This window comes from Pleurodeles waltl, chromosome 2_2, assembly GCF_031143425.1.
Source record: "Pleurodeles waltl isolate 20211129_DDA chromosome 2_2, aPleWal1.hap1.20221129, whole genome shotgun sequence".
Taxonomy (NCBI): domain Eukaryota; kingdom Metazoa; phylum Chordata; class Amphibia; order Caudata; family Salamandridae; genus Pleurodeles; species Pleurodeles waltl.
Window position 1 is genome coordinate 323,861,956 of NC_090439.1, and position 72,089 is coordinate 323,934,044.

Below are 72,089 nucleotides of genomic sequence, written 5' to 3' on the forward strand. Positions count from 1 at the left end.
TGTTGTGAATCCCGCCATGTTCATAATTTGGTGGTCTTCTCTGTCAGCCTGTTGGTGGAACGACCGCCACCACCAACATGGCAGTCCTGAGACCCCCAAACTCGTAATAAGGCTCTTCATCCCTAACTATACCTTTGTTGTTTCTTGGCACTGTTTTCTACTTTGGCCCTGGTGGATGTTATTTCACTTCAAACACATATGCATCTATGTCAGCAGAAAAAACTAAAGCATGCTGTTGGCAAAAATCAGCCTCCTCATGAAAAATCCTTCTGTAGTGAAAATATCTTTCCAGTCTCCATCAAACATGGTACACAAGTTTGACTTTTTAATATTTTGCTTTTGGCAGCACTTCTTCCGTACAAAATATCCAAAGTGTCATGCTATTAGGAATGAGAATGAACAGCTTCCTCTTTAGAGCAAATGGCTCCTTTACAAGTTGTTTCAAACTGTTTCAGTCTATTTCTGTCAAGACCCATCTTTACTTGCTTTATTGACTTCATAATGCTGTTTACAACTATATTGCAAAAGACCTTTTCACAGAGTTGTTTACATTTTTGCTTCTTACTAAAGTATCTTTCTACAACTAGACACATTCTTCGATTTTTCTAATCTACCTGGAACCATGCTTGATTTTGGTGCTACCTGTGTCCCATTAATACTTTTATATCTAACTTGATTTTTTCCTACTCATTTTTAAATAAATGTTTCAACATCTCTTACCTACAAAGGTCTAACATGATAAGTTATGTACTAGAAGATTAGAATGTTGACAGGTCCTTTGCAGACAATGGAACAGCACCACTCTATATATATGGATACAGGCCAGCTGCTTGCAATGGCCTAATGCACACAATCTGCTTCTTTCTTTCCCCTAACTCTCTAAGATATGTTCACTGAGCAGGGAAAAGAGGAACTAAGATGCCATAAAGCACGGCACATAAGAGGTTGGTACCTCCACCTCCCATAGCTGAGGATGTCACAGCATCCATGTGAAATAGGGGAATTCTGATGAGCTGTCCCAAATATTAAAAAACAATTCCACGGTGCTCTAGCAAGATGGTGCTCATTGTTACCCACTTTCAGAAGTGTTGCTCTGTATTCATAGAATACTCATGAGCATGCAGACAAAAAACAGTAAAGTCATTCAAGTTTGTGAACTCTCCAAGTCTCACAGAAGGGCATTGTTTCAATTAGTAGTTTTCACCTTTATCACATGTATCTTTTAATTGTCTAAATCACCGTTTTTGGAGGAGAAATGAGTAATGAAATGGGTGACTGATAAAGAGTTCCCCAAAACAAAATTTAGCCACAAGGATAGTTACAATAGTAGGATATGACTGAAAGTGATTGGAGGAAGAAATGTAAAGTACAGAAGAAGAAATGAGAGAAGAACAAAAGTCAACATTTGACATGGAATAGAGTTGGAGGGTATAAGCCATGGAATGAGGATACACCAAAGAGATGCACCTTGATAGAAGACCTTTTATCTCACAATAATGTTATCACCTTTATAATGTGCCTTTCCTTATCTGTGCAAGACATGCTAATATAATCACAAATATTCCATGTTATTGGTTACACTATTAAGAAATGGTATATAGGGCCAGATGTACTAAAATTAAATTTTGCATTTCCTAAAAAGGGACTTCATAGAAATTGCCATTTAGGTGATGCAAAATGCTTTGTACAGAGATACCGATTTCCTAATTGTGATTCCTACAAAGTAGGAATCGCTATTAAGAGATCGCAAATTAGAAATCCCATTGCATTTGTGTCAGTTGGCAGGTTTTACATTTCCCAAATAGCAATTTCCTACTAGGAAATTACTATTTGGGAAATGCACAACCAAGGATGGTAATGGCAAAAGATCCCAAGGATAGTGGTGCACATGTAGAGCACACATAAAGGGCATGTGTGTGTGCTCTATTGCATTTTGAAAAAAACATTTTGGGGTGTTTTTTTTTATTGCACATGGTTACCATCTACTTTAAGTTGATGGTAATGCATTTCCTAAATGCCCAAATCACATTTAGGAAATGCTTTGTACATCAGAATAGGAATCGCAAATAGGTTATCCCTATTTGCGATTTCCTATTCTGGGGATCGCAATTGCGATTTCTACTGGGTATAAATTGTAATTTGCGATTTCCTAAAAGTCCTTTGTACATCAGAAAAGGCTGTTTTGCATTTCTTAACGGCCCAAAATACTGATTTGGACTGTTAGGAAATGAAAAAGGGCTTTTAACATCTGGCCCATTGTCAGGCTACAGTATTTAAAGAGAACATACACTTTGTCTACAGTGCCTAGTATTGTGGCAGTCTACAATAGCTTCGGTTCAAAAGTGTGCAGCAATGCCATGCAAGCATTGAGGGGCATATTTATACTCCGTTTGCGCCAAATTTGCGTCGTTTTTTTCGACGCAAATTCGGCGCAAAATTAACGCCATATTTATACTTTGGCGCTAGACGCGTCTAGCGCCAAAGTAGGAGTAAAGAGCGTCATTTTTTTGCGTGAACGCCTTCCTTGCGTTAATGAGATGCAAGGTAGGCGTTCCCGTCCAAAAAAATGACTGCGACGCAAATGCGTCGTATTTATACTCCCGGGCAAAAATCACGCCCGGGAGTGGGCGGGTCAAAAAAACCGCATTTGCGCCGCTTTTTAACGCCTGGGTCAGGGCAGGCGTTAAGGGACCTGTGGGCTCAAAATGAGCCCACAGCTGCCCTCCCATGCCCCCAGGGACCCCCCCTGCCACCCTTGCCCACCCCAGGAGGACACCCAAGGATGGAGGGACCCACCCCAGGGACATTCAGGTAAGTTCAGGTAAGTATAAATATTTTTATTTTTATATTTTTTTTGTGGCATAGGGGGGCCTGATTTGTGCCCCCCTACATGCCACAATGCCCAATGACCATGCCCAGGGGACATAAGTCCCCTGGGCATGGCCATTGGGCAAGGGGGCATGACTCCTGTCTTTACTAAGACAGGAGTCATGTAAATGGCGTCTGGGCGTCGTTAAAAATGGCGCAAATCGGGTGGAGGCGATTTTTTAGCGTCAACCTGACTTGCACCATTTTTAAGACGCCCTAACGCCATTTTTCCCTACGCCGGCGCTGCCTGGTGTACGTGGTTTTTTACCACGCACACCAGGCAGCGCCGGTCTGCTTGCGCCAGCTAACGCCATTCAATAAATACGGCGCCCGCATGGCGCTTCAGAATGGCGTTAGCCGGCGCAAAAAGTTTTGACGCTAAACTGCGTTAGTGCAGTTTAGCGTCAAAAAGTATAAATACGGGCCTGAATTTCCACTAACCAAACCATTGCTTCCCATCTTTAACATTAACTAGCGCTTAATAGAACCTTTCTAATGCTAACTTTTAACAGCTGAACATGGAAATGAGAAGGTGAAGAGACAGCATAAACCCCCCATCCAGGATACATATAGTAGTAGCATGTAAAACAAGTGATTTAAATGTTAAAAAGAAATGGAAAGAGGACAAAATATAGGAGAGAGAAAAGCATGCATTGTGTATGGAAGAGAATGGGAGGGCGCTAGGCACTCATTTGAGAACGCAGCAAAAATGTAGACCTCTATTAGTCAGCATTTTCTTCACAATAGTTTTAGGGCCTGTATAATGTGTCGCTTTTTAATTGGGCAAGGTACACTGAGGTAGACACAAACATTCCATATTATAGCTACATAATATATAGCATATCAGAACACTGTTTAAACACTACGGGGGTCATTCTGACCCCGGCGGGCGGCGGAAGACCGTACCGCGGTCAAATGACTTTCCCGCTGGACCGGCGGGCGACCGCCAGAAGGCCGCCCGCCGGTCCAGCGGGAAAGCCCCTTCAACAATGAAGCCGGCTCCGAAAGGAGCTGGCGGAGTTGAAGGGGTGCGACAGGTGCAGTGGCACCCGTCGCGATTTTCAGTGTCTGCTAAGCAGACACTGAAAATCATTATGGGGCCCTGTTAGGGGGCCCCTGCACTGCCCATGCCTGTGGCATGGGCAGTGCAGGGGCCCCCAGAGGCCCCATGACACCCGTTCCTGCCATCCTGTTCCTGGCGGTTTTTACCGCCAGGACCAGGATGGCGGGAAGGGGGTCGGAATCCCCATGGCGGTGCTGCGAGCAGCGCCACCATGGAGGTTTCTTTGGGGCAGGGGTAAACCGGTGGGAAACCGCCGGTTGCCCTTTTCTGACCGCGGCTTTACCGCCACGGTCAGAATTGCCCATGAAGCACCGCAAGCCTGTTGCCGGTGCTTCCGCAGCACTCTGCCCTGGCGGTTTTCAACCGCCAGGGTCAGAATGACCGCCTACATGTCTTTAAAATCTGTTTGTATAGCACCTAAAGTGCTAGCACTTTAAAACAAATTGACCTTATAGCTCTAGCTCACCTTCATTAACATCTTTCAAATTCTTACTTCTTCTAAAAAGTGAACAAAGAATTGAGTTACATGACCATAGCGCTCAAAATCATAACTGAGCAACAAGGATACTTACAGTAGGATAAGTTAAGGTAAAATGGTTTGGCAAATAAATTGAAAAAAGAAAAGAAGAAAACAAGAAGAAAACAGAAGAAACAGTAAATCCTGCATTGGATATGGAAGAAGGCACAGCGTATAGAGCACAGCAAAAATGTGAACCTACATTAGACACCCTTGGTATATTTTAGGTCCTTTATATTGTGCCACTTCTTAAGTGTGCAAGACACACTATTCTTCTTTTTTTTTTTCTTTTTATTTCAGGTGAAAACATACAAAACTATTATGCCAAAATAGCATTCAACTGAATCAATCTTTCTTTGGGTGATCATATCATAATAATCTCCGAATCTACAACTTAATAGCTTGAAAACGGAATCAACAACACATTAATTCTCATCTCTACACAATATGTTAACCACATCATAGTGACAATCATTGAATATAATGTATCCTAGATTATTATATTGGCAAGCTTATTTTCCTGCCAAACTAACTTCCCTTATTTATAGCTTACTATCCTTCTAAATAGTTTCATATAGCTGTAACTCTTTTTATGCTCCCAACACGTTTAGAGTAAGCTTCCTCATATTGCTCAGTTCTTAACATTTTATTCCACCATTCCTGCATTGTATGAACCGTTGGGGTATGCCAAAGCTAAAGTATTATTGATCGGGCTACTGCAAAAAATATTGCTATAAAGTATAGTTGATATTTTATCAACTGGCCTGTTTTCTCTGAAACTCCAAACAGAACTAAGCTTGGATCTAGCTGGATCCTGAAGTTTGAAAGAAGGTTTATAAAATTATCTATTTCCAGCCAGAACTTCATTAGTTTAGGGCAGTCTAAAAAAACATGTAGCCAGTTCCCGCACCCTCCTGATGACAATGAAAACATTGATCGGGAACTGCTGTAAACATTTTATGTATCCTCTCAGGAGTATAGTAAGCCGTCCATCTGGAAAGAATAGACATTCTTTTGTAGTTAGCAGCCTTCAAAGATTTATAACCTAATTCCAAAACAATTCTCCATTCCTCATTAGATATCGAACACTGTGTTGTTCTAGAAATATGATCCCTCAAATCTAAAATTATTGTTGGATCGTAACTATCCACTAGAAGTCTACACCAATTCCCTGTGCCAAGTATATTACTCTTGGTTAAGGCCTTCCATGTTGGATGTTCCAGGGTGTTTTCCCGCGGTATATTGGCTCTAATGAACCGGGAAATCTGGAAAAAGCTAAAAAAAAAGTCTAATTGCCATATCCCCATGACTATTTGTAATCTCTGCCCAAGTAATGTACCTGTTACTTAAAATGAAGTCACCCATCTCTTCAAAATCCTTACTATTCAATTGGGCAATTATGTTTCTGGCAGATATAATATGAAAGGTTTACACTCCTGTAACTGTAAATAAATATAACATATTGGTATTTGATATGTTTTGCTTAGGATCTATAGCCTCTTTCCAAAATTGTATATATATTTATATCAAGTTTTTTTTTCGGAAGTTCCGTGGTTTTGATAAATGCTGGGAGGCTTATTGCTGATTCTGCAATCATTCTTTTAACCAAAATTCTTTCCATGGTTCCTTGAGTAGCAAAAAATTGTGCAAATATATCTGGACGGATTCAATTATTTGAACGGAGTAGCAAAAAATTGTGCAAATATATCTGGACGGATTCAATTATTTGAACGGACTGGTGCATAATAGAGCATACAACCTACATTATCTGGTTCGCACTTGGCATTTTCTGGATAGCCCTTTTAATCTTGATTGATGTAATCTTCTGCACTATGTCTTGCTGAACATTCAACAAGATTTTGGGTAGCTTAATAGATTTGTAATACTGTTCTAACCGTGCCAGTGAAACTACATAATCAGTCTCATAAATTCTAGAATAATGTGTAATAAATACCCGAGCAATATCCTCATCTTTAGAAAAAAGTGATGTCAGTTTCGGGGTCCTGGATTTGGTGTATTACCTATTTTTGGGCGATTTGTGTGAGTAACCCACGCCAAGTATTTACCTCTCTGTTGACTTTCTTCATAGATCTGATGTTGATACGCCCTCGAACTAGTGACTTCCTCAAGAAGAAAAAATCTTTTAGCTTAGCCCCAGTTTGACTAAGGTTGTGCCTAGCCATTCTCTGACCTCCTCTTTTAATACATTCATTTGTCACCTTGTCTATTGCCATCTGAGGTTTTTTCACGTGAAACTCCAGCTGTTGCGTCTCAAATGCTTTAAAAGAGATGATTTGGCCCCTGGCTGATGCTTTAAATGCTTCCCATATGTTGAATGGGGATGAAGAATTCTGATTGACCCGAAAGAGCTCCTGTATATATTTGCTCATGTCTGTGACTCACTGCTGATTACTAAGCAAAGATCTATTAAATTGCCATCTGGGTCTTTCTTTGGTAATCAACTCGAGTTCTAGTATCACTGAGACTGCTGAATGGTCAGAGAACGCATTGGCCATATCTCAGACCCCCACCTTCAACGTGCGAGACATTAAAAAGAAATCTATCCGTGAGGCGGTTCTATACTGATGCGAAAAACAAGTATATTGAGAAGCTACTGGATATTCTTCTCACCAGGGGTCAACTAACTGGAAATCACTCTTTATTATGTTCATAAGTCTTTTCGCTTTAAGTTTTAATTGCCTTTTATTATATCCTGAATGAAATTAAAATCCCCCCAATAATTAAAGGGCCAGTGGCACTCTTAGCGATATTAAAGAGTTGCATTAGTGACTCAGCCCCATCCGTAACTGGCGCATAGTAATTAACCAAATTAACTTGGATTCCGAATAATAAAACTTTAAGCCAAATCCCCCTCCCCTTGAGGTCTCTAATGACCTCTTTTATGATCCAATTGACTCTGTTACTAAGATATATTGCCACGCCTCTGACTGCTAGTCCCGATGAGGCGAATAAAGCCACTGAGTAGTGTTTTGGAATATATAGTTTGGGACTGATACTCTTCACTCTTGACTTTGGGCTAAAATGAAATCAACCATTTTAACATCGCCTTTTGATTTTGCCTATTTGAGATACCATTCGCATTGCAGGAAATAGCTTTGAGCTTAACCATACTTCTTAAATAAGTCAGAAATGGACCTCACCCTGCTATATCAAAAATATGCCACTTCATACACAAACCCCCTGAATGTTTTCATTTTTTGAGCACACCCCAAATACCATCCCTTTCGCCAACCCCAAACCCACCCCCAGCGCTCCCCTTCCTCCTGAGTGATCTGAACTCGAACCCCTCCCACCTACGGACTCTCAGAGCACACCCCGCCCATCCCTCCCCCACTAGTGCCCTGACTAATGCTTGAGTGCATAGGTGTGGCACTCAAAAACCCAAACCCCAGAGCGAGCAAGATTTCCCATGTTGAAAAAACTAGTCCTTACTGGGCCCTGTTAAAGAAAACCCCTCTTTTTTTTTCTTTCCTTTTACTGTCCCTAGTCCCTGATAGCACAGATGGAGATCGCCCCCCTTCTACTATTTATTTAATTGATCTAGAAAATCGCTAGCCTTTTGCACATTTTGAAAAATAAAGGACAGGCCCCTATGCAACACCTTCAAATTTGCAAGTTGAGCAATGCCTGTAGGAGCCCCTGCTTTTTTAAAGTGATCTATGAGACCTACAAATTCACAGCACCAGCGAGCAGCAACACTGGACATATCAGAAAAAACTTTGAAGATATACTTCTCAGCTGTTTTAAAAGTTTTGACTCTCATTGCTTGAGACAGGACCTGCTCCTTGATCCTAGTGTCCCCAAAATTTACTGTAACAGTACGTGGATATTTAAAAGATGATGGTTTAGTAAAGGGGACTTTATGAGCCCGAAAAATGGATAAGTCGGTCCTAGAGTCTGCTTTTTCCAGAAGAATATATTTATAAATGAGATCAGATACTACTTCTGTCACTGAAGATGTTGCCTCGAGATCTTCAGGAATCCCGATAAATCTCAGCTTAGAACGTCGTGTTCTAGATTCGATATCATCAAGTTTCTGCCGAAGCTCCCCCAATTCCAGCTGTGATTGAGCCATCACTGACTCTTGTCGGGTTTGTATGTCCTCGAGGTCAGAGACTCTTTGCTCTGCCTCAGAGATCCTCTGTTTAAGATGGGATATAGTAGAGTTAATCTGGTCCAACTGATCATTAATTTTCCTGTTAGCTTCATCCTGTGAGACCTTCAATACTCGAATCTCACTAAGTTTCTGGATTAACTTTAATTCATTGTAGATGAAGGGACCGTGAAGTACAACTGGGCCTCCCCCAGAATTCTGTTCCATAACAGAGTGATTCCTTTCAGCCCCAGAGCTAATATTAGAATCAGATTTGGAAGGTGACCTTTCAACCATGATTTGTATTGGGGTTTTGGTGACTGAACGATCGTCAGTGAAGTTGACAGGATAGTCTGACTGTGCTTGATCCTGAATGTCATTATTACTAGCATCCTGCTCCCCCTCCCCTTTTTCACTGCTTCGTACAAAAAGAGGATATAGTTTCTCTCTAAAGGGGTCAGTCGCTTCCACTGTAGTGGCAGATGACTGTGTAGAAAGGAGGTCAGGACTAAGATTGAGGACAGCAGAAGAAATAGTGGTATTCTTTTCTCGATTTGCTGACTGTGCTTGTAGAGCTTGGCCATTAGTTTGGAAGAGGGAAAAGATCCTGTTTGAGGGCTCTGTCAAGGTGGACCCGTCCTCCGGTGTACATTCCAAGGTAGAGGGAGTGGAGGTGGAGCTTTGATCAATCACTTGATTAGTACCAACATCTGATTGCAAAGCAAAGGATTTTGGCCCCCACCTCCCATCATTGATTGCCTCCATTCTTCTCCCTGAGATTGTCTCAGTGAATTGCCTTGTGGAGTCAACTTCCTTTTTCGGGGGGAGTTTTAGTGGATTTAACCTTAGTAGCCTTTCTGGTCTGGTGTGGCCTGAGAGAAATATCACAGATGTTTCTTCTCATAATGGACATTTTCCTTTTAGGTCTTTACTCCTTATTCTTTGTTACCCTTACTCCTCCATCTCCTTTTTTTTTATCTTTTTCTTTCCCTTCCTTCCTCTTCCACCTTTTTTTATGATTATTATTCCTTTTTTCCCCATTCTTGTTTGGACCCCCTGCTTTTGTCTCTTAGTTCTAAACTTGTGACCTATCTCCACTCACTATTAAGGAAACTCCATTTCATTACAATAATGATTTTTCACTCCATGGATTAAAAAAGATGAAAGAGAAAGTCCTAATATCCTAATTTCACAAAGCCATGGGAGTAGTGGGTGGGCTTTTGGTCCAGTAGGCTGGAAAACATAACGAGGGTAAGTTAAAAAAAACTAAATCTTTAACGGTAATAGTCAGATGACAGGCTCAATTGACGTTAAATGTCAAAAAACAAATGCCCCTCCTCTAGCTCACCCTCTACTCCTTATGCACTTTGCTAAAAAAAAAGTCCCCCCCCAAATAAAGTTTCCTTTGACTATTTGTGACTCAGGTCTTCAGGTCCTTGGGCCGTCGCGCCCCTTATTTTCTCTCTTGCGCCGACAGATGTCGTCTCGTGGGACACATATTGTTTGGTAAAATGTGGAAGCTGTTAAATCTTTTTTTTGCAGCAGACTCTACTCATCCAACCAGCCAATTTTTACATTATGTTTGAGCCAAACATTATCCGGAATTTAGCAGCATCCTGCCATCGTCTCCTTGTGCTCAGACCTAGCCTTGGGGCAGCTTCGGCCCCTCCAAATGCCTCTGCCCAACTCTGTAAATGCTGATCTCACTGGGCGTTGGGTGTCGGCAGGGATATCTTCGAGGCATCAGGAAATCGTGAGTCTTGTGAAAAGTGTGAAGTGATCTTTAACTGCATCTCCGTCCTGGTCTTCAGTTCTCCTACGGCACTCCATGGGCGCAGAGTCTCCTCTGTGAGGCCATCTTGCCTCCTGGTCAGGTTCAGTCACAGAGCATGACGGGAGTTCCACGTGACCTCCTTAGAAGAGCATCATCAGATATCAGTTTTTTCCAAGACACACTATTCGTAGTATATTTTATACTGTAAGTAAATAATATATATTGTCACAATAGACTCTTTAAAGACTGTATTCCTGTAATTTGTTTACTTATTGCCTTGGCACTTTAAAATTGTTTGAGTTGTTCATGTAAGTGAAGATATTGATAAGCAATCTACTTTCAAATAACTAATCCACATTTTTCCTTATGCTTACCTTCACAACTGCTGAGCACTATAATACTAATAATTGCCTTTCAAAATCAGAAAAAATAATACTTACACACTTCTATAACTTGCATCCCTCCAGTCTCAGCCTTTGTTGAGGAGCAGCCTCAGCTTTTGTTGAATAACACTACTAAGTAATTTCCAACATTAACCACAATCAATACCAAGCCTGGATAAAGAAATGTTAATACTTTAAATACATATATGAGAATATAAAATGTACCTATTGCTTTATCAGGAAAACTACTCAAATGAAACAAATTTTTAGTCTTCACAATGACATATAAAATGACCAGATCATTTTATACATTTTTCTACTTGTAAATACATCATCTGAAATACAGTAAATAATTGTATTCCTCAGTACATTAATTTGAAATTTCTTTAAAACACTCAGAAACTCAGAAGGAGTGAAGCACACTGTTTATATACAGTTACACAAATATTTTTATACAATAGCTTTTTACCAATCTAACACCAAAAAATCTCCTCCAATCCCTTCCCCACCCACTCTCTTTCTGACTAAGGATCAACCTCAGTTATCCACAGTCAGGATATTATGGACAGGGCATAAACTGTTAGCAGGACCTTAATCCAATCCCATAGACCAGCCACCCTCGTACATCCAGCCCCTTCTGCATGCAGCCAAGTTGTAACTCCACAGGCAGAGAATGGGGAAGAAGGAAGGGGGCAAAGGCCGGAATTTGAACTGAGGAGAGCAAGCAGCAGGGGCAATGACAGCCCACAGAAACCAGGAGGGAGGGGGCTGTGGTGCACACATGGGCAGCAGAGGTCTAGGGGGGAGGTGGGCAGAGGAAGGTTGAGCAAGCTGACCATGAGATGCAGGCTCCAATGGACAGTGGAATCAAACTGACCATGAAGGGCAGAATGGTGTGGGTAGGGACACATAACCAGCAAAAAGAGGGCATAGGGAAGGGCCAGGGACAGCAAGCTGCCCAGAGAGGGCAAGCAACAGTGCCAGTGCCGGTATAACAGGCCTCAGAATGTAGAAGGGAGGAAGCTGGGGCACACACACTGAGAACAGAGATATGTGCATGGACAGCAAGTGAACCATGGGAGACAAACCAGAATGGGCAGGGGCAGCAAGATGACAATTGATGGCAGAATGGAGGGAGAAGGACCACATTCACACAGAATGCAGGGCAGTAGGGAGGGGGTCAGGGGCAGCAAGCTGACCAGGGAGGGCACATGTCAGGAGCAGGAGTGGCAGAAGGGATCATAGATGTGAGCAGGGTGGGGCAGGGACATAGAATGGACTATGTAGGGGGCAGGGGCAGCATCTGCACCACAGAGGGCAGATGTAGCGAGCTGACCTCAAAGGTCAGCGGGGGGAGGGAGAGCACAATGGACCATGCAAGGGGCAGGGTGTTTAGAACTGACTCAACTGTAGCAAACTAAAGCAGCCATTTAATGCCTGTCATAGTGTAACAGTCCTGAATCAAAGATGAAAGACTATAACAATGGAATGGAACTTTAATGACCAGTCTAATCTACTACAGTGGGCCATGAGGCTAGTACAGCATTCTACCCCATAAGGCCATAAGGCCAGACTACCCAAATTAAGGACAATGAGAGTCATTTACAGTTCAGCCCGTAGGGTACTCTTTCACAAATCCATCAGAGTGTCCTATTTGCCAAAATCTTGGTCCACCTACATCTTTTAGAAATTGGTACAATGTTAATATTTCATGAAGATAGACCCTATCAGCTCAATTGGCAGAATATTAGTACCATGCACACTTTTCCATCTTAAACCTTCCACTAGTCTCCTCTGTTTGATTATGACTTTCAAAACAGATGTTGTAGGAAGGAAGCATGAGCTAATTTGGTGTCACTTTCAGTTTTCCATTTTTACCTTCTCCAGATTCACGCATACTTCAAGATTTAAAATTCTAGAACTGATTAAACATTAAATACTTATCTGTATTTGTTTGGCCTACTCTCAAACTTCAATTTGGACTTTTTCACAAGTTATTAACATACTATACAACCAAGGTTTCTCATAGTGAAAGTGTGCTGCCTACATCTTCACATGTCCAACATGGCTGGCGCAGGCATTTTCAGTAAATGACTGTAGTGCAAATTAAGCTTTCTGTGTGGTTTTTAAAGGCAAATGTCAACCCAGCTGGTCAGTCATGATTCAGTTTAAGTTTTCAACAGTTTTGGAATTGCATTTCCCAGGGGTTCTTTGTGTGTTCAGCTTCAATTTGTTTCTGAGGACATAAGAGAGGAAGGTAAAGATGGCAATAAATGGAATATTTAGCACCTGCCTGCTACTCAAACCCAAACCATGCTAAATCTGTAGATTGTGTACTTTACCACTTTCAACACTGTTCTGATCTACTCTATTTAATTAAAAAGTTTCAAAAACATTTCTTTGGAAGCGGGGAAAACAACTTCATTTTTAGTCTGGATTCTCTTCTCTCACCTACTGCAAACAATATGTAAACCACAAAACCTAAATGTGCTTCAGCAGTCTACAAATGAAATCATTTTTAATTTTTAAGTTTACTAGCCTAATTTCAGTGGTTTGCATGTTTTTATGAGTTCCAAATGAATATTTCACATATATTTTTTCAGACATAACTTATTCTTTCTGCTTATTCATATGTGGTAGCTGCATAACTTACTCATGTTGAGTGGGCGAATAAGGTGTAAAATAACTATTCATCCCACTTTGCAAAGTCAGATTTCACCACTTTGGTAGATCTTGCAGCAGACCACTTTCTGCATTCTTTCTGAAGGCTGTTTCAAAAGAGTATCACATGGGTTCAACTCCAATTTATTTCTTAGATCATGAAAGGGGAACATAAAGATGTCTGTAGATGGAAAATTTAGCAAATCCAAACTGATCTATATATGTACAATTCACACTTTCCCACTCCCAACTCTGTGCTGATTTGCTCTGATTTATTATGAGGTTTCAAAGTTTTTATAATTGAAATTTATAATTGAAAGTAGCGGGAAGCAACTTAATTTTTAGCCAGGATTCTCTTCTCTCACCCACTTCAACACCAACAAACCTCAAGATTTTAAATCTCTACAGCTGTCTACAAATCAAATAATTTTCAATAGTTTTCAGGCCTGTTTTCAAACGTCGGTTTTTATTTTTTAACGGGTTAGTGACATTCTATTTCCCATACTTTTCTCAGACGTCACTTTGCCTCTACTCACTCCTGAACCACAAAACCACCTTACCTTTCTTTGCCTCTACCAACCCCTATGTCTTCAAATCCCCCTGCCTCCCTTTACTTCTACCCACCACTGAACCCTAAAAAACCTTTTCATCCTTTCAACTTTACCCACTTCTTAATTAAAAAAAAAAAACCTCACCTCTCTTTAACTCTGTCTGCTCCTGAATCCTACAATCTCCTTTTGTCCCATTACCCCTGCCTCCCATGAACCCTAAAAAAAACCTTATCTTCCTTCATCCCTACATGCCCCTCAACCCTAAAAACCTTTTACCCCCTTTACCTCTGTTTGCACCTGAGTCCTAAAAAATCCCATACATTTAAATCCCTCCCTTTTTTTAAAATAACATTGAAAATATGTAAACATAAATGCTTACCGACTTGGTGAAGTACTGCATTGTAAACATTCCAAAACTGGCATGTGTGGTACTTACCTGTTTGTACTTATATTAGTTGTAACGTCGCACATAGAAAAAACTATGAGGCATATTTATAGTCCCCTAGCACCACCTTGCGCCACATTAACGCCATTTAATTTTGACGTTAATGTGGCCCATCGAGGCAAAATCCCCGCATGGTATTTACGGGCGCAATGCATCCTGTGCCAGGCATAATGTATGCATAGGAGGCGTTCCCCCGTTAGGGGAGCTGGTAAAATGATGCAAGGAAATCTATGGGATTTCCTTGTGCCATTTACCACGGCACTTTTAAAGAGGGCTTCCATTCTTTAGAATGGGCCCCTATGTACTCTGCAGGAGTAGCGCCAACAGTTTGGCGCTACTCCTACAGAGCACATCAATAGAGTCATTAAAAATGACTCTATTGCCCCCTACCCTGAGCCATGGTGCGCCGTATTTTAAATATGGTGCACACATAGTGACGTAGAGGGTGCTAAGGGGCGCAGGGAAAGTGGCACTGCACTCAGTGCAGCGCTCCTTTCCGTAAATCTGCCCCTGTTTGCGAAACATTACATATCCTGGGAGACTGAGAGAAAAAGAGAGAGAGAGAGAAACATTTGAACATTTGGCTCTCAGATTTATCTGGCTAATCAAATCCCGCTGGAATTTAAGTCTATTTTTCTTTCCTTTGGCAGCCGGGCCTGTCCAATCATGTACATCGAGGTACAGTTGCACCGTAGAACAAGAAGTACCGTAGAACAAGAATGACTTCAAAAGTATAAAGTAAATAAATAAATAAATTTGGAAACCCCGATCGGTTATTGGTAAATCCTCAAATTCCGAGTTGTGTATACAATAAGAGTGCCATTATACCTTTGTCATTCTTTTTCTTACCACTTTAACCCAAATCGTGCAACTTTAAACCTATTTTTTGTTGTGAAATGTATTACTCCCTGTACCACACTATTTTTTACCTCAAGTTAATGCAACTGCTAAGAATGTGCATTTTTAACCTAACCTCCCATCTGACTAGGTGCAGAAATTTGGTAAATTGATACCAGTTTGCTAGATCATTCATTTTTGTGAGCTTTGAGGGTTTTCGGTGAGCCATAATGACAACCTGTGTGACCTTTTATGTTTCGGTTAATTTCACATATGGCCCCTTAAATATTAAATACATAAAACATTCCGAAATGTCGATTCAATTAAACTAAATGGGAAATCCTATTCTATAATGAAAAGGACATCTAATTCTGAATAAACCTTTCATTTTAAAACACTAAGTAGAACACCATAAAAATCAAAACAGTAACTACCAACATTGGTAAATAAAGTTGGGCTTGCAAACCCTGCATCTACAGTTAGAAGTCTTCTGAAATTTTAGCAGTTAAACGCGAAGTCCTAATTGTCTGAAGAGTCATTCAAATCGAGATCACCATGGCAATTATTCTTGAGTGGATTTGAAAAGAAAGTACATACTATACTGGTTCATAATTGCAATAACGCTGATATGTGGGGGCTCTGTGGCCCCCTAGGACATTGCCCAATGATAGTGGGAAAATGTATTAGACAACACGGCTATTTCGAAACATTTTCTCGTGCATTGCTGTCAGGAAAACTTATTTAATCATCACAGGACCTTCCTTCAGAGTATCCTTTTACCCAGGATCCCTTCAACTGTCCTTCTCAGGGTATCTAAAATGGTTTCCTTTACAGAACTACGTGATATTGACAATCTGATTTTTATGTTTATAGTAATTTCAATAAAATGGGCCCAGATATAATGTTTCTGCTGTATTTGGTACAAAGCGGGTTATTGTCACAAAGCAGATATGGGGGGGGGGGGGGAGTAAACATAGATTCCAGCATAATCTCTGTAATAAGGGCTTGTGAGGGTGCTAACATGGTCACCTGAATTATACATGCCCATTGTGCTCAAATATCATAAATCGATGCATGAATGCCCTCCAAATCATTTTCAGTTCATGAACATTTATATACAGAGCTCTTGAGCGCTGCAAAGACAATTAGTCATATTTGTATGCCGGAATTAATTGAGAGTGAGATGCGGGAGGCAGCAAAAGAGAACAAAGAATGCTTTTTGTCAGTTCCTCCAACTGACAGGGATAATTAGATATATGAAATTGAAATTCCTCAGCAGGGGGTTTCTGTTGACAATGAATTTTCTTTTGATTCCATTCTGTTAGTCTTTTATGCTGTCATCTGTGGCAATTTGTTATTCAGCTTGAAGCTTACAAAAAACCTAAGCATTCTGCTTTTATGAGTAGATGATGTCAGTTTGTACACTGCTGAGAAATAGATATTAAATGTAATCTTTAGGCAGAAAAACACAGAGCATTTAAAGAGACAGCGCTCAGCTTGCTCAACTCAGACATCCAACTTTGTGTAGACGAAGCGAAACTTTGTTGACTGTGCCGCTCAAAAGTTTGAGGTTCATTTGAATTTTACTGCTCTCTGAACAGATTGAAAGCTTTTCACTTTGCACACAATAATCTTATATCTCGGTGCTAAGTAGTTCTCATTTCATAACCGAAGAACCGACTAGATATTTTAATATACGCTTTTGACATGCGGGTACAACCTTTGAAAATAAAATGTGCTATTTGGCTCATACCGAAAAGCTAATGTATAAAATAGTGCAAATGAACGCGTTCCTGGAGTCAGAATCTCTGTGGTAGGTTTTATTACTCCAAGAACAAAACCAGTAACATGAATTAACTTCATTCATGGTACCAGGCCCTATATGCTAATTCAATTCACATTCCTGCGAAAACACAACCGTTCTGAGAAAAGTTCGAACACGCTTTCAAGGAGCTTTGAATCTATGGGAGATGTGCACACACTTGTGTAGCAATTGCATTGAGCCGCTGAATATTTTGCAGACGTAGGACTATGTGGCTTGTAGATTTTATGTAGCAGTTCTGTTCCACGCGTTCTCATGGGCGATTTATTTATTGTGAACTGTTCTCAAAATCTGTTTTTTCCACAACACACAGAAACCTTAATTCTTGTACATATTTGAAGAGCTTCACAACTGTTTTACTTTTCTGAATATCGTACACCATGCCACTAGTTCTCCAAAAACAACCCAAAACCTACCCTATTGGTACCCTGTTCCCCTTCTTCTACAGCTATGTCTACCCCACTTCCCCTACACCCAACAGTGTTTAGTATGAGATATACCACAGTGCTTATTGGGAAATCTCAGACTGGAACTTTCCATTTCTCACAAACTAAGATACACCAGCCAAATGTGCCGCATTACAAACCAAAACCCTGAAACCATGCCTAAACCCTCACGCTACCAAATCACTAACCATGAACCTAACCCAACCTTAAACATACCCTTAAAGTAAATCCTAACCCTAATTATTAACCTGTCTCTACAACTAAATATAATACCTTAAACTTGGTTTTACCCTAAACCGAAACCCCACATTTTCTTTACCGATATGCTAACCAAGTTGTGCCACAGTCCTAACCCAATCCTAGCCACAGCACTATGCCTAACCCAAGCTTCAATCCTATTAATAAAACCTGACAAACTCTAAACCCTTCAAGCAATCCTAATCCTAACCCTAACCAGAAACCAACACCTAAGCACTGCAATGCTGCAGTTATGTGTAATATGTTTCTAATGTGTTTGATGATTTCTTTCATTATCCCTCAAATTACCGACACTACAAGAGCCCCACCAATCAACCAAACCCAGACGTTTATTTCATCCTCCCTCAAATACAAATTGTCACTTTTTATATTTTTTTCATTTAAACAAGGTTCTTCATAATCCTTTGTTGATTTTCATATACCCCTGATATGATTTTCCATATTATTGACATTTAACATCTTTGCTTTATTGTGGCATTTGACATATTTGACAATAGCTTTCACATTTAGCTAACAAAATCACGAGTTAGCCCGTATTGTTTTGAAATCTGACTACATTAAGGCCCATTGCCTTCAGAAGTCTCCATGGAAGTAATAAAACTGTGACTGTGATACTTGCACATGGTAGTGCATATTGGCAACCACCGACAACAATCGGTACAATAATCCAGAGACATTAATCGACCGTCAAAAAATTATCTAGTAGTATGCTTATTAGAAAATCAAGTGCAAGAAAATTCTTTCTGGCATTTGACTTAATCACTGAGTTTAAACAAATTAATAATTCGGTAACATAATCTTTTTATCCAGGCTTATTTATGGGTTTGGGTACTGGCTAGATAGTATAGGCTTTATGTATTAGGGGCATTAGCAAATAATCTTCACACATGTATTTAGCAACTAATAACTTAGGTGAACAGGACTCTCTCATTTACAATCCTGTGTTGTCCATTCAATAACTACCCAATTTATGAGGGAGCTAGTAATGCAGCAGTTGTGTTAACCATCAAGGTATGGTCATTATTGTTACATGAAGGTGGACATTCTGACAACACCTCAGCAGTGAATGCTAATCTGTGTTCATTCTGTTTAGTGTCAGTAGTGATCCCCACTCTAAAGGTAAGATATTTCTTGAAAAAGCATTCAGGTAGACATCTTTTTGTCTGTGAGAGGCTGGGAAAAAGATTTAGGTGGTCATTTTGAACATGGTGGGATTTCCCGCTGAGTTTGGGCTGGCGGTCGATTGAAAACCCGCCATCCGCATAATGTTTTCCCTGCCAGGCCAGAGGGCGGAGACAGTGTCTCCGACGGTCGCAACATTGAGGACGGCTCCATGAGGAGCCGCCACCAATGTTGGTGTGCGGCGGGTGCAGCAGCATCCGTCACGCATGTCACTGCCCGTAAATCGGGCAGTGACATGCGCGACGGGTGCCTACACGGGCCCCTGCACTGCCCATGCAAAGGGCATGGGCAGTGCAGGTGCCCCAAGGGGTGCCCCGGGGCACCCACTACGCCAGCCTTTTCCTGGCGGGATATCCCACCAGGAAAAGGCTGGCGGCATTTGAAACATTATCCGCAGGGTAGCGCAGCCCTCATCCTTTTTTATTATGTGGTGGTTCAGCCCACCATGCCGGCTGGTGGCTTCAGCTGCCATTGCTGGCATAGCGGGTCGAACCACCATGTTCATAATGCCCGCCTATGTTCTTGAAAAGTGTTATCCGAGCAAACCAGAACTCCATTCAAAGTAGTGGATATGTCTGCTCACCTATGGATTCTCTAATGTAAGAAAAACAACAAATTTAAGGTTTGCTAATTCTGTTTTTTTCTATCATTAAATAAAGCCAGTGATACAGATGTTACACTTTATAAATCTGTATGCATTAGTGCAAGAATTTGTGGACCTTTTGTCAAAATAATATTTTCCCTTTTTCCCTCTCATCTTCCCCTTGAAACAAGGGCACATTTTGCCATTTTGAGATCGTCATTTGTGGTGGCAGTGTCAACCAACAGCCTACAACAGCCTTAATTTAGTTCTATTTTCTGTGTATGCTAATACGGTTCAGTGTTTTTAGAGCTCAAACTGAAAGCAGATTGTGTATGCCATAAAGTCCCTCAAGCCAAGAGATGAGACTGATTAAATTTAGTGGTCAAGACTCACAGAGGTGTTGAGTGAGGTAAAAGAAAGTTGTCAACATCAGCAAAACATATATCTAAAGTACACAATTTTCCAAATCAATATGGAGGTGCACTACACTGATGTTTATCAAAAGCAATTGCTAACCTGTGATACAGCATCAATTACCATATTAAATAGCTTCTCAGCAAGGACAGCAGGCATTTTTGTCTATTGTTAACAGATGTACATTTCTAATGGGTAAGAGACTAGGATGTTGTTGAACCTTGTATGCTACCCACCGCTATCTGAACCAGATAATGTAGGTTGTATGCTCTATTCTGCACCAGTCCGTTCAAATAATTATCAGTGATGTGTTTAGTCGATGTGCCATTCAATCGGCAATGTGTCGGAGTTGATCCCCGCAATGGCGGCGATGTGGCCTTGGTGGAGGAGATGAGCTGGTTCTCAGTTCTTACATCAATTGTGATGCATTAATTCTACTGGAGCAGATCTTTAAACCCACTTCCAAGGGGGACTGAGGACTGGCCTGGCACCACTTGGCAGTGCAGACTCACAGATGGCAGAGTCCTGGTGATATAGCAGATGAGTTTGAAGTCTTTTAGGTCCCTGAGACTTCAATCAGGAGGCAAGCCAGCAAGCTCTTGATGTCACTCCAGTTCTGGGTTCAAGTGATGTGGATCCAGTACTTCTCACCCAGGCAAGGAGGGCAGCAGGTCAGCACAACAAGAAAGTAGCTCTTCCAGAGCAGCAGTCCAGCAGATTGGCAGTCCTTGTAGTAACACAGCAGTCCTTCTTCGTGGCCACAGGTCCTGAAGTGTTCTGAAGCAATAGGGTCAGGAGTCCAGTTCTTATAGACAGTGGTGCCTTTGATGTGGGGGAACCTTCAAAGAAGGGATTTGAAGTGCACCAAGGTCCTCCCTTCCTCTCCTGATGTAAGTGTTAGGCTGTGTCCAGCTCATCATTCCCATCCTCCTGAGGATGGCCCATCAGGATCTTGATGGCCCATCAAGTCACACCTAAGCTCTCTTTGTGAGTGGCTATCTAGAGATAATGCACAAAGCCCAGCTGTCACCCACCCCAGATGTGTGAGACAGGCTACAGGCACACAGGACTGACAGCAGGAATAAGTCAACTTTCTAAAAGTGGGATTTTCAAAAAAGATAATGATAAATTACAACTTAGCCACTAAAGAGGATTTATCATCACAATTCCGTAGGTATCAAACCTGACAGATCCATCCCTTCTCAATTAGGAATTACAGCTTATTAGATATAATAAGAAATACGCAATGTAATCCAATGAGAAGGGTAGGCTTCACCATACAGTAGTGAGCAACACATTTTAAGGTTTTCACTATCAGGACATGTAAAACTTAAAAGTATATGTCCTGCCTTTTATTTACACAGCACCCTGCCCTAAGGGCTATCTAGGCCCTACCTTACAGGTGACATGTTTAATAAAAGGACATTTTAAGGTTTGGCAAGGGGTTTTAAATACCAATTCGACATGGCAGTGTAACACTGCATTCAGCCTGCCGTGTTTTAAAGTGCCTCTTAAATGGGTGGCACAAGCATCTACTTTACAGACCCTTGGTACATGTAGTGCACTTTACTGGGGACTTATAAGGACATTAAATATGCCAATTAGGTATATACCAATCAAACCATGTTTTAAGGAAAGTGCACAGCACCTTAAAACTGGTTAGCAGTGGTAAAAAGCACAGAGTCCTAAGGTCAACAAAAACAAATGCAACAAAATTGGAGGCAAACAGGTAAAAAGTTTAGGAAAAACACTCTAAGGCTGACAGGTCTAACAAGGATCATTTTGGAAAGATGTTTCTGTTTGCAAAACCAGCAAAAGGCAAGAAGGTATCTATAGTTTTGACTAATTGAAAAGATGGATAATTCTTGTGATTTTGAAGAAAATGAAAGAAAAGTTTTTCCAGTTTCAGGTAATGCAATTTCTTGCATATGTTTTATTTAATTGATGCAACTTTTATCGGTGGTGCACATTAAATTGCAGTAGGAGATGCAAAAGTGGCAGTTGTTGATAAGGCAGCAGCAGGATCACTTGTTGAAGATAATACTTACAAAACGTCCTCATCATTACTTAATGTAATTGATATTGCTAGAGCGCCTGGTCCTTAATAAGTTTACTTACAAGGGGGCGTGTATAGGCCGATGAACCTTTTGATTCGCATGGAGTATCCTAGTCATGTAATAACCAATGCAATCAACAATCACTATTCAATACAATAATCAACAAATAGGACATTAATCAATAGATAATAACATCAACATTCATGAATAACCACAACTCAATATGCGTTTTAGCAATTTTATTTCCCTATTAGTTACAATGCTAAGTCATGGGGTTAATTCAAACTTTATTCAAATCAACTCAAGATTAATTCATTAGTGACCACCAATAACATAATCTAGTCAGAACTTGAGAAAACATGCATTCCAATGCTTCAACGTAAACCAACAACAATGTCTATGTCAACATGAGTAGTTCAGTAAATCAGTCCGTCAATCATTTGTCACCGTTTATGTCAACGTCTCAGAATAGGAACCCTACCTATACCAGATTAGCATAAGCATGTGGGACTTCATGCGAAAAACAGTTTAGAACATGAGTTTGGAAAAACATCTAGCTTAGGAGAAAACTATTTAGACAGCACAGATGGTACCTAGAAAGAAAAAGCACAAGGTAATTCAGTCATATTGTCATAGCTACTTATCCTCGATATGGATCAGCAACAAAGTCAGTCTTCATCTTCAGGTCATCAATTGATCAGCATTTCACCAGGCTCTCAAGAGCTTGAGCCCAGTGATAGAATCTCAAATCTCTTCTGCCCCAATATCGCATCAATTTTGGAATAAGGTTTCTCTTTAGACATCTGCACCTAACATCTGAACGCTCCCCTTCTGTAACGTCATTATATCAAAGTCACCCAGACTATTTCCCAATGCCCAATTGGTCAGCTCTATAATATAATGCAAACATATGTTATATATATCAATATGACGTACTAATACATTATTTTAATACATTTTCAATATTCCATATATTAGTTGCTCTTTTAATATAATTTGTGACTCTTGATGACCATTCTCCGTGGGCACAATTTCAAACGTGCACATTAATTCTCTACGTTATTTATTTTTATTATTCAAAAAGCTTAAACACTCATTAATATTTCTAATTAACATATCTGCTTTAGCAGTATTAGGTGTAAAGCTGGAGACATAGCAGTCCTCAGAATAGGGCAAATGATTTCTGATTTCATTAAGGTGGTTCTTTTCTTGGGGTAACTCCAGGATAGGGAGCGGGGCTATCAGACTAATCTGGGGACATTTTGGCATCAGAAGACATTCGCTGAAGAGAATCTGCCACATTGTTCTTCTTAATTAGATTGATGATGATAATGACCATCTTTCTGATTTGTTTTGCACCAGGAAGTGGTTGCAGGATTACAGTGCATGAGCCTTCCACCTTAATAGCTGAAACAGGTGGTCTGTAAGATGGTCTGAAGACTTGTTTGCCCGGGATCTGTTCCTGAACTAGCTCGCCCACTTTGGGAAGCCATCATACACCACCTTGTCATCAGTAGTGGCAGAATTCTTTTGTTGGAGAGAGTCTCTCTAATTTCTTGAATATTTTGTAGCAAATTCAATTATGAAACAGGATCAGATGCATTTGTTTTTTATTCCACCGCCCCATTGTTTTTTGTTTAAAACTAAGTATAAATTCATTGTTTTAAGAATAAATATGCTAATTTATTTTAAATCTATACATGATTTAAAAAAAAAACATTTATAGACAATAAACATAAACATTTTACTATAGTTGGTTATTTTTTTAAACAAATCTTTCAAAATGAATGTAGTACTTGCTAACATTTCTGGGGGTTTTTCTCCGCTCAGTAAATATATTTCCTCGTGGAGACATCATTTCATCTTCCCTCATGCTAATTGTTTTAAAATGTTGCCCCCCATTTTCAAATCTAGAAACAGATTTATCTCTTTCTGCCCTTCACAGGATTAATAATGTGACTGTTACTATTTTCCAGGTAGAAAGCTATACACTAACTGTGATTTTATTACTTCTTTTTGCGGGTGTCCCCAAACTCAATAGTCCCCAAACCTGCCCTCAGACTTAAAATGATGTATACATTTATGAGAAAGTAACTCAGTTTCCGAAGGCATAATCATGTTCTGTGAAATATTAAATTGAATTTGCATTGGAGCTCTGGCTTACCCAGCCTCCCTAATAGTAGCACATCATTTATATTCAAATCAAGAAATATAACTAACTTTTCTGTTTTGTCTCAGAGACCTCAAGTGTAATCATTTACCGATTCACAGAAAACTGTTTTGTGCATCATGTTTTTCTCTCAAATATCCTGTTGCCCTTTTTAAATGTGCAGAATGTTGGTGCACTGATTTATACTTAATATAATTCAAATTCAAATGATTTCTGGCAGCTTCCCATTCAAGAGCCTTTGAAAATAAAATCAGACAGTAGAAAATCAGAATGTAGATATCTTGCACAAACCACTCTGCACACTTGCAGTGCTATTTTGTGCTTGACATGATGGAAATAGTAGCACAATCCCATCTGTACTACTCATTTAGCTATGCACACAGTCTGCTGGCATCCTCATGAGGGAGATTCCCTCATTTGCAAGTGGGCTTTTAATCTGTGGTGTAACACTTGGGGCCACATGTACGAAACCCAAAATGTGTGAATCCATGTGAATTGCAATTACCGACTCGCAAATTGGTATGTACGTATGCAATGACCATCTTTTTTGCGATTCGGTACCCACTCGTATCGTAACTTGCATAACTGCTAAATGCGCTTGACTAAATTGCGACTGGACCCTTTTCTGAGTTGCAATTTGCGATGGTGGGTCACAAAATGCAAATCCGACTTGCAAAGAGCAAATAAGAGACACAATTAGTGACTAGGACTGAAATGCAGGGAAAATACACTTCCTGGTGTTGGGTGTTGAACCTTGAATCAGGAAGTACCTCACCGGAGTGTGGGAGGAGTCTAACAAACACACACAGCAGATGTTCACCAAGCTGAGAGGAGCAACTGTAGCCATTGCCAGCCGAACAAAAGACAAAAACACAGCAGGGAGGAAGAGGAAGCTAGAATTTCCAGAAAGTAGTTGGAAGTCCTCACATAGGAGTGCTGTCTGCACCACAACATGTTGTTTGGGAGGGCAGCAATGACAGTACCTGATTCACAAAAAACATAAGATTTGGACAGGAAATGCAATAAAAAATAAATGCAATAGGAGTCAACCACCGCTCAATTGATGAAATATGTAAGATGTGTTATGACCTCAGGTCATGGACCAAAGAAAAGGTTGTGTAGCGACTGAAGGAGTCATGTGGATCAGGTGGCGGACCATCCAGAGTATCACCACCCACAGCAATTGAGAGCATGGTATAGACCGAACTGGAGCAGGAGGCTGGTGTGGATTTTGGGGACATTGACAGTCCAGCAGCAGCAACTTCAAAAAAGTAAGTGGCATAAATTACCTTTTCACACATCTCAGGGCACAGCTCCAAGCACACAACCCCGGATTCCAACAGCATGCATCATTCAGCAATACTCAAGTTTACAAGTCTAGGGCAAGTATAGTGCAGTATGGGTAATGTAGTCCAGTAGTCAGCTCAGGAATGAAATGTGACTTTATTGCGCCAAACATCTTATAGGTTTACCCGATGTGACTCATCTGTCCCACAGATCTCCCTCAGGAACATATTGAGAACCCAGAGTGGAGGACGTGAATTATGCCAACATGGCAGCAGAGGAGCCAGTCCCCATAGACACAGAAGAGTGCAACACACCACCCACGTTTGCACTGAGACAGTGTCTGCACAGCCAACTGAATTGGATGACGAGGATGTACCTCTGCCTCCTAGTCCACAGACACAGCCAACTGTGAGCCAACCACAGTGAGTTGGAGGGCACGGACACAGAAGGTGTTGTGAGGTGCATAATGCTGGTGAGGAGGATAGCAGCACACAATTGATCCTGGGTCTCGCGGCATCCATACTGCAAAAGAAGCCCCTGGAAAACAAACAGTTGCGCTTGATGAACAGGAATATATACCACATTCAGCAGACCTTAACACAAGGCTTTGACAGTATGGTGACACATGTGGCCACCATGAATGGCAACACAGTCAGCCTCATCACTGCCATTCAGGACTTATGTAGTGAAATGGTGGCAGAACGTGCCCATCAAAGGTGTCATGAGCGCAGTGCTGCTGCACAGATGGAGTCAATCCATAGGCCATTTGGCCATAACAACCACATGCCTGTCACAACACACTGTCACACTCCAGTTGGAGTTGGGACACTTTGCTGGTGATGTTGCCAGGGGCCTAGCCCACATCACTTCAGCTGTTGAGCTGCTACATACCTCCCAGGCAGCAAGAGGCAATAGAGACACCCCTCAGGACAGGGAAGAAATATCAAGTGTGAGCAGCATATCAGCCAATGATGCCCGCATCCTGTGGCATGGCAGTAGTTGCCACATAGTGGAGACCAACCAGGCACAAGCCATGGAATTCGTAGCTGTACGAGGGTCTGAGGCACACATCTTTGAGAATTTTGCTTTTGAACATTGCTATGATGTGTTGGGTGATGTAACCTCAAATCCTTGTTCATTTTTTTACTTGCCACTTGAATCACATATGACACATTTTGTGTTGGGCAGAAGGATTACCTGAGATTAAAGTATGTTTGATTTGGAATACTTAGCAATGTGTGTTTACTGTTTGTGAGGGCAGTGTTATTCATCACTTAACTTGATCCTATTGCCGTCTCCCCTCCACTACTATCCTACCGTCCCCAGGCTGTCGTAGAGGTGGCTCTTGCTCCTCGTCCGTGAATTGGTGCCACCTATATTGAGCTAGAGCTAACGCCTGGTTGCAATGTTAAGTAAGATGGCACAGGTAACCACAGTTTTGCATGCAATCTCAGGGGCATACTGAAGTGCACTTCCACGTTTGTGCAGACAATGAAATTGGGATTTGAGCATGCCAAATGTTGTTTCAACGATAGGTCTGGTGCACTGATGTGCCAGGTTGTAGAACCTTTCCTTCTGATCTGCGAGGGCTTGGTATGGGGTCAGAATCCACAGCCTCAAAGTATATGCACTGACACCTGTGGGCAAAAAATGCAATTGTGAGCACCACATGACCTGGTTATGAACAGACACATATATGCAATTTAAGTTTACAGTTACACGTCACCTAGTAAATATACATCCTCAGACTCCCCACTTTCCAGGCTTTGAGGTATTCCACTGTACCTGAAGATATGTGTCATGTGTGCTCTCTGGGTATTTTGCCACTCTATTTGTGATGACATTATGGGCATTTCATACCACCTGGTTGTTCAGTGAATAAGTACTTTTCCTATTGTGAAACACATATTCTATATGTCAAGGAGGACAGATGGGAACATGTGTCGCATCCACACACCCTAATACACAGGGAAGTTGGCTATCCCATAAAAATTTGGAGTTGTGTATTTCCTCAGCATTCCTGGGAAGGTAAATGTGGTGGGCCATGTGTCAGAGCATGGCATCCAAGAACCTTCTGAAGAAACATGACAAGGCACTTTGGGACACGCCACCAGCGACAGCAACCACGCCCTGGTACCTACTTGAGGCCAAAAGTTACAGTTAGCACTACATTTGCACATGTGTGGGGATGGAGGAGTTGTGCAGGGAACGGCTTTCTAGCCGAGTTTTGAGCATTCCTATTAGCTCTAAGATCACTGTGCTACTCAGCCTGTATTTCTCATATATTTCCTACTCTATCTGTTGAAATATGGAGTATCTGGTTCTGTAGATCCTCTCCTGTCTCTGCCTCCTCCTCCTCCGTTGGGCAGCCTGTAATCGCTTCCTCAATGCAATCAAGTAGAGTGCAAGCATTGTGGAAAACCCTGATGCATTCTGGGGCTGATTTTTATAGTTTGAGTCTACTCACCACCTCAATGAAATCAGTGCTAAACTGCATGTGCAAACAGACCTTTTTGCAACTAGCCCCTAATTGCGACAGCCTTGTACGTATGGTTTTTCAGTCATAAAATTTGTATTCCTATTTGCAAATCACAAAATCCAGCCACAATATTTTGCAAGTTGCTAATTGGTTGTATCGATATTTGTGATTAGTGAATGGCATTTGTAAATATCCAAATGCCAATTATTCAGTCACAAATAGGTTTGCAACCAATTAGCAACTCGCAAAATTGACATACTTGTGTCCCTAAATGAAATACCACTTTCACAATGTAGCTAGGGGTCCCTAAGCCATCCACGTCTCACAGATCATGATAGGCCTGGCACTGGGACCACCTCTGTGCCCCATGTGTATCAGAGACCTGTGTTACGTCCATCCTTTCAATTACAAACTAGACAAAATTTGTAGGTGCTGGTGCATGCAGAAGGTGCACCATCAGTAGCTACCTTCCATCTGTCCATGCGGTTGACGACAAAGTATGCTTTCAAAGTGGGTCCATTTAACAAAGATCATTAAGAGACCCAAGAGTCTAGTGGGAGGTTTCCTACAGGGATGAATTAAAAATTCTACTAGCATGGCCACAAGCTGCTCTACTCAGTTCAAAGACAGAGCACAGTGCCCAACCACACCACTGCACAATACAAATAAGGTATTAGTGGGGCCACTCCTAATTGGGAGGCAGTTGGACACAATTTTTTTGGCCCCAGGTCTACTAGGGGTGCTCCTGATAATAGAGCCAGCTGTGACTTTTCCATTGAAACACTACAAAGACCTCTTCTTGAAATGAGTCTGCCATTCACAAAGGAGAGTAGACAGGGTATAAGCCATTTTCTGGCAAATGTCCTGTTAATGCCATCCTCTAAATTATAACCTTGGGTTTTCACTACAAGCTACAGGGAAATTCTGATACCACAACAGTTTGTGCTAGGCTCGGAAGTAGGACTTCAGAGTTAGTTGTCACATCCCATGGTTTTCCTTTGATAATTACTCAAGATAAGTCTGTGAAGGAAATTTCATCTAAAAACACAAAACATACAGGTTTAAGAGCACTTAATACCACGCCTGCCTCATTCCCAGTGCAGAAACTCATAATAGGAGATAGTTATTTCACCCAGGATAATAGTACTTACTGAGTATGGTAAGTACACCTGATTTGTGCACAACTCATTGAATCGCAGCTATTGCTCTATCCAGAGTATGTCCTAATGATACTAGAAGAGAGACATTTCTGTTAACCTTACAAGGAGTGCTACTTATAATCCCGGTCCCCTGATATGCCTTAGTAAAAAAATTGTTGTCCAGAGATTTTCATTTTCGATTTGTGTTTTGGATTGTTAGAAAAGTAATTTAGCTTTGGTAGACATTGCTGATCTGGGCCGAAATTTTCTGGATAACATTTTTTAAATGGCGGATATGTTGTAGTGATGATGTAATTGTAATATTTCAGAAACTATGAGAGCAGCTAACATCATTTTGGTGTCAAAACATAGTTTTTGTTGGTCAAGTAGTCTTATAGAGACAGAAAATAACTCCTCAGAGCAACCCTTCTCCTATTTTCCAAAATGGCAGCTATTATAGAGGAAAAGAGACATATATAGAAATGAAACAAATAATAATAGTAGTTTTTAATCATTTTATGTATACACCAAACAATGTTTATTATCTGAATATGAATATGAAAAAAAAAATTATCACACTGTTTTAGACACATTTTCATAGTTCACTTTGCTAATTTGCTTCAGCAATCACTTGTGGTACAATTGCAGAATGTTAAACATTTTAGAAGAGCATATCAACAGGAACACCTTTTTTGTAGTACAGGTTTTGCAAGTACATGTATATGTAAATTCTGTGGGTAGAGGCTTTAGAAATGTTGTAGGTTTTAGGACCCCATCAATAGCTTCCCAGCCAAATTCACATGGCTCTCTCTCTACATGTATGATCCGTAACATTTACACATCTTCGGATTAAGTATAACTCTCTTTTAATGCTTCCGTGCACAGAATATGATGTCGGTGAAGGTCACTTAGTGGGACTGATCTCTTGAACACGCTGGACCGAAGATCGTCAAATGTGTGACAGTCAGAACTCATTTTCCACCCATGCACAAGGAATTTTTCTATGTCTTTAAAGTCACATTCTTCTGTCTTCGCAAATCCTTTTAGAAATGTCATAGGTTCAGCGGCTAAAGTTCTAAGACTTATTCCAATTTTGCTCATAGGTTCATCACCCTTAAGAATATGTGCCTTAATAAGAACACTGAGCATCTCTGAGTGAAGTTTCTTGCACAGAATGCGAAGCAGGACTAAGGCCAAAATGTGAAAAAATGGTGCTGCTTTAGGTGCTGCACCACTTGCGCCTCTTAGCGTCCCCCTAACACCACCATGTGTGTGCTGTATTAAACATACGGCGCACCAAGGAGCAGGTTAGGGACAATAGCATCATATTTGTTTACGCTGTTGTAGTATATTGCAGGATTAGTACCAAAAATGTTGGCTCTAATCCTGCAATAATTGGAAATTCCGTGTTCACTGAAGCATCAGCAATGTTTTGGCAAGTTAGCATCTCCAAGTTCATTTTGTTTGATGTTGATGAGCAGAATTTATCAAGTTGCACAGGTGTAGGTGTCAAATTTTTGATGCATGCAAGGTCAATTGTTCCACTTGTAGACATTCATATGATTCTGTCAAATTCTTTGACAAATAGTTCAAGGTAACTGTCAGAGACAATGTGTAGTTCTTGCAAGGTGCACACTGACTTTGATACCTGTAGAACAGTCATTCTGAACAACCTCTCTGATGTTTTGAATGGATGATAATTCAACTATTCGCAATTGTGACATATAGTCCTCAGCAACAGCAGTTTTAACTGAGGACACCTTTCCAAATTGAAATTCTTCAGGTGAAAGTTTTTTTTCAAGCTCTTTTATGAGTTTGTGCTTCACTGGTTTGGTTGCAGCCTCTCCATCAAATAATGTGTTTGTTGGAAGAAGATCATGCAACAGAATGTCCCTGATAAATTCACCACTTTCGTTTGCAAAATCCATCTCTTTATGTGCTTGCAAAAGTTATGTTTTTTTAAACCTGTTTTGGGGTGGCTGGTTGGATAAAACTCTTACTGTGGCAAATAAAGGGTGGAATTTTAGCTTTAGTGATTATGTCAAACAGCTTTTTCTCTTTCAGTACAAATCTCTCCTAGTTCAGTTCTGCGTATAGTTTCAGTTGTTCTTGGACGTCCATTAGACATATCTTTATATCGTTATCTACATATTGTTTGATCATGAAGTTGTGTAGTTGCACAGGCTCAGTCATTTCAAAGGGGTTTCCTTGCTGCTGCATGACATAAAGAAGGCTGTCAACATGTTTATTAGAACGTTCCCCTCACTTTTCTACAAGTTCATGGTTAGGAACAGTTTCACAATGGTTCCTTAATTTTGAATTTGTCATCTCTCTGAACATATTGCAAATGGAAAGGACTTCATGGTAAACTGGCTGCCATAATGTTGCATATTCACTTTTACATGTCTGACCAACAATTCCATTGGAGTTTTTCTGTGATCTCTGGATCATCTGTTCCAGTTTCATATCAGGAGCCACGGAATTGACCCTTCCCTTTCTGTTTTTTACCAAAAAATGTCTGCAGATGAATTTTCTGAAGGTGTATGTTTTTTCCACATTTAGTTTCATCACTCTTTCAAATGTCAAGACCCATATCTCAGGTAGTTTATGCAAATGAATTCATGAAACACAGTAATCAGTGACTCCACAGTCTTCACATGCAGCTCCCAATCACTTTCCCGATCAGCATGCACCTAGTTTTTCAATAGAGCAATGATGTGTAAAATGTTTCTCGAGTACTTGCAAAATTCTGATTTTCCTTCACATTCCTTCACAAACTCTATGAACTTAGTTTTCAGGTTTTCTGATTTTGAGCTGAGTGTATTGAATATTGCCTAGCTTTACATTGTCTTTTTAATGAAGTGCACCCTGTGCCCTGTTGACGTCTGAGATAAGATAAGCAAAACCTAATTTTCCATTCTTGTTCCAGAAAGCATCCCAGTGTAATTTTCTATAGCCTCAGATAGGATGAGCATACCTTGTAACAAACTAACATAATGAGTTCTCCTCAGTACAGACCAGGCATTTTTGCTTTGAAAGATTTCAGCCTCAATAAGTGCATCACCTATGCCAGTCCACAGAAGTCAAAAACTTGGGAAACATTGGCCTATGCCACATCCACTGAGATAAGTTCTTGCACACCACAACACAACTTTTGACATGTAGAAAAATGCCCATCATTGGATAAAGATCATCAGATTTTACTGGATTGCTCATACAATTGTCAGCTACAATACAGAAAAGCACCTTCATTGCACAAAATTCTTCAAGCTGAGCATGCACATTTCAGATTTTTTTCAGAGCTGTGTCTACTGTTGCGTAGTATGTGACTGGAGATTCTATTACTGGTAAAAACCTAGCCTTCTTCAGCGGGATGGTATTCTGGAAGATCAGAGCATGAATTCCAGCCCATGGAGGAATTGGCCTTTCTTCATCCTTCAGCCCACACCGAATACATGGTATGATAAATCAAGTTAATTCAGCTTTGCAGGCCACAGCATCATGTAGAAGAAGAACCATGTCCTCAGACACTTTGAAACTTTCTGGTAGAGTTGGACGAGTTGATGACTTGTAGTAATTTTGCACATGCTGGCAAGCAGCTGGGTTATAAGTTTGCAGCTTCGTATGTTTATACCTACAGCTGAACAGCTTGTTTTCCAGCAGCTACTTCATTGGTACAGCCTTAAAAAAGCACCATGGCAGCATCATGTGTGCTGGATGTTCCAGACTAAGAATATCTCTCTTTAAAATCATAATTATTAAGAGCAGCAATTGTAAATCCATTCATGGTAAAGTGACTTGTAAGTAGTGTGCTATCGGATTCCAAGATTTTATGGCATGAGCTGCTAACAAGTTCCTGCACCATTCTATGTCATTATAACTTGTTGATACACCAATCCTATTCATTCAAGTGCCTAGCTCTCTACTTTTGCACTTGTCATAGATTGCATATGTAGACATCTTGTGATGCAGTTTTCTTTTTGCTGTGATGTAATTCATAAAACATGATTTGGAAAAGACAGTACATTTGCACAGCAGAAGCCTGTCGGTTCATGGGACTGTCTTCCACTTCTTCATTTACATCTTCAAATCCATCAGCAATGCTGTTCCAAACTCAAGAACTTTAGCTTGTTATAATTTGGCTTTGCTGATATTAAACAATGATGTAAAAAAAGATAGAGAACATCAAGCATTTTTGTTGACTCCCATGATTTGCGTAGCTCTAGGGCATCACAAAATGTGTAATTTAGGGCCACACGCACAAAGCATTTTTCTAATTGCAAATGGGCCAATTCACAGAATTGGCCCATTTGTGACTAGAAAAATGTTTTTAGGATGTGAAAAGCCCAAATTGCGATTCGGTAACTTGTTACCAAATCACAATTTGGGCTTCGAGATTCAGTATTACTAAGGGGCGTGTTCAGGGTATCCCTTCCAAACACCAAATCTGAAAAGTATGTATGATTGTTTTGCTACTGTGAAGGCAGTTGCAAAACAATTGCAGTTAACACCAAATTCAAATTGGTTTTAACCCATTCACAAATGGGAAGGGCCCCCCCAAGAAGCCCCTTCCCCTTTGTGAATGCTAGCAAAAATATTTTTTCAGAGAAGGCAGTGGTCTGTGGGACAAATATGAAAAAAATGAAAAGAAAAGTTTTCATTTTTCTTTTTAAAATGCATCCTGTTTTCCTTTAAGGGAAACGAGCTGGATTAAAAAAAACTGCTTTATTTAGCAGTCACAGACATGGTAGTCTGCTGTTTCCAGGAGGCGACCATCCGTGTGAATAAGGCCCTTCCCAATGGGGTTGCAAATCGCGGCCTACCTCATGAATATTGATGACGTAGATAATTTGCGACCCCATTGGGAATTGCAAACAGTGCACTTAATACTGTTGTACACTTTGTTTTGCGACTCACAATTTGTGATTCCCAAACAGATTGCGAAATGCGAGTCTCAAAACGAAAGGTCGCACATTTGGCCCATAGTCCAGAATCTAAATCTTTCAGGATGGTTTTTAAAATGGTTCCTGCTGATTTTACTGCATCCTGTGATCTTACGTTGGCAGCAAGAACTTCAGTAGTGAAACCACCTGAGAACACCATAAGTGGCTCATTCTTTTTGTTAGACTAACAAAAATGAATTCTGTTATTGTACATTCTCATCAGAAAAATCTTAATTTAATTATTATAGAATGTTAGAAATGGGGTCTTTGGTTGGCAGTCAGGTTACCCCCTGTCCAAGTAGGGACCCTCACTCTAGTCAGGGTAAGTCACACACAATCCAAATTATCCTGTACCCACCCTCTGGTAGCTTGGCACTGAGCAGTCAGGCTTTACTTAGAAGGCAATGTGTAAAGTATTTGTGCAATAAATCATACAATCATACAATATAGCACCACAAAAATACACCACACAGTGTTTAGAAAAATATATAATATTTATCTGGATACTTGCAGGTCAATACGATAAAAGATGCAATAAGAAATTGTAAAGATATCACTGGAAAGTGATATAAAGGGGGTCATTACAACCCTGGCGGACGGTGTTAAAGCGGCGGTAAGACCGGCAACAGGCTGGCGGTCTTTTTTTTTGTATTATGACCATGGCGGTTACTGCCATGGTCATCCGCCGCTTCCCCGTTCCGCCCGCCAGGGAGGAGATGACCACTGGGCTGGAGACCTGGGTCTCCAGCCCGGCGGCCGTGACAATACAGCCGCCGGTATTGTGACCCGGCTTACCGCCGTGGATTTCCAACGGTAGGAACCGCCATGAAATCCATGGCGGTAAGCACTATCAGGGCCAGGGAATTCCTTTCCTGGCACTGATAGGGGTCTCCCCCACCCCCCAACCCGACTCCCTCCCATACACCCCCCCACCACCCCTGCCACCCCCCAAAGGTGGCAGGGCCCCCCTCCCCACCCCGACCCCCGACATTACCTTACACACACACACCCGACACGCACGCAGGCACCACCAACACACATACACGCACACACACTGACATACATGCCAACATCCACACACACAGTCAGACACGCACACCCACATTCAAACATACAGACATACATACAGACAGACACACACATTTCCGAAACACGCAACACCCCCACAAGCATACACGCACTCACACCCCCCCTACATACACAGACGCACACCCCCATGCACCCACACAACACACAACGCCCCCCCAACCCCCTCCCCTAACAGACGATCGACTTACCTGTTCCGCCAACACCACACCGCCAACAGAACACCGCCGCGCAGAATCACAGGACGTGATTAGCTCGGCGGTGTTCTGTTGGCGTGGTGGTGGAGGTGGAGCAACCTCCTCTTCCCCGCCGCCCGCAAGTATGGCTGTTGGCGGCTCTCCATCGGAAAAATGACGGAGGGCAGCCAACGGTCATAATACGCCGAGCGGCAAACCGCCACTACTGGCGGTCTTCCGCATGGCAGTCCCTCGGCGGTCTTTTTAAAAGACCGCTAAGGTTGTAATTACCACCAAAGTGTCTTAAGTCTTTAAAAAGCAAACAAAGTCTCTTTCAAGCACAAAGTACCTGGTTAGAGTGAAAAATCTCCGCAAAAGGGCCGCAGAGGAGGAGATGTGTGGAAAAATGGTGTGTGCGTCGGTTTCGCCCCTTCACACACGGACTTGCGTTGTTATTTTCCACGCGGGGAAGACGTTGCGTCAATTTCCGGCTTGCAGACGGGTCTCCTCTTCGGGTTGCGGGCTTTTCAGATGCCCCGGGGTCTGTGCATGGAATCCTGGGCTTGTTGACCGGCTGTGCGTCGTTCCAGTGGGCGATGCGTGGAATTATCTCCCTCACGGCAGGTCCTGTGTCGAATTTCCCTCTGGAAGTCGGGCGGCGTTGTCCCGGCGGGCCGTTCGTCAAAGTTCTGGTCGCACCGCAGGTGCCGCATCGATCTTTTCCCCGCGAAGTCGAGAAGCGTCTTTTCGGTTCGGCATAAAGTGAATGTTTCACCGCGGAACAAGCTGTGCGTCTAATTTTTCGTCGCACAAGGAGTCCAGTTGCAAGAGAAAAGTCTTTTTGGTCCCGAGACTTCAGGGAACAGGAGGCAAGCTCTATCCAAGCCCTTAGAGAGCACCTCTGCAGCAAAGCAAGAGAGCAGCAAGACAGCAGGGCAACAGCAAGGCAGCAGTCCTCTGTAGAAAGCAGTCAGGTGAGTCCTTTAGGCAGCCAGGCAGTTCTTCTTGTCAGAGTGCAGGTTCTGGTCCAGGTTTCTTCTCCAGGAAGTGTCTAAGGTGGTAGGGCAGAGGCCCTGTTTTTTACCCAAATGTGCCTTTGAAGTGGGGGAGACTTCAAAGAGTGGCTTAGAAGTGCACCAGGTCCCCTTTCAGTTCAATCCTGTCTGCCAGGGTCCCAGTAGGGGGTGTGGCAGTCCTTTGTGGTTGAGCAGGTCCTCCACCCTCCCAGCCCAGGAAGACCCATTCAAAATGGAGATGTATGCAAGTGAGGCTGAGTACCCTGTGTTTGGGGTGTGTCTGAGTGAATGCACAAAGAGCTGTCAACTAAACCCAGCCAGACGTGGATTGTAAGGCACAGAAAGATTTAAGTGCAGAGAAATGCTCACTTTCTAAAAGTGGCATTTCTAAAATAGTAATATTAAATCCAACTTCACCAGTCAGCAGGATTTTGTATTACCATTATGGCCATTCTAAATATGATCTTCCTACTCCTTTCAGATCAGCAGCTACCACTTCAACAATATATGAGGGCAGCCCCAATGCTAGCCTATGAAGGGAGCAGGCCTCACAATAGTGTAAAAACGAATTTAGGAGTTTTACACTGCCAGGACATGCAAACTACACAGGTACATGTCCTGCCTTTTACCCACACAGCACCCTGCCCTAGGGGTTACCTAGGGCACACCTTAGGGGTGACTTATATGTGGAAAAAGAGGAGTTCTAGGCTTGGCAAGTACTTTTAAATACCAAGTCGAAGTTGCAGTGAAACTGCACACACAGGCCTTGCAATGGCAGGCCTGAGACAAGGTAAAGGGGCTACTAATGTGGGTGGCACAACCAGTGTTGCAGGCCCACTAGTAGCATTCAATCTACAGGCACTGGGCACATACAGTGCACCTTACTAGGGACTTATAGGTAAATTAAATGGTCCAATTGGGTATGATCCAATCTTACCATGTTTAAAGGGAGAGAGCATATGCACTTTAGCACTGGTTAGCAGTCTAAAAGCCACCAAAAAAGTGTCCAAATAGTGGAGGGAGGCACGCAAAAGGTTAGGGGTGACCACCCTAAGGCTGTCAGGTCTAACATAGAACAATACACTTTCATCAATGTTGACTATTATTACACTGATCTCCCTGAGTATGAACCCGTAGCCAGCACTTCAGAGTGGTTTTTAAAAAAGTATTTGTTTTTTCGAAGAGTGCAAACTTAAGTCAAGGCTGGCAGTTATGTTGCTGCTGGGAGCTTATTGTACATTAATATTTAGAATGTATGCATGCAGTTTGGGTGGGTATACAAATCAGCCACAAATAGATTCACCTCGCTGTTTAGATCAGCTACTCAGCTGAAAACTTCATCTTGGAAGAAACCAGCTGTAGATAAAAAAATGTTTGCCCTTTGAGACTCATTTACTCTGTACTTTATTCTTTTGACAATGTTTTTGGACCTTGTTCTGGCTAAACCACTGATAACACATTGACGATCCTCTGACTTCTGATCAGTTGTTGGAGGTAGATGAGAGGTAGCCATCAATCTTCTAAGTAGATGAGCATTGGGTTTGGTTGTTGTCACTTTCTCAGAAGAATTGGATTCTTGTGTGTGATTCACTGCTTCCTGCTACTTTTTTTGACAAATTGTTTCCATGATTTTTTCCATTGTATACGACTTGTAGCACTTGTGAACTTCATCTTGCCATATTTCTGCAGCATTTCAAACTCTCTTCTGTCCATCAGCAGTTGATGTTAGATTTTCTTTCATATTAATTTGGCATAATCCTTAGATTTTGTAGTGAGCAACACTATGGCCCTCATTATGATGCTGGCGGTCTTCTAACTGCCAGACTCACGGTGGCGGTCGGACCACCACAGTCGTGGTGGTCTGACAACCACATTACATCGGTCCTGGCGGTTGTAATCTGCCAGAGCAGCGCTGCTTGCTGGATTACGAGTCCCCATAGCGCCAGTCTTTTCATGGTGGTTCCACTGCCACTGCCATGTAAAGGCTGGCAGAATGGTGGTGTCGGGGGCCCCCTCGGGGTCCCGGCACTGCTCATTCACTTGGCATGGACAGGAAATGGGACCTCATGCACAGCCCTGTCGTACGTTCCACTGCTTGAATTACGTGCAGTGGAATGAGCGAGCAGTGTGGTTGCACCTCTCCGCAGCGCCACATTGCCGCCACCTTTCCGCCAGCTCGATTATGAGCTGGCTGCAATGTTGAGGCCTTGTTCACCAGTGCGGTGAAGTCTAAATAGGGTCGGTGGTGTTTGGACCGCACAGACGGTCTCTCTGTGGCTTGAGTTTGGCAGGCAGCCTCTGTCGCCCACAAACTCATAATGAGGGCCTATGTCAGGAGTTAAAAATCCTCAGCTACCCCCTACTTCACTCATGTTTTAGGATTTTAATCAATGGAAAGCATGAAATAAAAACACTATTAAAATAAATTACCAATATGATGGATAAAACACATCATTATTCAGATGCCATTTTGGAAAAAGACCAAAGGTGTGTTCCAAGGAGTTATTTTCTGTCTGTATACGACTACTTGCCCCCTGAAAACTATGGGGGTCATTCTGACCCTGGCGGTAATTATGGCGGAGGTCGGCGGTAGCACCGCCAACAGGCTGGCGGTGCACCGCTGGGCATTCTGAACCGCCGCTCCGCCGCCATGGGGATTCTGACACCCCCTACCGCCATCCTGTTCCTGGCGGGTCTCCCGCCAGGAACAGGATGGCGGTAGGGGGTGCCTTGGGGCCCCTGGGGGCCCCTGCAGTGCCCATGCCAATGGCATGGGCACTGCAGGGGCCCCCGTAAGAGGGCCCCACAAAGAATTTCAGTGTCTGCTTTGCAGACACTGAAATTCGCGACGTGTGCAACTGCACCCGTCGCACCTTCCCACTCCGCCGGCTCCATTCTGAGCCGGCGTCCTCGTGGGAAGGGTGTTTCCCGCTGGGCTGGTGGGCGGACTTTCAGCGGTCGCCCGCCAGCCCAGTGGGAAACCCAGAATGACCGCCGCGGTCTTTTGACCGCGGTACGGTCTTCTGGCGGTTCCCGCTTGGCCAAGCTTAGAATCACCCCCTATGTTTTGACATCAGAAGAAAGTATGCAGGTCTCACGGTTCCTGAAATATTACATCATCACTGCAACACATCCACCATTTTTTAAAATGTTTCCAGAAGAAATCAGCCCAGATAAGTAATGTCTACCCACGCTAAATTACTTCTCTAATGATACAAAAACACAAATCAAAAAAGAAGATCTATGGACAACAATTATTTTTACGGAGGTATATCAAGGGACCAGGACTAATAATGAAAGAATATGGGCTTAGCTTGTGCAAAACACCGCCAATTGTAAAGTCCTAGATGGTGGCAGATGCAGTACAGTTTGCACTACTTTATCTGAAATCAGTGAATGTACACACTTTAGGCAATGCAACATCTTACTTTTCACACATTTCCTTAACTCAAAGGGCCCGAGTCAGAAAGATAAACTTCCACTTTTATGTAAGTTTAGGTTTGTTTTCAATTTCACAAAATTACATTTTAATAGCAAGTTTACTGGCTATTGGGGCGGTAAACTCAGCAAATAAAAAGAAAGGCATCCTGTATCTTTTTATGTGCAGAGTTATCCACTCTGAAGACAGAGTCTTTGCACTTGTAAACTTACTATTAAAATGCAGTTTTGTGAGTTCCTAAAACAAAAGTGCAAGTTTACCACTGAGAACCAGGCCCCCTGTTTAGAACCGTCACAAAGCTAACATCTAAAAGCCTTCAGTTTCTCCCCCCACATTTTATTTGCTATACATTTTAGAAGGGCATGGAGAAGTATTGAATCTGGATCAGCGTAATTTTGGCTGCACCACCACACTTTACAACTTTACAAAACAAATAAAAAAATGTAACTAACATCATATACTATGTGTGCCTTACCAATGTTAATGTAAAGTGAAGCATCAAAATGTATTGTAGAGGTTGTATTCACTGTGGAAATTCGAGTTGTGGATAACTATGTGTTCTAAATATTCAGCTTTAATACGAAGATTAATAATTCTCATTCATATTTGCACTTATGCTTGAAATTTTGCATTTATTGAAAATCACATTGCATTTGTAATCATTCATTCATTTATTTACATTTTGCATTTATTCTGACATGATGCTTATACTTGTAAAGGGGTATCAGGAGTGCATGCTGACAATGATTTCTAAAGTTGACATAACTAGGCCCTTCATTTTCACAAGATTTGTTTTTTCATGCTTTGCTGGATTTTCTTCTGCAGGTGTGTAATTGTGATTTCTTAGCTAGAGAAAGTAGTATTGTCTCTTAGAGATAGAAAGGCTTGAGAAGGATTCTTTTTGCACAGATGGGAAGATTTAATGAGCTTCCTATTCATTCTTTATCTGAAGTGGAGACATTCAAGGTTAAAATGATCGTTAGAGCTCTCTGGGATGGGGGAATCATTGGATGTTGCAAGTGAGCTCAGTGAGAAGGAGAAATAATTTGGTTTTTGGTCACCTATGAGGTGTTAGGATGCTCCTGGAAATTTCCACTTTTAAGTTAGGGTTCCCTTTAGTAGAGTTACAGCAGATTACTTTAGGCTTGGAGAGATGTAGACCTCTTACAGCCCCTTTACCTTTACAGTGCGTAACTTTATTCTAGTACTAGTTCTTTCCTTGCAAGACTTCTACTGGAGTCTTTAGAATGCTGACACCTACTTGCTCCATCCCCTTAATCCTTGAGACCCTATTCTATTCAGCTTAGAACCTAACTAGATAGCTTTAATTATGCTTATATTGAGAAGGATCAATTGAAATTCTTTTGATGAAAATCAATTCTGTTTTCTTAATATCATTATTGCTGTGACTGTAATTTTCCTATGCCGTATTTTATCAAGATTGAACCTATCCTGGCATTTTAGCTTGCCGGTTCTCATTCTGTACCTTCATAATTTGATTTTAATTTACACATATATTGGCGAGATGACTAATTTGTAATAATCTACTAAACTTTCCACATTGGTTCCTGGATTCCATTGTGTGGCCAAACTGGCTTCACATGTTTAAAATTGTAAATGTAATACTAACTTCTTTGCCTCCCAGTACACTAAGGGATCCATAAAGTGGAGACTACCGTCTGCTTTCATGTACGGGCACTCAAATCTACCACTTTGACGAATTTCTATGCAGACATTTTATCCAAGAGTTCAATCTTCTTTCCTTCAAAATAAAGTGAATTTTTTCATTACAACTTCCGCAGTCAAGTGCATGGGCAGTGCAGGGGCCCCCAGGGGCACCCTGAGTCCCCCTTACTGCCAGCCTTTCCCTGGCGGTGTTTACCGCCGTGGACAGGCTGGCGGTTGGGGATTATGACCGCCAGGCGGGGCCAGCGGTATGTCCGTGGCTAATGCTCCACATTCATAATAGCTGGCAGAACACCGCCAGCCTGTTGGCGGTTTTACCGCCAGCTTACCGCCGGCCGCCAGGGTCATAATGAGGCCCTTAGTGTTCTCATTTTCTGGTGGGATATTCATTAACTGATTTGGTGCGTTGGATGGCCGGGAGCCACCTGTCGCTTCAATGCTCATGTGTGTCGTATGGCTCCACCTGTCCACACATGTGGCACTTGAAATCCCTCTGGTGCAGGCACTCAAGGTATTTCTTTTGGAAAGAAACAGGCTTGGGAGATGGGGAACGGCTTCCCCATCTACCCAGGCTGTTTCTTTTGTTTCAGTGAAATGACAGTCAGTGTGTGTGGCGTACTGATGTAATTTTACTCACATTGAAAGTGAAATTAGCCAATTGGCTCATTTCACTTTCACTGCCTTGGTGCTCAGGGGGCCTCGGTGCTCAGAGTACCTTAGTGGATCCCTGCCTATGGATCGCCGAAGGAGGGTGATCCCTAAGCAGGGATCCGCCCACTAGGTACCAGGGAGGGGGAAGCCCTTTGAGCAAGGGTTTTTGCTTCCCCCATTTTTGGGGGGCATTGTTAGTCTTTCTGCCCACCCCCATAGGGGAGGCAGAAAGCCCACTAGAAACCAGGGATTTATTTTTTATATACATCTAGGGGTGGGGGGGCTGCCCTGAATGGTCATTGTAATGCCCCCATGCCTCCCAAAAAGGGGCACAGTCTTTCTACCCCGATCTGCCCCCCTCAGGGGGAAAGACCCACTAGGCCCCAAGGAATTTTCTTTTTATTCATCTTGGGGTGGAAGTTGCCCAGAATGGGCACTGCAATTCCCCCAGCCCCTCAGAAAAATCAGCACAGTCTTTCTGCTGCCCCCTCAAAGGGCAGATGGGGCAATAGCACCCAATCTGCCCCCAGTGGGGCAAAAGGTCCATTAGGCACCAGGTTTTTTTTTCATTCATCTGCGGGTGGGCTACCCTGAATGGGCAATGCAATACCCCCCAAAAAATCAGCACAGTCTTTCTGCCCCCTCCGGAGGTAGATGAGGGCAATAGTCCCCAGTCTGCCCCCCAGGGTCAGAAATCCCACTAGGCACGAGGGATTTTATTTTTATTCATCTGGGGGTGGGCTGCCCAGAATAGGTAGTTCAATGCCCCTACCTGCATATAAAAAATCAGTAGTCTTTCTGCCACTCTGGATGGTAGAAGGGAGCCCACTACACACCAGGGATTTGTTTTTGTTAGGGGTAGGGTCTGCCCAGAATGGACAGGGCAATGCCCCCCCAAAATGAATGGGCACAATCTTTCTGGCAGATGGAAATTATTAACTTCAATCTGTGCCCCCTGGTGGGCAAAATGCCCACCAGACACCAGGGAAGCATTTTTTTTAAATAGAGGGTTGAGGGCTTGCCACAATTATGGGCATAGTTATGCCCCTTACTCCCAACTGAAGAGGGCAACAGTCTTTCTGCCCCCCCCCCCCTGTAGACTAAAGCTTCTCCTACCACTGGCAAGCAAGAGGACACTTTTGGTTTTGATTTTACAAATGGGCCAAAGGAGCTTAGCTAACTCCCATCATTGTCCCACCTGCAATGGTGAGGGGCTGCACTTTTTGGTCTTTCAGACATTGCCACATGGAAAAACCTACCAGACCCAGACACTTCTGAAAACTAAACATCTGGGGGTGTCCATGGTGGTGTACTTTACATGTACCCCACACCATTTTCTTACCCACAATGCCCTGCAAACCTCCGACTTTGCCTGAAATCAAATATTTTCCCTACATTTCTGTGATGGAAAGTTCAGTAATCTGCAGGAATCCACAAAATTCCTAGCACCCAGCATTGCCCCATCTATACTGATAAAAACTCTGCCCCACCTGTGTGGGTGCCCAAAGCAGGGTCAGCCTAAATATGTATGTAATAAACTGCCCTTTTGTAACTGCTTTTGTTTCCCCTCAAATCCTTTAATCCCTTCCCAGCTGCAAACACTTCATCCACCTGTACAAGTGAGGTAGCATTTTTTGGGGGGACCAAGGGAACATTGGGTGGTAGGAAATTTGTGGCTACCCTCAGATTCCAGAACTTTCCATCACAGAAGTGAGAGGAAAATATGTTTTGTCAGAAAACGTTTGAGGTTTGCAAGGGATTCTGGGAAACAGAACCTGGTGAGAGCCACATAAGTCACCCCATCCTGGATTTCCTTTGGTGTCTAGTTTACAGAAATGTTCAGGTTAGGTAGGTTTCCCTAGGTGCCAGCTGAGGTAGGGCCGAAAACTCACAGCAACCATTTTGTAAAAGACAGGTTAGTTGTGTGTAGAAAAAGTTGATGTATCCATGTTGTGTTTTGAGCCATTTCCTGTCACGGACGCTAGGCCTACACACAAATTTGAGGTACCATTTTCATCAGAAGACTTAGGAAAATGCTAGGTGGAAGGACGTTTATGACTCTGCAGATTCCAGAACTTTCAATCACAGAAATGTGAAGAGAATGTGTTAATTAGTAGAAATTTGACCTTTGGAAAGGATTCTGGGTAAAACAACCTGGTGAGAGCCACACAAGTTATCTCATCCTGGATTCCCCTGCATGTCTAAGATTTAGAAATGTACAGGTTTGCAAGGTTTCCCTTGGTGCCAGCTTAGGTAGGTCCCAAAAAAGGCAGCTACCCACTTTGCAAATTTTTGTCTCTTTGCAAATTCCAGAACTTTCCATTACAGAAATGTCAGGAGAATGTGTTTTTGTTTGGTCAAAGTTTAAGGTGCAGCTCATTTATTGGCTCTGGGTACCGTGGGTTCTTTGTGAACCTACAAGACCTATATATCCCTGAAACCAGAAGAGTTCAGCGGACATAGTAGTATATTGCTTTAGAAAATCTGCCATAGTTGGAAAAAGTTAAACTTAATTTCAATATAGGAAACATCGGAGGATCTACACAAATGACCATTTGCTGAATTCAGAAATTCGTCTGCTTGTCAGAAGTGTAAAGCTTCCCTGAACCTACTATTGGTTTCACATCTATTTCTGTTACTAACTGGATGGAGTTTGAAAGCACAAACAAAATAGGAAAAATGGGATATGTCCCAGTAAAATGCCAAAACCATGTTGAAAAATGTAGGGCCCGATTTGCTAAAAAGTGGCACAGCATGCTGCTGCACCAAAATGTCCAGCGCTGCACTGTGTCACTTTAGAAATGCGGGGATGCACCATATTCACTAAAATATGACACACCCCTGAGTTTCCCCCTGCGTCAGCACTAAATTTAGCTGTCAGCATCAAGGGGATCCTCCTTGTTTTTGCTTTTTCTATGTGTGCTGCATTCTGTAGCACACATAGAAAGAGCAAAATGCCACGAATTATACTTTATGTGCAGGAATGTGTCCCACCCTGCACATAAACTATCTACAATGGTAGTTTGGCACGTCTATGTTTGCTGCAGAATGCAACACACTTAAAAGTACCAAATCGACATTTTTGAATTAATGATTATGTGCAGTAAAGTGTCCCTTCCTGCACATAAACAATCATTCATGGCCTTTTGCTCTTTCTGTGTGTGCTGCAGAATGCAACACATATGAAAAAGCAAAAAACGAGGAGGAATAAAAATATTCCTCCTCGTTGTGACATGCTAACACCACTCCTAGGATGACCACAGCAACATCCATTGCACATCCCTCTGACACAGAAAACTGTTGGAGGGGCCCATATTTACAAGTGGCATTAAGCCACAAAGAGTGACTTAGCACCATCTTGTAAATGTGGTGCACTGCACAGTGCCACCGCAGCCTCACAAAATGTGACGCTTCAATAGTACAATGGCCTTAAAAATCTGGCCCTTAGTTTTCTTATTCTAGTCTGCATGTTCCTGAAAGCTGGGAAGATGGTGATTTTGGCACCACAAACCCTTTGCTGATGCCATTTGCAGGGGAAAAAAACAGATGTTTTCTTCTGGAGCACTATTTTTTCCAATTTTTCCCAAATAAATCAACATTTAGCTATATTTCTACTAATTTCTCAGTCCCCTCCAGGGGAATCTACAAACTCTGGGTGCCTTTAGAATTCCCAGGATGTTGGGGAAAAAGATGCAAATTTGGAGTGGACAAACAGTTATAGGGGCCTAAGTATAAACTACCCCAAATAGCCAAAAAAAAGGCCTAGCATATGAGGGAGAAAAGGCTTAGCAGTGAAAGAGTTAATTACCTTTTTTGTTCAAAATGAGGAGAAATTGGTGATTCTTATACAGTGCTCATTTTTAGCAGGGTGTTGTCAGTGGGGCCCACCCACAGTTATTTTTGCTGACTAGTAATTATTTTTCCCCATCAGAGTTTGAATCAACGCAAGAGAGAGAAAAGCACACATGATGTAAAAGATGGAAAAACAGTGACAAAGAAATAAAGTAGGGGTTACAAATAACCTGAAAGAGTGAGGTAACAGGGCCAGGAGTATATTTTGTTGGATAAAAGAGTTATGAGATGGAATCAAGACTACTCAGCTTTGGTAATCTGTTTAATCTGTAAACTGTTCAATGGAGCTGGCAAACTTTGAGCTGACACTTATTCTTTCATAAATGAAGCACTGTTCACATATCCTGTACGAAGAGCAGTAGATGTGCCCCAGCATTTTTTAAAGCTACGCAAGCACATTCATCCCTGAACTATCCTTTAAAGCTAATAGGGTATGGTGCAGTTATGTTTTTTGTCACTAAGGGAGCATCGTTGTGAGCCCCTAGCTCCACCTTGCGCCACATTTGAAGCATTTATTTTGCTGCATATGTGGCCTTAAGGTGGCATTTCCCAAGCCAAATATTTACAATGCTTGCATTACGCCACTTTGTAAACCCTTGTGCCACATTATGTCTGCGCCAGGCATAACGTATGCAAGGGGGCGTTCCCCCATTGGGGGGGCTAAAAAAATGGTGCAAGGAAATCTATGAGATTTCCTTGCCTAATGTTTTTCAGCACTTTTAATGCCTGCTCAGAGCAGGCGTTAAAAAGTTCTTCCATTATTTAGAATGGACCCCTATGTACTCTGCAGGAGTAGCTCCCACATTTTGGTGCTTCTTCTGCATAGTACATCAATGGCGTCACGTAGAATGATGCTATTGCCCCCTACCCTGCTCCATGATATGCCGTATTGTAAGTATGGCGCACACATGGTGGCGGTAGGGGGCGCTAAGGAACACAGGGAGAGAGGTGCTGAAGTCGGTGCAGCACCACTTTCCATAAATCTGCCACTAACTTTTTCATAATTATGAATTACAGCCGCTTTTAAGATGTAAAAGAGAATGTGTTCATTAAATATTAGCACCTGAGACGTGCTCATTTTCGCTTTCCCCACACACAAAGTGCTTGCTTTTAGGATGTTTATAGTTTAATGGAGTTCCTGGCTCTGGTGTGCATGATGAAAATACTATTAAATGTTGTTCAAATAGCGGTTAGTGCCTTGAGCATGTCTGCTTGCAGTAAGCTGACTGTTATGTTTTTTCCATACAGTCCACAGCTTGTTTGGTGTTGGACAGGATTCGAAGGCCCGAGACCAACGCTTTTGTTTAAGCCTCATCTGCACTATGTGACCTATTTTTGCCTATTCTTATAGTACACCACGCTTCTAAAAATGTTTTAGTCTGGTCTCAAAATGTAAACCTGTCCTGTTGGCTTTGACAATGTTTGTTCTTTAGCGTGAACGTGGGAGTCATTCTGTAGTGTTAAAGTCTTTTTACTGTTTTTTTTTTTTTATTTGAAATATGAACTACGATGGAGAAGATAAAACATTAGTGCCGCATGCTTGCGCTGCCAAAAAAGAAAAGAAAAGTTATTTTTGATCTTCTCCCTCGTGCTGCTGAATAATTGTTGTAGGTGAATAGTGTCAAGAGCAGTAGCTCGTGCACTGAGAGAGTGGTTGAGAGGATTTATTTAGCATCCTACATTAGCAAAAAAGTGTCCAGTTATAAATGGTTCCCTGTGAATCCAGATACAGTATATGCATTTTGAACACTGGAATTACAGGAGTCCAGCTGGAAGGAGGCGTTCTTCTGAGAAGAAAATGACCACCGAAACCAGTAGTAGCCACTACTAAATATCAATCATCAGTTTCAAAACTGCAACTGGATTTCACTGGAATTATCTCTTTGGTAGTTCAGCATATGCCCAAGAAAAAGCAAATGTCAACAACTGGATCAGGTAGAAAACATTTGTAACTCGTCAACTGGAATTTCCACCATGGTTACATTTTTCTGGCTACTGAAGAGTTGTGACGTCAGTAAACAGCTTTACTTCACTTAAAGATGATGAATGCAGTTTTTGTACTAACCCCAACCAGGCTACATTTCAATTTTAATATCTGCAGTACTCTTTGCTTAAAAACCTTGTATAAGCAAAACATATACTTACATACATGAACAGATTTACTCATCGGCATACGTGTAAAATGAAACAGTTGTTTTCCAAAAACATTGCAAGAAACATTATATTAAGCCAATAAATGGGTCATCAGGTTAAGGAAGAACTCACAAAAATTGTGGAGAGGTATACCAAGGTTTCCTCCTCATGGAAAACAATTTATAAGAGTTTAAAATGCAAATGTACTTGCGCTAAACACCCACGCACACATAAAACTACACCTTTTGTACTGACATTTGTGTAAATGGCTACACACAAAAGTACTTGTCAGTAGGCACTCAGTGCATGATGATCACATGACGCTTAACTGTTAAGTGAACTTATAGCAGCTACAGTTGGGCCTAGTGAGCCAAAGTTGTAAGACTCAAGCAATAATGACAATCACTGTCAACGTGAATGAAAAAAGTCACTAAATATACCTGAGCTCAACCCCTGGTAGCTATGGCACAGAACAGACAGGCTTAAAATAAAGGTAATGTGTAAAGTACATGTGCAGTATTAAAACAGTAGTAAAATGTAAATGCAAATCAATAAAAATCCCACTAAAACTACAAAAATAGAGTAACATGTAATTACCAAAAGATACCAACATAGCAAAAATCCGATAAGGGTACACTGAGATATGACGTTTTACAGTTTTAAGTAGCAATGGTGCCAAGATGCACAAAGTGCCAATGATAGTCAATGGTATGGGAGAACAGCATCTAGACACAATTAGACACTCACCGTGATGGAGCACAAGATGAGTACATTAACCAGACTTGTCCTGGACAAAACGTATACATTCTGACTTTAGTCCTTTGTGTCCCACAGGAGCATACTGAAAATGGCCTGTTTAATAACACTGAAGTCCACCAGGACCTCAGGGGCTGTAGTTAGAGACTCACAGGGTAGCAGGCAGAGCTCAACAGAAGGGTCCATTCCAAGTTCAGTTGCCAGTGGTCAGCTGGGCAGTTGCAGGGAAAGACCATTTCAAGCTTGTTATTTCCCTGTAGCTTTAACAGGAAGTAAATTGTATGACCCTTGGAGTTCACTCCGTTGTCCTAGGTGCAAGAGGGAGAGAAAGTCCAGTTTTTTGGGCTATACACAGGTCTCAGTCAAAATGTTCAGTCCTCTTCTGATATTCCACAGGTCCAGGAGTGTTCTGAAGTGAGTGAGTGGAGATGCCAAATTCAAGCCTGGAACAAGCTACTGGGTGGGAATGACCACTGGGTATGTCATAACCAATAGGGTAAAGGTTACCAGTGGCTAAACCTACCCCCTTTGGGCATTTTCAAGATGGCCAAAGTCTTCGGCCACACCAACCTCTGGCACTGAGGACTTGTGGCATGTGTGGAGTATGTACTATGGCAATTCTAGTTTTTACCCACATCTGCGCTAAACTCCAGTTTCAGGCAGTCCCTCTAACCCCAACAAACCAAGACACAAAGGTCTGGTAGGGCTAAGCTGAGAGTTCACAAACAGACAGCATGTACACATAAGTTGTTTGGCATTCTTTTTTCCCTCCTTTGAAGTACACCCCACATGCCATATGAAAAACCACTGTAGTATACAAAAAAGTGATGGATGGAATGTTTGAATTAATCTCACCCACTGGTAATTAATCAGGACTGCATCCCTGTCTATCATTATTTTGCACTTCATGCCACCTCAGGCCGGTAGGAATAGTTCAGCCAGAGCTGCCCAATCAGGTCCTCCCTGAACCAGAACACAAGCAATTCATGACTGATTTTGCCCTCATTGGGGCTTATCAGTCAGGTGCAGCTTGGTTCCAGAGAGCACAGGACACCTGTCTGGGCATTCCCTCGCACTTAGAGTGTCGAACTGAAGTATACACAAATTGTATAGAAAAGGTGATGGATGGAGTGCTTGAATTCATCTCACCCCTTTTTCATTCCATCATAGTCTATCATTATGATGCACAGCATGCTGAAAATCCTTAGCCAAAGTCATGGCTATCAGGAAAAACACTTTCCACATCAAAAATGGAATAGATGTGGAATCTAATGCTCACAAGGATGTATTTGAAGGCCAGTAGAGACAACAAAGGATCCCAATCAAGCAATTAATATTTCACTGGAGGATGGGAGAGGGGAAATCTTCTGAGCATTCTTGAATCATAAGGAACAAAAGGTCCAGTACCTCACCAACATTCTCTAAATTCTTTAATAGCTGCCCATTTGAGTCTTAATGTAGCTACCACTAGGCCAAAGAACAGCCCTTCTTGTAAAAAAAGACAAAAGGAGTGATTTAGAGTACTCTGTTCACCACAATGATGCCCCCATGATGTATTTAAGGTCAAAAGGATTGACAACCTCCTTTCAATGGAGCTCCTGTTGATTATATCAACTGACAGCTTCTTTTGATGACCCTTGGAAGAAGGGCATTCAACTGCTGATCTTATTTATGATCAGTGTGATGTGTTTTTTTCTGTTCCTCACTGTTTGGTAAAAGATGGTGGCAGTAGTGAGGGACAGAAAAAAATATATATATGTTGGCCCTGACAACCGGTGAAAAACCTCCCTGGATGTGAAAGTCATTAGTTTTATGTTTTTCAATAACAAGCTCTTACTTTGTGAGTTTGTTCTTAAAAAATAAAAAGTTTGTTAAAGTTTGGTGGATGACCATCAAAACCAATGGCAGCTGTCCACCAACATTTTGTACCTAGACAAGAATAGTCCTGATGCATGTTCCTGTCAAGATACAGAGATCAACCCTCAGTGGTGAAATTGAAATTTGGTGGACAGTAGTCCAATAGGGTGACATACATAATATCATCTGCTACCCTGACAGACAGAGAACTGTTTACCCAATTCCAGATCTGGTCCAGAATGTTTACTTCATCACAGTATATTGGGACTGCATTCTTCTGCATACACCGCTTCTGAAAAGACCAGTATGAACATAAGATCTCAAAACAGAAGGCTGCTACAAAGTTTTAAGGTACTTCAAATTTCTGTGATAAAGCTTTCTTTTGAAAGCCTAAAGTTTCAAACTCCAGGCTCTAAAATTCAAATGTGATAATACTGTCTTACTCAGAACAAAAGATAGGAGAGGGAAGAATTGGCAGCACTAATTCTGCCCCCTTCACCATCTGATGAAGAAGAAAAAACTTAGATAGACGAAAACAAAAAAAGCACAGCTATTATCAACCACGTTATCTCCTCCTTAATCTTGAGTGACACTGTTGGAATCTGTGAAGAGGAAGGAAATATATTAAGAAGCCACAGAAGCCCTAGTAATGTATCTATCACGTAAGCCCCACTTAATTGGTTCTGGACACAAAAAAGGAACAGCATTCTTCTTCCTAGTAAAAAGATCTACTATGGGACATCCCATCGTATGCAGAACTCCTTGAAAATCAAGGAATTCAGGCAATTTTTAGGGGCGAGCGCAAAGCGCTCCATCCACGCTGTAATCTCTCTTTGGGCTTCTAACCACACCCATGTCACGTCAGTCACTTTCATTGGTTTGTGGGCTTGCCTTTTAAAATCTGCTTGCTTTCATTTGTGAAAGGCATGCAGACATCATGCATTTTCTGGTGTTTAGCCCACCTACACAGCATCGGTAAACTACTGAAACCATTTGAGGCTCGATGTTTTTAGCATGGTTTCCAGACTACTTTATCGTCTTATTTTCCACGCAGCGCAATCGCACTGGGGTTTACATAGCGCAATAGCGCTTGGTTTTTCCATTTTCAATTTCAGCGAGATTGCTCTGTGTTTTTTTTCTTGTAATTTGTGTGGCAAGAAAAGTCCGGTTAGGAGTTTACAACGCTATTAGCTCTAACTCGAGCAAATGCGAGACCTGTTGCATTGCAAATGCTTGTTCTAAGATGCAGGAACCTCTATGTGAAGCTTGTCAGCTGCTGTGTTGTGTAACTCAATTGAAATAGCAGTCAGTAAAAGGAGGTGCTTCTTGGCCTAGTGGAAGGTCATAACTGCTTTTTACTCAAAACTCTTCGAGCCAGGTCCCCCACCCCTTTTACATATGAATTTGTTGTCATACTTTCCGGCCGTTGTCGCTCACCAGGGATTGATCAGCAACATCGTGGCAAAGTATCCTGGAAGTGTACATGATTCATTCATCTTCCGTCACTGCACCATCAATCAACACTTCCAGGATGGACGATATGGAAATGGCCTACTTGTTGGTAAGTACAGAAAGCTACTTATATACACACAGCACAGCAACCCTCTAGGACAAACAACACATACACCACTACATTGACACGTGGTCAGGAAGACACAGAGTTGTGACACCTCTAGGCATGTTTGATATCCTCACCCAATGGGATACACACCTAGGGACAAATGACAGTTCCAAATAACAACAGATGCCACTCCACAGACACAAGGGAACAATTTAAAAACAACACAATGACAATGACATGGCCTTAACTGGCAGTACAACTTGGAAGATTAATCTTTCAATATCACATCAATAACACTCAATCAAACACCCTTCCAACCAATAATTACTGTGTAAGGTGTGTGCAATGTGTTTTACTGCAATTCAAACACCATGAGACACATAGCATGATGATGATGACTACAATGAAGGTGACATGGAATCAATGAGGCTGTACCAATATCTCACATCACTCCTACTCTGACATTGCCCACTATCAATAAGCAAGTGGACTGTGCAAAGAACACATATTGATGTGACAATATTGAAAGTGCACATTCCTACACAATTAAACACACACACAACAGATGTACAGGCATATGGACCTTCTGACACTGTAAACAACAACCTCACAACCAAGTTAGCCAGCTGAACTGGAACAGGTTCAGTAGTATAGGTACACGTTTGAACATGAGTCGACTTGGCAAGTGCAGAGAAATAGGTCTGCAGAGAACTTGTCACACATGGGATATGTGTGCATTGTCAATTGTCAACACATCAGGGCTTACAACTTATGGAGATGCGTTGTACATTGTCACCTTGCCAAATCAAAGGGCCTCACTGATGTTTAACAAATTCTATTGCATATGTTAAATTGGATGGGATGTCCAGGCCACATAGATGCAACTGTGTTACCACCACTGTGGAATTGATTCTGTGTATGGAAGTATCATGTCACCCCCAGTTACGACACATGGACACCTCTTTCACATGACATAATGCAAGGGAGTACACAATGTACTGCAACTCTACAAAAATATCGCCGGCATCCGGTCAATCAGCCACACACCAGTTCAGATAATGAAATGACCCAATGCTGATGGTACATCCTAGAAGCCTACAAGTCCACATAATAACACAGATGAGTCACAGACAACACAAGACAACAACTGCCATGCAAAGTGATAATCATGGTGCAAGCAACATCAACATTTTCTCAATCATTTTCTCTTTCAGCTGGTCAGTGGTATGGGATCCAGCCATGGATCATTACCCCAGGTGCAAACTCAAGCACAGCATCAGAGCGTGCCTATAATGAGGCACATCGGAGGACATGCACCATAGTCTAGAGGACCTTTGGCAGTCAAGATTCAGGTGCCTCGACATTACCGGAGGCAGCCTCCTATACTCACCAGAAATGGTCTGCAAGATCATTTTGACATGTGCCTTCCTGCCCAACATTTGTGTAAGGAGGAACATTCCCCTCTATGAACCAGACCCACAAATGCCTGAAGAGGAGGAAGAGGAGGACATTGTCCATCAACATGAGGGGGACCATCCAAACACAGCTGCAGGATTGCATCGGAGACAGCACATTGTCCAAAACTTCTTTTAACTCTACTCACCATCACCACTGTCTTACCAATTGTCATTAAACACCTATTCTCATCCCTATATCATGGTCTGGGTAATCATTTTTGCATCACATTATCCCTAAGAATCATAATCAGAGTGTAGCCTCATGGAGCATTGCAGGATTACATATTAGGATACTGAAAAATCCACATCATATTTGATGGGTATGAATGTACACCCAACTTCACACACACTGTAAATGATATATATACTGTCCATTTCACATTTGAAGGGCAATAGTAGAGGACCACAGCTATTTCACACATACATGTTGGCAACATGGTTCATTGCAGCATATGGCAAACAACTAAGACACCATTATTCACGAAGGAAAAAAATGCCTCATGCATGAGGCAGTGGATGTGCTATAGCATTGGTAACAAGAAGGTATGACCAGACCCTTGACAGCAGTAAGTGTGACATCAGCTATATTTGCAAGGAGTATATGTGACATGAAATCCATGTAAGCAGCACATGGATAGCACGAGTGCCCCAGGTATGACTAACATTGCTCACAAGACATCCCCTGCACATGCCATCCCAGGTCATAAGTCCTGTCACTGCCATGTTCTCTGTCTCACCCCACCCTTCTCGAGGGGGCCCTGGAAATTGACTATTTGTACCCAAATAATCCCTCATTTACACACACCCAGCCTCACATTCTGACTCCAGTGTGCTTCCCTCTTTAGTATGGTATGCCATAGTCATTGTTCTTCTGTCTGCATGGACTTCTGGTCGAATAATGCACTGCCTTGTAGTCTGTAGGACCTGTAATCACCTGTCCATTGCTTCCCATGTGAAAGGTACTGTTGGCCCTTTGAACTTGATTCTCACCTACAGGACTTGTGAGAGACTGAAGCTGCACACATCTGTGTGCACCTCCATGCAGACCAGCCATTTGAACATGCACTGCCCTTGCAGCTGCCTGGAACGGCATTGAAACTGCCGTTATATGTATATCACTGTTATGCATTGCCATATAAATCACTTGGGTAACACAGGCCTTGGGTTATTGTGTAACGTTGCAACACACAGGACAAATACAGTTTTCATTTTCCACAGTGTTGTTCCATCTTAGACCAGTCTCAGTCTGCTCACTGTGTATTTGCCTTGTTAATTTTTGTTCCTGATTGACCCTGCATCCTGTTAGCCTGACTGGTTCCTGTCTTTGTGTTACCATAAAGGTTCCCTGTGGCTACATTTGTCTCCTAGTTGCTTTCCATGCCTGCACTCTTCTCCGGGAGTATTGTGTCAGGTAGGTCTACAATGAATACTCAAATACATTGTATAGCGTAAACACTTTACTTATCCTATCATGGGGTGGAACTTGTCTTCAAATAGCCTAATCATGGCCCATCCCTTGGCTGGGTTTCATGTTTACATGAGTGACAAATAGTGACAGTGTACTATGGCTGTATGTATGGATTGGGTATGGTGCCTACAGCACAACACACAACTTTAGATAATGTGCATGAAATGTAAACACATGTTTGTACCCTGACGGTCCACACACTGATTCACATTGCCCCCAACATATTGATGGGGCGTGCGTGGTGAATAGCTGTGAGATTAATCAGCACAGAGGCACTGATGTTCCTGGATGCAGTGGGAATTATAGAGGCCACCCTGTGTACAAATGTTGTGAGGAAACCTGCAGTTTTAAAATTACTGATTCATTAACTTTGTAAGGACACCAAGGTTGACCTGTTGTCAGTCTCATAGACTCATGACCAGACCTATATGTGAACATGTGCTGCTTGGTCTGCTGGTCCTCCACTGCCACAGGAGAAACATAGGTCATTTATATGACTCAAACTGTGGCGTGACATTACATTGTGGATTGGTTTTGGGACTCAGTGTCACAAACACTGTACCACATAGCATTTTCCAATTCCTGACTTAAGGGTAGTATACAAACAAGTGCCCAGGAAGTGGTATCCAACATTCCAGGACATGTGATGGCCTAGTCTTGGAATTTTGCCATGATCAACCGTCTTCTATCTATCCTGTGCATGGTTTGTCATTGGAGATGCTTATGTCCCAAAAAAACTGGGAAGTTCACACATCATTTGATGCTACGTGTATGACAAACAGATTCCCTTTCTCATTTCCACACTGAATAGCATCTGATGGTTGGCAATGTTGAGAACACATGCATACAAGCACATTTAAGAAAACATGTCTTGTGATGTTCACACAGTGGGACAACTACATTTGTAAGAGCCAATTCACATACATTGACACACAGGCAATGAGTTACTTTATTGAGTTGCATAGCCTTGCTATCCTCTATTGATGCAGAACCTGCTCAAACTGGGTAATACCAATTTGTATTCCACACGTTTGGGCATCTATTGCGTCAATGAAGAGTGCAAATCCGGTACAACAACTAGAAGATCATGGTCCGCAGTAGTATGATCTGCCACAGGTACCCATACACCGGAATGCACAATGTAGGTGCAAACAGGATATCTCTGTATAGTCACACCTGTCATGCACTAATAAAACTGAGAAATGACCCAAACCCAGTAAAAGACAGAAATGTTGAAGCATACGCCTCAAAAAAGACGCACATGCGTAAAAAAATGCTGCATATGCATCGAAAAATGAAGCTCACTGCCATGATACATCGATTGCCCCTGAGTGGTAATTGCCACACTGTACCCTATGAAATTGGTTAACAATGAAAAATCTTTGAAAATATGGATACAGGGTCATTTCTAAGCATGTGCGTCAAAAGAAATTGATGCATAGACTGTAAGCGTTAAAATATTTTGACACATAAGAATAAAAACGCACCACATTTGAGGCAGGAAGTGATGTAATAGGATATCCTGTTTACAGAATTGGTACAGTGGGTGTACTTTCACTTACACTTTACAGTCTGTGATTTTTCTTGACTGTGTTTGAACTTGTCTCTCTGTGAATATTGTGAATTTGTCTCCTGTGTGCTCTTTATATTGTCTTTTGGTTTTTCCTAAGTGTCTGTGTTAACCTGTGTAAGTGTATTTTTGTCATTTCTGGTGTCTAATTTTATCTTTGTACTGTTAGGAGTCTGTTGTGGGTAGTGTTATTTGGGGATAGTTGGGCTGTTTTAGTGTTAATTAGTTTTCATTTCCCTCTCCTCCTTTTCCTTCATCATTCTCTGTACCCCTTAATTCCTTCTTTTTTTTCTACCATGTCGGGTAGGCCACGTCTTAACAGAATGGGAGAGGAGGAACTGGGGGGATTTATTTGGCTGGTGTGCCACTTCCTCCCATTAATGATTGAAGCAGGTGGCCGTATGATACAGGGGTATCACACAGAGGCAAGGAGGCTCTGGTAGGCAAAGGTCCTGTACCATCTTAAGAGAATGTACTACACACCGTGCAACGAGGGAGCAAGACCTGCTGGACCACCTGGGGATTGTGATTGGTGACCCTGTTGGTGAGTACAATTCAGAGTAATGTGCACATTTAAATGCTCTGCAGTGACAGTAGCAGATTTGATAAAATGCTGCAGGCAATGTTTTTGGACATGTGGAATGCAAGTTAAAAATACAGTTGCCGTGAGTTATACAATAATTCCTACACATTACTGTCATTTGTTGATGTAACAGCTGCATTAACTTACAAAACACAACTGGAGCCTGTAAATTAGTGCTGCCTTCACGTCAATCGATGATGCAAATGTGGTTCTAACATATGTTTTATGCATGGTCTGTGAGTGTACCAGGAAAGACATGTTTTCAATCCAGATATTTTCAAGAATGAATGTGTCCCCCAATTATTTCTGATACATGTCTGAACTGGATTCTGACACATACGTAACAAGTTATTTCTAACCTCAGGTAACATCCTAGGCTGATAGTTTGACTTGGTTGGGCCGCAATTAAATTAGGGATGGATGCCAAAAGTAATGCACACGGGTTCATTTAAAAACGTTTGGTGCTACTTATCATAGCTGTGGCACATTAAATGAAGCAAATGATACAAATTGTGGGGTAACAACTATCCATGGCCCTCTGTTCATTGTACCTGTGTGTTTTACATTGGTCTTAGTCACAATAGCTGGCCCTGAGCTAATGCATTTGCCATCTTTGTTAGTCTATCGCCATGTACTTCTCATAAGTTATGGGATCATCATGGGATACCTGACGTTGGGGAATGCATGATCACAATGGATTAAGTGCATGATGTCGTGCAAGGGACCACTGACCAATTCCATCATACATATAAAGTTGACTAATACTTAGTTTAGTTTGGCACACCCATGCTGATCAAGGGCAGCATATGTTTAATAACTAACCTCCCAGTATGGAGGCTAGCACTGACATGGGTGTATGCTAAGATCAGAAGACCAGCATTCCTGTGACTGCTGTCATTCCGAAGGTACCTACAAATTGAAACCTACATCAACATGATTGAAACAGTGGTACATTTGCTAAACCATGTATTAGTAATATCACAGTATCAGTTTGCTGTATATCCGCTGATCAACCAAATTGGCAAATGTAAGATGATGAATATGGCTCATCTGTGATTTCCAAAACCCATATTGGGTAAACAGGGCAATGAGAGTCACATTTCAGGTGCAATGACTACACCTGTGCCCATGCAGTCTGTCATGGATGACTACAATGTACACTGTCAACATATAGGTGGTCATTACAACCCTGGCGGACGGTGGTAAAGGTGAGGTCATACCGCAAACAGGCCGGTGGCCAAAAAAAGGGAATTATGACCGTGGCGGAAACCGCCAGCATAGACAGCCACTTTAACACTCCGGCCGCCACGGCGGTACAAACAAGCAGCGCGGCGGTCACTGCCAACAGACAGGCGGAAGACAATGTACCGCCCTCAGTATCACAACCCGCCAATCCGCCACCTTTTCCGGGGCGGATTCACCGTGGATAAAAACATTGTGGAAAAAGCTTTTGCAATGGGAAAACGGTCACCTTAACACACTCCACGAGGAAGGAGGCCACCATGGAGCCGGAACTACAAATACTCCCTGCCCTTGTCTTCCTTGCTCGTCTACGAACACCAGAAACGGTGGAGCCGAAGACAACGGTGAGCACTGCACCTACGACATAAGGGAGGGGGGAGGCAAAAGTCCGGGGGACACACACGCAACACCCCCACCCCCACCCTCGCACATTACAACACACACACCAATGCATTTCCAAATATCACAGTAACAACCCACAACCCCCCGGAAGAATGCAAAGACAAAAGGAAATCAGTTCAAACATTGTAATGTATCAAAATACAGTTACACACATTCCAAATTTTATACATTACGAGAAGTAGTGAAGGTATGCACATATCAATGTCCGTGCACCACTGGGCCCAAAATGCATGGGCGAGGCCCACACTAGATACCTGTCCACAAACGGAGAGAACACTGCAGGGGCATCAGATAGAAATACAACAGGCACCTCAGGGGGAAGGGAAGGGGGGGGCACCTCAGCCGGATTACAGCACCACGCCAGATCCACGATGGGGCTCAATGCCCATTGATGTATCCTGGGGAGTGCAAAGCCACAGTCAATCAAGTCTCTACAGTGGGTGGGTTGCCCACTGTACCATCCTGGGGAGTGCAAAGCCACAGTCTCCCAAGTCTCTACAGTGGGTGGCTTTGCCACTGTACCATCCTGGGGAGTGCAAAGCCACAGTCTCTCAAGTCTCTACAGTGGGTGGGTTGCCCACCGTACCATCCTGGGGAGTGCAAAGCCACAGTCTCTCAAGTGGATAACAGTCTCCACTGGTTCTGGGGGGGACTGGTGCCCAGACTGCATCAGGCTCCCTGTGACGGTTCCTGTTCCATCACTGTCCCAGCTGCACATGGGATAACGATGCTTGATGTGGCGGTTTTTTCCCTGTCCAGCGGTGCTTTGGCATGTCGGTCTTTGCCCTGTTGAGCGGTGCTTTGTCCTGTTCAGCGGTCTTCACCATGGTGGTGTTTTCCCTGTCCAGCGGTGCTTTGCCCTGTTCAGCGGTCTTCACCATGGCGGTCTTTTCCCTGTCCAGCTGTGCTTTGCCATGGCGGTCTCTGACCTGTTCAGCGGTGCTTTGCCCCGTTCAGCGGTGCTTTGCCCTGTTCAGCGATCTTCACCATGGCGGTGTTTTCCCTGTCCAGCGGTGCTTTGCCATGGCGGGCTCTGACCTGTGCATTGGTGTGTGGCATGACGGTCCCTCATTGCCCAGCGGGGCTGTGGCTGCCGGGGCCCTCCTGGGCACTGACTCTGGCAGTGGTCTCCTGACCAGTGACGGTTGTGCTGCCCTCCTGGGCACTGACTCTGGCGGTGGTCTCCTGACCAGAGACGATACTGCTGCCCTCCTGGGCACTGACTCTGGCGGTGGTCTCCTGACCAGTGACGATACTGCTGCCCTCCTGGGCACTGACTCTGGCGGTGGTCTCTGGACCAGTGACGATACTGCTGCCCTCCTGGGCACTGACTCTGGCAGTGGTCTCAGGACCAGTGACGATTGTGCTGCCTTCCTGGGCAATGACTCTGGCGGTGGTCTCAGGACCAGTGACGACAGTGCTGGCGGTGTCGTCCCGGCCGCAGGGGAGGATGGTGCCCTTCTCCGCTGTGCTGCTCTTCCCAGACTGTGCAGACTTCTTCTGGCCCTTCACCACCTTTGGAGGAGTCATAGCTGACTCGGCACTCCCCCTGGGATCCTTGTGAGCAGGTTTTCCGCCAGGAGTCTTCACCCTGTCCTGTTGGCCACTTTCCAACTTGAGGTGCTTTACAGGGAGTGGACTGGCAGTGCTTTGGCTCCGTGTCACACTGGCTGCCCTGGTGGCCGGTGCACTCCACACACCTTTGACACGCACCACTGGTACTGGACTTTTTTTGGCTGAGGTGCTACTACGGGACCTATCAATTGGAGGGGTGGGGGTGGAGGCAAAGAGATCAACTTTGCTGAGGAAGAGTTGCTGACGAAGACTGGGATGGGTAGTTGGAGGAGGTCTGGGAGTGGAGGAAGAGGCGGTGGTTGTAGGAGGTGTAACTTTAGTTGATTTGGGTGCAGGTACTGGAGGCTGTCGTGAGGTGGATGGATGTTGGGTGTGTGAGTGGCCGCGTTTGTGTACTTTGGGAGGGGGCGTCACAGACACACTGGGAGTGGACACAGGGGACGTGTAAATGGTAGTGAGGGTGGTGAGTGCAGGTGAGCGGGGTGTGGTTCTGGGTGTTCTGGTGCGAGTCCTAGTGCCTGTAAATGTAGTGCATGCAGGTGAGAGTGTAGACGACACTGGGAGGGAGGAGGGAGACGACGAGGAGGGGGACACAGTGGAGGCAGTGGATGTTGCTGTGTCTGTATGTGGGTGATGCTTGTGTGAGTGCCTGTGGGTTGTGTGGTGCTTATGTTTGCCTGAGCTACTTGTGTGTGTTGAGGTGTATGCATGCTTGTCTGCTGGTGTGCTTGGGATAGGTTGGGGTACAGGGGATTGGGTCTGGGTGGAGGAAGTTGGAGGGGGAGGCTAGACACAGGGACAATGGCTGCCATCAGTGCTGAGGCCAGAGATTGCAGGGTTCGATGAAGGTCAGCCTGACCAGAATGAATGCCCTCCAGGAAGGATTACCATGTTGCAACTCCCTTTCTACACCCTGGATGGCATTCACAATGGTAGACTTCCCAACAGTGAGTGACCTGAGGAAGTCAATGGCCTCCTCACTGAGGGCAGCAGGGGTGACAGGGGCAGGGGCTGAGGTGCCTGGGGCGAAGGTGATGCCCACCCTCCTGGGTGAGCGGGCACGGGGTGAACGCTGAGGGGCTGCTGGGAGGGCAGTGCTGGTAGGGGAGGTGGCGGCTGTACCTGTAGAAGTGGGGGGCACAGATGGTGCCGCCACCACAAGGGAGCTCCCATCGGCGGACAAGTCTGTGTCGCTGTTTGGTGATCCGGTGACCGACGTGAAGCTCCCCTCGCCCTCCGTCCCACTGGTGTATTCAGAGTCTGTGGTGTGGCCCTCCATGGCCATGTGGGATGCAGCTCCCTCGTGCTCCGGTGCCACTGTACCTCCGCCTGATGATGCTGATGCAAAAAAGAACAGGGAGAGCAGAAAAAGGGGAGGGGGACAGAAGAAAGACAGGTTGAGTGCATGGCTTACCCCTACCGTTGGCAGACAAGACAGACACAGCAGCCCCCTGCACTACTCCGTGCTCTTGGCCTCTACAGATGCAATTCCTGGGATCTGGCCTACATGGCTATGGTGGACATCTGCACACATACATGCCACAGGGGCATGTATACCTGTACTTGGCACTCTACTGAGGTGGGGAGGGGTGACACATGTCCTGCATTACGGAGGGGCCTAGCCTACGTAACTCGCCCTGGCCTAAGGAAACATACAGCCCTCCTCCCCCACCCAACACCTCCACTGCACGCAAAGTACCCAGAATGAGAGTGTACTCACCCCCTTGTGTCTGCTGTGATGCCCTCAAGCGCCCATCCAACTCCGGGTAGGCCACCGCCAGGATCTGGAACATCAGGGGGGTCATGGTGCGACGGGCACCCCTCTCACGTTGGGAGGCCATCCCCAGCTGAGCCTCCGCCGTCTTCTTGCTCCAGCGGCGAATGTCCTCCCATCTTTTCCGGCAGTGGGTGCCCCGTCTCTGGTGGACCCCCAGGGTCCGGACGTCCTTGGCGATGGCACGCCAACTGTCCTTCTTCTGGTGGGCGCTGACCTACATGACATGCACAGGGGAAGAAGAGAAGTCATTACCAACTGCACCGTCGATGTGAGTGGCCCCCATCCCTACCCTTGCCATGTGGCACATGCATTCACACTCCTTCATGTTCCCTGAACTGTCCCCCCTTCCAACTCACATCCAGCCCTCTCCACCCAGGCATAGCCCATACAACGTGCTCCCTGTGTACTTACCTGTTGGTCTGGAGGACCGTAGAGTAGCGTGTACTGGGGGAGGACCCCGTCGACTAGCTTCTCCAACTCCTGAGCAGTGAAGGCAGGGGCCCTTTCCCCAGACGCAGCAGCCATTGTCTCTTCCAGACCGAGGTCACAGCAGCACTTGCAGTGTAGGTCCTCTCCTGTCGAAGATCAGGTATCGAGTGATTGAACAGATAGAAAATAGCGGTCACGTCCGCGGCGGTGCGTGTCATCACCGCCGGCGCACTTCATCATTGGCTCCTGGGACCCATAGGGTCCAATGTTAACCAATGAAGCATTGCGCCGCGGTCTACGACCGCCTACCGTAACGGTGTACAATGCCAGCGCAGATACCTCACATCCCATTGTCCCAGTTTAGAGGTCAGACAGCCTGCAGTGTGGTCAGTTTTACGTATATTTTGCGCATTAGCTTCAGGCCTTAGGCCTCTGTGCACTTTGCCCTAAATATATTTTATTCATTTATAACAGCTTAGAGCCTCTGTGCACTTTACTCTAAATGCTTTCTATTAGGCTTCGTACTGTTATTTTACAGAATAGCCAGTTTTACGGTGTTGTTTTTTATTCATATCACACTGTTTTGCCTACTTCAGCACTGGAGTTCTTCATAACATATTCACTCTGTGCTTTAGTCAAGGATACAGTCTGGTACATTGCCGATAGACGTGGTAGGAGTCTAGACTTGCCATTCCTGCGCAGGAACATTTTGTGATCACGATGACATGTTAGTTATAAAATCACTTCCTTGTCCCAATACATTCAGAGGGAGATTCCGACCAGGGAACCACAACTAGACGCTGACTGCCTTGTTGCAGATGCTGAACCAGATCACAGGCCTTTGCTCAGGTATGAGTGTGTCCGTCTCCCTAGTGATACAGAAAGGCAAGCTGAAAGCTTAACATGCTGTGCTCTAAATAGAACAAGCAGAGGGAGAGTAGAAACGGATAGGAATTATGATAGCTTTATTTCTATGTTTCACTCTCCTGGTTACTATATCAATCCTACTATGTTGTATTGTTCTGGTTATTGCGGCTCACGCCTTAATATCTAAAATACAGTTGTTTTATTAAAACATTATATAAAACTTAGACTGTCTTTGTCATTTGTATATGAGACCATATAGTGAATGAGAGAGTTGGTTTGGATCTGAGTGACCACGACTTCCCTGAGAAGTTCCAAAGATGTCATGCGCTCGGCTGCCCAATCATTTCTTCCCCGTGGGAGAAATGAGGCACTGCTAGTTAGCCGGAGCAACAACCGGATTTAGGGTGACAGAGTTCCTTACACGTGGGTCAGACTCAGTCCCCCACACTGTTATCGATCCTGCTGCCTAGAAATCCAGTAGTCTCATTTAGGATAATGAGAGCCCACGCGACATGGCGCCGCCAACGTTTGGTCTGGCTCTAATGTTTGGGTCCGACTGACTCTCTCGGTCTTGTATATATTTTGACTCCTCGGTTCCGTATGCGGAGACGTCCGTGGGGCTGAGGGTTTCCGCCACCACAGGTTGGGTACATCCTATTACTTAGTGGTTGGTTGTTCAAGCTTGAACTTTGAAAGGGAATACCCCGATATTGGTGTGCCTTCTCTGTCCTAGAGCTATTATTGTTATACTAATGGCGAATCCAGTTGTAGTAAATATACCGCTTAATATGCGCTTTCCGCTCACGGGTCATCTGATAGCACATGGACTGACGGTCCAGGGGGATCCGGTCACTTTTGTGGTGGACGCCCATGCAGCCTATAGAACAGAACTTTTTTATTGTTGGGTCGTATTTCCAGCAGCTGATGGGGGTACAAATACTTTTCACGAATATACTGTTGCGAATGTCCCTGGACAATACAGGGCTTATGCATACTTAGAAATACCTTTATCTTATCAAGAACACCATAATTGGCTTGATGGCGCCCTCCCACATTCAGTGACACCAGTACGGTTAGGTCCGTTGAGTAATGATGGTCCGACCTGGCCTTTATTGGCTACATATACACCATATCCTGGAGTGGCAAATGTGGCAGTGGCTGAAGTGCGTCGTTTATATGTGGAATTAACTGCAACGTACGGACGATTAGTTCAGTTTGTGATGCAGACATTAAATACTAATGCAGCGCGTGCTGCTCCAGCTCATCCACATGCGGTGGTGCCGGGAATAAATCCGGCCACTGTACACTCTGTAATGGGCAAGGTACCGGCTAAACGTGAGGAGACTCCATTTTGGCTGGCGCAAAAAATTAATACGCTGGAAGCAGTATTTCCCCAAACGGGACCTCCGGATAAGCATAGAATTTTGACGATGTGTTTGCCGTATGGGATGGTTTCTACGGTGGATCTTTGTAATACTTGGGGCACGGTTTTTGCCGCTCTCTATACTACAGCACACGGTACACCGACTTTGGCTAATTTGCCGGAGGTGCTTAAACAAATTCAGTATGAATATGGGGCTGCCCCTGCCTTGGATTTAGGCATGCAATTGATGGGTAATTTTGACGCGGTTTCTTCTATTATTTTGAGTAATCTCAAGGGGGAGGCTGTAGCACTAGCAGTGCGAATGCGTCTTCAAAACGTTCCGCAGATTAATCAGGAGCGGGAACTTCCGAGAATAATAGCTGAAACATATTCTAGTATTGGTCGTGATAGCCTAGGGGCTCGACCGCAGAAACCACAATTGCAGGGTAAAAATAATAGGGATAATTCTAAGCAACAGCAACCTGAGGGTGCGAAAAAGCGCTGGGATAAGAAACAGCAAACACCTAAGAAAGATGGTGGGCAGTCTCCGCAACCGGAGACCAGACAAAATAAGTATAATCTCAGGAATAGGGATACTTTGAAGACGCCTGATAGATATCAATATACTGATACGCGCCAATCTCGTTCCTTTCAGGACTCCTCGGAGAAAAGAAGTGAGAGAGGTGGGCGGTCAGAGCGTAGGACGGAGTACGTGAAACCGAGACAGGATTCACAACGCTCAGCGGAGGTTTCTATTAAACAAGAAGAGAAACCGCTGCAACAAAAACAGCAGTTTAAAAAGAAGAAAGTGGCAGCAGTTTCAGTTAGACATGCCGCTCAAGAAGAGAGTTCTCTTGACGAACAAGACATGGGCGTTAGCGCTGTTAGACAGCGCGGCAGAGGTCACAATAGTTCGCCGGAGTCTTCTAGAGCATCTGGAGGCGAAAGCAACTGATGACTTTATACAAGTCGAGACGGCGGATATGCGAGTCTCTGATCCTGATCAAGTATATCTTGTGACTCTACGATTAGAAGGGGACATTGACCGCGTTGTACACGCCATCTTTTGGGACCATATGGTGAAATCATATGATGTCCTGTTGGCCGAACAAGATTGGCCACCTGACTTTGTTCGCGACTGTCCAGTTGGGGAGGAGGTTATTGCGCCTTCCTTTTCACCACTTGTTCCGAGAGAACTAGCGGAGTCATATGGTAAATCATGGGCTCTAGCACAAGCCCCCGCCCTATATAGAAATAATGTGGGGTTGGATAAACAATCACCTTATCATGTCATTCCCATTAAAGGAGAACCTCAGCCACAGCCGCAATATCCTATTAAATTTGAAGCAAGGGCATCGGTTCGGAAAATTCTTACACAATTGGAGTACCAAGGTGTGATTGAGCCTTGTGTCTCGCCGATGAATAATCCCTTATTTCCGGTTGCTAAACCGGACCATTCCTATAGGATAGTGGTGGATTACAGACATTTGAATAGTCATACACGCACATATGCTATACAGAATTCACATAGCGCTGCGCTTATGAATAATATAGTGCGTAAAAAATACAAAACAACCTTGGATATCTCGAATGGATTTTTCTGCCAGAATATAGCACCCGAAAGTCGGGACTATACCGGTTTCAGTGCGTTTGGCTCTCAGAAAAAGTTTTGTCGTTTACCTCAGGGGTATAAGAATAGCCCAGGACTGTTCTCGGCTCGTGTGACTGAACTTCTGCACGAGTTGGACCCTGAAGCGTTATCATATGTTGATGACATTTATTTGACGGACGATGAGATTCTACAACATCTCAGTCGCGTATCGCGCATTGTTGTGGGTTTTGCTGATATTGGTTATAAGTTTAATTTTAAGAAATCGAAGATTGCCTTCCTCAGTGTTATTTTCCTGGGATATGAGTTATCGAGTGAGGGCAAGAGCCTGGCGCCACATTTTTTGGAGAAATGTGCTTTACTGCAGCCTCCTAATACGGTTCGGAAGCTCCAGTCTTTGTTGGGGTTTCTGAATTTTGGCAGAACTTACATTCCTGATTATGCTACACGTATAAAACTCTTATATGAACTGATTCGCCCGAATTTTTCAAGTAGATTTTGGACGATTGAGCATACACACATAATGCGAGAGCTGCAGAATGATCTCTTAGCGGTTAAACATTTACACACGCGGGACAATAAAACTCATTTGGTCATCAGGGTGATTTTTGGGGCTGTTGGATTTACGTATGTCACCTTTAATGAAGGGGAGACAGTCCCGATAGCATACAAGTCCCACTTGTATTCTGCTGCAGAACAACGTTTTGCACAGACTGAGAAAATTCTCACTGCAGTACAGATGGCTGTGATCAAAGAAAGACCGCTAGCCCAGGGCCAACGCATTATTGTCGTTTCCCCAATTCCGGCCTTGGAGGCTGTTACAAAAGCGAGTGTTCCTAATTCGAAAGCTTTACACCCGCGGTGGATACAATGGGCTACATCTTTGACGGCCACTGATGTGGATTACATATTTGACCCTAAGCTGCAGACTCAAGAATTTCTTCAATATGAAATAGAGTACCCGGTTCCTGCTGGCACATTACCTATTGACCAATATGAAGTGGTCATGTATACTGATGGCTCTGCGCAACCGGCGGTAGGGACTAAACAACAGTATTCTGCTGCTTGTGCGGTGGTGAGCGGGACTATGGAGGGGGGAGTTTTCTGCCCCCGACATACTTATACTAAAACCTTGGGAGATTGCACGGCGCAGCTGGCTGAGCTCAAAGCTCTTTTGTTAGCGTTGGAGCATGCAGAGCCGGCGATATTGACCTTGCTGGTCTGTGACTCCTACTACTGTGAGCAATCCTTCAATGAATATCTGCATTATTGGAAAATGAATGGGTTCAGAGATTCTAAAGGCAACACCATTAAACATAAATTGTTGTGGGGTAAGGTTGCGGGTCTGAAAGAGACGCTTCCTAAAGTCCATGTTGTACATACACTTGGACACCAGCGCGTTGGAATACACGTTGCTGGGAATACTTTGGCTGATGAGGCTGCAAAGGCGGCAGTGACTATCGCCACTGTAGCCGCGGTAACTCGTTCGAGTTCAAAACCAGACATAGAGATTTCGGCTGCCATAAAAGCTACGGCTGATGGCACGCCATTTCCTAAAGGATTCCCTTCTAAATATAGTTACTGCTTGAGTGGTGCACTAAATGCTGTTGTTAATATTCCAGGCGTTGGTGTACGTGAGTTACTGAATAAGATTGAGAGACCTCGATTAATTTCTGCAGCGCATGAAGGGGTGGCATCTGCGCATGCTGGTGTGGCTGCCACGATTTCGATTTTACAGGCCCGTTATTGGTGGCCTGGTCTCTATAAGGAGACAAAGCAGTATGTCCTTTGTTGTGACGTCTGTCAACAAATTAAAGCATCGTCGGCTAGACGCCCGCAGCAGACTCCTCTTCTGATATCAAATAGACCATTACAGTGTGTGTACTTGGACCATTGTGGTCCACTGACACCAGATAGTGCATACAAATACATATTGGTTGCTGTAGATTCGTGCTCCAGATTTGTGTGGGTCTGGCCACAGCGCTCGGCTGACGCTCGGACTGTTATTAAAGATTTGCGTACCTTTGTCGATACATTTGCAGTTGCGGCTTTTCATTCGGACCAGGGCCCTGCTTTTGCCTCTAAGGCATTCAGGGACACCATGGCTTCGTTGGGGGTCCAACTCCAATTCTCGTCTCCATTTCATCCCGAGGGAAATTCTGTCATGGAGCGTTTAAATCGTGATTTAAAGCAATCCTTAACAGCCAGGGTTATAGGTACGGGTCGTAGTTGGCTAGCCAACCTGTATGGAGTACAGAGAGCACTTAATAACTTGCCTAGAAGGTCACTGGGGGGTCGTACTTCATATGAGTGCCTGTTCAGAACACGAATGTATGTTCCTGATCTAGATGGTCCTGGTGTGGAGGCGGCAGATACGCCCTTTGACATAAATGATCGTGTCACTGTTTTGCAGGATTTACAACAATTTCGTGAAGATAACTCTTCTGCGAGTGCTGCCTCCTCTGGAATTAAGGATGAGCCAGTAACACCTACTGGTTGGATACCCAGGATTGGGGATCTAGTGCGTGAAAAGGTCGCAGTAAAGAAAGAATTTGGTCCTTCTTATCGAGCACCTGTCCCGGTGTTGGGGGTGAGCGGCACGAGAACTGTGATTTTGCCGCCGCTGCAAGGGGCCAAAGGAAATCGTTTTGTTTCCATTGATAATGTCAAGTTACAACATGTGGCCGATTCTGCACAGCAGACCAAGAGGGACACCCAGTAGTTCCGGCATCCCTCTCACTACTGGGGAAGAAGTCCCGCTGCAGGTGATTAGCACCGACCAAGTTTCCTCTCCGAGCTTGGGGAGGGTGGAAGATGATCTTGCGATTGTTCCACAGTCGACGATTGATATCGATTCTTTTTCTCAAGTTGCTGTACGTTCTACTGATGTTTCTGAACATGTGATTTATAGCGTACCTAGGAGAGAACCTCCATCAGCTTCCTTGTTCACTGTTGCACCTTTTGCAAGAACTGCCTCTGGCTGCTTCAACAACGCGGATGCGGCTGTATCCAGCTCTTCGTCTTCACTGTCTTCAATCCGAGGTCCACGTAAGCTACTAAGTTGGCTTAAACGTACATATTTTGTTGTTCCTTGGAACTATTTGTGGCTTTTTATGGCTGTACTGACTATTTTTTTATGGTTGGGATTTGTGGTTACCTTTTTTCTGGTAATACATGGTCATTTTCTTCCTGATCGATCAGACATTGAGCACGTGGAGACTGTGTTGAGACCACATTTTTCGTCTCATATGGTTCGAAGAGACATATCCAATGTGAAAATTTCTGCGATACCAATTCCGGATGGAATTGTGTGGGATAAAGTAATGTTTGAAATATATGGTCCCACTGAATTGATTCAAATACCGTATGTTCTTAAGTTATCAATGAATGATATTGTTATTCCAGGCATTTTTTCTGATGATTGGGATGTGGAGACAGTAGATGCTATGCTAAAAGATTTGCAATATTATACTGTCTATGACGATGAAGATGCTTACCAATTTAAAGATAATCATGGTGATATGTTTTGCTACACCTATTATGGACACCACTTTATTCACAAAGCGAGTAGCCCTAAGTCCATCTTTCATTATGTACAATGGGAACATTGCTCGACTCCTCCACCAGGGAGTTCGAAAACGTATAATGATAAATTTGCATATTTTTCTGGGCATGATCAGCGAAGCGCTAAGTCTTACTATTTTAAAGTGACACCGTATTCTAATAAGCAAATTTTGTTGACCGATACTAAATTACTGTATTCTAATTCGTTTGTATCTAAACTTTCGGTCGAAGGATATGAATACTGGTTGAAGACTGTTGACTTGAAAAGTGTTTGGGGTACGAAAAATTGGCAGATGCAAGGCAGAGATACATTATTTCGAGCATGCATTATCCCTGTGCAAATGATTTTCCTCAATGACACAGTACAACAGACTAGTTGTTTGGGCTTGGCGTCGATTAGAGAATTGACTTTGCCTAGCATACCTGTCCCTTCTAAATTAAATAACTGGCAGCACTATGTGAATGCTACTTTTAGTGAATTTACGCATTGGGTCCAGAATGGTACGCTTAACGCTTCATCGTTACATCCGGGCGGGTGGTTATTGTGGCCTGTAGACACTAATCAGTGTCATCAACGTTTTGTTACCTCTTCTGGGGGGTTCAGGACTAGTAGGGCAGACCCTCGTTACATTTCACCAGAACATGCAGATATAATAACTACATACAGTGTGGGGAAACTTTGTCAACAATGGTTGATGTACTCCACGCTGGGTGCAGTTAAGTCACACCTCAAGTTACTGTCTAATGGTACTGATTTACAAGATTTCTTGTCAGGTCCCAAGGTGCCCCGGAGAAAAAGGTTCTTATACGAAGTGTATAATGAGTTTTGGAAACTTTCCCAGCAGGAGGCTGCAGCCAGGTTAAGACAGATTGATCGAGAAAATCTGCTGCAGACTTTGTCTGTTGTTGATAATGGCATGCATACCCTTTCTGACCGTGTTTACACGATTGACAGCATTCTCTCTTCTGCTATTGACATTATAAAATCAGACATGTCTTCTTTATATCATGGGCAGAGTCAGACACAATCTATCATGCAGCTGGGTTGGACTCTTCAGACCTTGAAGGCGGGTCGCGTTCCATGGCAGCACATTCGTGCCAGAGAGATCTTTATCTCCTTTAATTTAACTCGTCAACAACAATTGATGGCTAAGAAGGAAGCGACGTATGTTATGTTAAATATTGAAAAGTTGGAGAAACTGCCTTTTACGGTGGCTGAGATTCCGTCAGCTGAGTGGTTGATTCATGGGGTTATTAATTTGCCTAGCTCCACTCTGCAATTTACTTCTTGTTTGAAGCACATTCCGGTGGGTAGATATGAACTATTGGGTGACAGTTACATACACGAGGTGTGGGAGCTTCCTTTTCAGTACAGATGTGTTAATGGTTTGCGGGAAGTTTTTCTTAGCGGTAGCGACTGCGAAACTTCTGTTAGCCATTCCATGGTTTGTAAACAGCTGTCCTTGCACGGAGCGTGTAATGCTTCGATTGCTAACTTAGCTTGTTATCTGAAGGGAGTTCCGGTCCCGGTAATTAAAAACACTTTCCAGGTGCTTTCTAACGGCAGTTACATTGTTCTTAACAGCGAACGCTGCTGTGGCATGCGTGCCGGAATAGTTTACATCGTCGTTGTCAACAAGGCCGTTACGTGCTGCGGGAATGTGTTGTTTCCCCCTACTGAATTTAGGGAGGTAGCGGACATCTGGCCTCATATTGCTACTTCCAAGGTTGATTTCGACAAGTTGAGTCGGCTGAAAGCTTTATTGTTTCAAAAGCATGTGGCCCTTACATCTGCTAGCGAGACCTACGCACTTCAAGTGGCAAGGTCATCGGCGGAGATACAGTCCCTTTTGAATACTAACTTTCCGAGTCACTTCGGTGAACTTGTGGGACGTATATTTAATGCATCCAGCACTGCTGGTATTGCTCATTTTTTCAAAGCCGTTGGTGTTGGTTTCGTTCACACCTTCTCTTCCA